General features: G+C 36.5%; 2 protein-coding genes and 1 non-coding gene across 3 annotated transcripts; 2 read left to right on the top strand and 1 right to left on the bottom strand.

Moving 5' to 3' along the window:
• Positions 1-1,737: 1,737 nt before the first annotated feature.
• Positions 1,738-7,148, bottom strand: LOC111888126 (protein TORNADO 1). The gene is made up of 4 exons (XM_023884255.3): positions 5,566-7,148; positions 4,229-4,657; positions 3,332-4,143; positions 1,738-3,207 (listed from the first exon to the last, which is right to left on the bottom strand). Exons 1-4 carry the CDS (start codon positions 7,079-7,081, stop codon positions 1,834-1,836), a joined length of 4,131 nt encoding a protein of 1,376 aa, XP_023740023.1. The 5' UTR covers positions 7,082-7,148; the 3' UTR covers positions 1,738-1,833.
• A 19,382-nt stretch (positions 7,149-26,530) lies between these two features.
• Positions 26,531-26,637, top strand: LOC111888207 (small nucleolar RNA R71). The gene has a single exon (XR_002849113.2). It is a non-coding gene; the product is annotated as a small nucleolar RNA R71 (small nucleolar RNA).
• Positions 26,638-46,054: 19,417 nt separating this feature from the next.
• On the top strand, positions 46,055-49,918 carry LOC111888131 (probable WRKY transcription factor 20). Its single transcript, XM_023884261.2, has 6 exons — positions 46,055-46,428; positions 47,239-47,433; positions 47,884-48,322; positions 48,427-48,556; positions 48,625-48,783; positions 49,396-49,918. Exons 1-6 carry the CDS (start codon positions 46,177-46,179, stop codon positions 49,751-49,753), a joined length of 1,533 nt encoding a protein of 510 aa, XP_023740029.1. The 5' UTR covers positions 46,055-46,176; the 3' UTR covers positions 49,754-49,918.
• The last annotated feature ends 22,171 nt before the right edge of the window (positions 49,919-72,089 follow it).

Genomic DNA, 72,089 nt, shown 5'->3' with positions numbered 1-72,089 from the left:
AAAATTTTGGTAAAAGTATTATATATAAATACATAAACTTGATAAGAGTACACGTATGGGCCAAAGACCTGCATTATTACCGACGTGTAAGCCTCATAACGGCGTTATAACGGGGGAATGTCGCGGAAATGAGATGAAGAAATATGCTTATTGTGAGACGGTGTTCAAAAAATTCCACACTATATTGAAGAAAAAACTGTATTGCAATACGGACATGCTAAGTAACAAATGGAAGCGGTGCACATAATTCAATGATATTTACAATCGGCTTAAGACGCAACAACAAAGCGGAACCAACAACTTTGATTTGTTCAAAACTGCAAAAGAACAATATCGGGTCGAGATGAGACATGTGTTCGAGTTCGAGAAAGCGTGGGAGTTGGTGCGATTTGATCCAAAATGGCTTAAAACCCCTACATCGTCGGAGGTTCAATCCAAAAGGTCTCGAAATTCGAGCTCTGTTGACGTATCGGACTCACGGACTCACACCGCAGACTTGCATTGACCTAAATGGTGACACCGATGAGATCCCGGATGATATCGAGGAGATCTCCCCACCACGACGACTATCCGGACACGACAAATCAAGGCGAGTTGCAAGACATGCAGAGGAGGTTGAGGCGAAAGCAAAAGATGCGATGGAATTAAAGGGAAATTCAATGAGCACAATTTATTACAAAAAGAAAAAAAAATGAGTTGAAACGTCGCCACTTGGAGTTCCCATGGGAGAAGCTGAAGCAAAAATAGAGAGAACTAATGACATAACGGTTATTAATTCTTCGAACTAGCGATGAGAGTTTGGTGCCTCAAGGTCTAGCGGTGCTACAAGTGATGAATGATTAAATTAGGAAGAAGTATTCGGGTTAATTAGGATTAGTAGTAAAATGTTATGGTTTTAGGTTTAATTTAAATGTTATTTGGGTTAATTAGGACTATGAAAAAATATTGTCTTTTAAAATTAATGTTTTTTTTTATTGTAATATTAAATTTAATGTTATAAAAATTATTATAATATGAAAACCATTTTCTTGTTTGATGATATAACATCATTAAATGTAAACATAACGTGACATCAAATTAGTAGTACATCTATTTGTGCACGTCCAATACTCTAAACAAATGAAAAAAAATATAATAATAAAATAATTTTTTATATTTTATTCTTATTATTCGTTTGTCCATGTTAAATAATGAAAACTAGGAAAAGGACGGGTGAAAGTTTAGTGGCAAAAATATAAAGAAGTAAAAATAAAGTGTCGAAATTATAAAGAGGAAAAGTTTGTTGAAACTTTAGTGGCAAAATTAGTAAAAGTAAAGTATAAAAACTATAAAGAGAAAAAGTTTGTTGAAACATTAGTGGCAAAATTATAAAAAAGTAAAAAATAAAGTGGTAAAATTATAAAAGAATAAAGAAAAATGGTTTTAAAGAAGTAAAAGTGAAAGTTTAGGGACAAAAATATGAAGAAGTAAAAATAAAATGGTAAAATTATAAAAATGAAAAGTTTATTGAAACTTTAGTGGTAAAATTAAAAAAAAAGAAAAAATATAGTGTTAGAAGTATAAACATGGAAAGTTTGCTGTTGAAACCTTCCATGTGTTTTAATATATATATATATATATATATATATATATATATATATATATATATATAATGTTATATTTAATAAAAATAATAATATTTAAAAATATTTGTCATATTTAACACGAATAAAAGATTAGATATGTTAGATAAGAAGGAAAGTTACAAGATATTTAATTTTTCAACAAATAAATAATAGTGTATAGATACAAATATAACATGATTCAAACCAACATACCCTAATCTTTTCAATGTCACAGAGGTACCTCGACTATTTCATTTGCTCTTGTATACATATGACGTCTGCAAACCCAAGCAATCTGACCATCATCCCTATATCTCACTCTCCACAACCCAAACTTCTCAGCAATATCTTTTCCTGTGGAACATCCCCTTTCCCTCAAAAAATCCACTACCCATTGCTGCGCCGCCTTCATATCTTGCTGAACATTCGTCGACCTCCCTCTACTCCGGCCGGCCACCGCCGCACCTACTGCCCCAAACGCCCCAGCTGTAGCAGCAGCACCGGCAGCCCCCAACATAAGCGGGTTTCCGGCCAGATGCGCAACTTCTTTACTCAAATCCGGTATCATCTCCCCCATTCCTGCAGCTATATGAGCTCCTATTTTTAGGGCAAATGTCAAAAGCTTCATGAACCCTTTCATGTATGGAGCCACAGACATCACAGCTCTGTTATCGATCTGCATCATCTCGCACCCCATTTGATCTTCAACAACATGCATTTCGCCTTTGAATTCGCACAACATGTGAAGCCGGAGAGCAGTCATCCCGGAGATCATGTTCGTGACTAATCTCCTCGAGTAATTCTCAGTTCTAACAAAATAAAACATATTCGGTACTTTTCTTTCTTCTATCTGAACGTTAAAATTTGCTAAGTAGTTAACCTTACGATGGAGCTCCGTCAATAGCCTATGTTCGTAGTATCGTAACCCTTGGATTTCTTGTTTCAAATCCCTAATTTCCTGCTCGATTATCTTAAGTCTATGAATCACTTCTTCTACCCCTTTCGCAATTCCGGCAAACGACGGGTCGATTTTTCCGGTTTCATCGTGAATCGGTTCATCCGAGTTGTTTTCCGTCGGCACTTGTAACTCCATAGCCAGATCGTAAAGGTCATGATACCTCCGATGAAGCACTTCTCTGAAATCATCATCCGATAATAAATCCCGCGCAAAGTCAAACCCAGCTCTGACCACCTGCCGCCCCGAGTCAAACACCGGTGTCCAGGTATGTTGATAATCATACATTCCGTCTGCCGGAACTGAGAGCAAAGCCTGTTTTAACTTCGCGAGTGGGACAAATTGGGTTTTCCGGTGACGTGGGGGTGTGAGATTTTTGACACATTCTGGACGAAGGATGTTTTCAGTCAATGTTACACCATTACAGAGGCTTTGGATTGCTGGGTATATAAGCTCCCGGAAGAGCTTTAGGGTTTCAGTTAGGTTTTTGGTGGAGCAAGCAAGAACATCAAGATAGTACCCTAGTTGTCCTCCAAGCTCCACCCTGATATGAACTCCATTGATGTTTATCAAGATGAGGGATTTTTCTAGACTGTATGTTGCTCCATGATGACTCTTGAGTCCAATGATTTTGTTGTGAAGGTGAACCTGTTTTCAGAAGTACCTTTCTATTATTAGTAAATAAATTGCTATTATAGGTAAGAAATCGTAAGTGCATATCTATTATTTGTAAATAAAACGTAACATATTGCTATTATTGGTAATTTTGTACCTGTAATCTTGGGAAGAACCCTGGAGTAAGAAACATGTGACTCGAATCATGACATTCAAGATGTCTTCCTACAAAAACACAATCAGATGTAATCAACTCCCACTTTGGTGTTCTTGTTCTACTTTCTTCAAGAAGAGAAGGAATCAACAACAAAGATTCTTCTTCATATGGATCTTGTTTGTAGCAAAGTTCAAGCTTTATCATCATCTTCACCAAATCACTTGCATCCAAATTCTCAAAAATCCTTGACCCCATCCCCGGAATTTGACTATGTAAACTTCCTTTCAAAATCTTCTCAAAATCTTTCCTACTCACAAATCCTCCATAGTTTTGTTCATTACAACTCAACTTTCTAACAATCTGACCAATCACTTCTCCACAAAACCATTGGAAATCCAAAATCAAGAACCCTAATTCTTCAAAATATATCACCTCTCCAATACGATGAAGACACATGGCGATTGCCTTTCTTCGTGTCTCCATTTTCTTTATCATTTGATTGTTTCTTGATTGGACTCGTAGAGATGGAACCCTAATTTGGCACAAATCGTTGAATTCTTTCCATTTCATGGAGGGTTTCTCGTGGTTTTCTGACCTCCAATCTGATAGAATTTTTATGAGATCATTACAGAGTTCATAGACTTTTGGGACTTTTTCTAAAACGGTTTTGCTAGTTTTGCGTATGTGATGTGTGAGTTTACTCACTGAGGCAGATGATCTTGCATCAACTGTGAACACTGTTGGATAAAAGTCGACATATCCTTGGAATTTATCTCTCAATCTTTGAAGAACATTCATTGTATTTTGGATATCTGTTGAAAAACAGATTTTAAATATCTTTAAAATTACATTATTAAAGGGGTCTATGAAAGTAAAAGACATCGAAAAAATGATCACCTGTTAATTGATCAACCTTGTCATAGTGTGTTAACACCATAGTCACATTGGGTAGGATCATGCATTGTTGAGATGATGTTCTTGAGTTAGAAACTATGAACCTAAGCCAATATTGAAGCTCTTCTTCTAACTCTAATGGTGTTTTTGGTTCTTTGTTATTTGGTTTATGGAACAAACTTGAAACAATTACAAAACATGAAGCGCTTCCATGGTTTGGAAACATGAGATCATGAAGGGAAAAGAATTCGTGTTGACCTCCTAAGTTCCATATTGAAAACTTTGTATCTTCATCTTTGAATGTTTTTACTTTCATCCCGGATGTTCTAATTGCTTGTTCAACTGGATTTACTAATGTTTTCACGTGTTCGATGTATGGTAGCTTTGAAGAAGAGAAATTTTGTGATATGGAATTGCATAATGTGGTTTTCCCTGCATATACAAAATGAACGGATAAAGTGCTTAATAAATAAATAAATGATTTGTCTTGAGTATGTAGTGAGGGGTTGTATGTTTTTTTATTTAATGGGCATAATAGTTTAAGGAGAAATTAAATATCATCCTACCTTTGTTCTTACAAATCCTCCTACTCAATTAAATCAATACATGTGTCATATTAATATACTAAAATTACATTAAATGTTACACATGTCACTATTTAATTAGATAGGAGGATTTATAGAAACAAAAAGTAGGAGGATATTTAATTTCTCTAGTTTAAGTACTTGATATGGACAATTATTGTTTTGTTTTTCCTTAATTTGAACAGAATGATCGAATAGGTTAAGCAAAAAAAATGGCTTAATGTATTAAGAAATTAACATTTCACTTATTTTTCCATTTTTTTCCCTCTGAACTTTTCACATTGAAATTAAAATGGTTGAATATCGTGAAATTTGTGTTTTTTACTCGATCTGAACAAGCTGACTAAATTGGTTAAGCCAAAAAAATGGCTTAATGTATTAAGATACTAAACTTTTACCTATTCCCCCTTTTTTTTCCTTCACGTTAAAATTGAATTGAAATTGATGAATATTGTGAAATTTGTTTTTCAAATTTGTGTAAATGACAATTTTAACTACTCTTTGTTAATATGGTTTATATATATAATGGTTTAACACACATCGGTAACTCTTTAGCGGCTTTAGGGTTTGAATTTGTGTAAATGACAGATTTACCTTTTTTTTTTTATTAGAAATACATTTGAACACTACTATGCTGACATCCTAAACATGCAGATTCAGGCATTTTATCAACTATATAATGTGCATTTCAAACAATTTGATTCAAGCATTTTATCAACCATATAATGTGCATTCCAAACTGTATAATGAACTTACCAGCAAAATCTTCTCCGCAGATGAAGACTCTACAGCTCTTGGGAACAGTCATAGGCATATCCTTAAGCAAATCAACTTCAACTTCAGGCTCCGATTTTGCATTTTGACCTAATTTCAAATGTATTCCTTCCGCTTTTCCAGAATTCTGAAGTGGGGTTCTCGCAAGATCAATCTCTTCAATCCATGGATTCACCTGTAAAGTCTCCATTATCGTCTTCAACACTAAATCACCATCAACCCCTTTACAACCCTGCAACGATAAACACTTCAAACTAGCATTTCTCTCCAAGTTCTTGAAGATTCTGATTATATCTTGTGGTTTCAAACTTTGATCTTCATATATCCCTAATCTTGTTACACTTTGATTAGTGTTAATCATCTGCAAGATCGCTATCAGTCCATCCCTCCCTATCTTCGTTCTTCTCCCCCCAAATGTAATCGATTTTAGGGTTACGTTTGCTTGAATTTGAAGAGTCGAAAACCTAGTCAATGGACAGAGCAAGTGTTCGACACCGATCCCGCCAAATCGGTTATCATCTACACGCAAGCTTTCCAAACACCGGTTTTTGAAAAGTCCGGCGGCGACGTAAACGACTCCCTTGTCTTTCAAGCAGGTTTTCGAGAGGTTTACTTCTCGTAAACTCCGATTCTGTTCTAGAACCCACCGGAATTCCTTGGCCCACCGCGATTTCAATCGGACGCCGGTTAGGTCCAGAGATTTGACCGTCGTGTTCCACCCTAGAGCACCGGCAACCCTACATGCCCCGGAAGTGCTCAGGCGGTATATTCGTAGCGTTTGGCTCTCAGGTGCGAATTCAACAATTTTTGAGCTATTGTTTCTATTGCGTTCGCTACTCCATAGATGAACTTCCATCGACCTGTTTCTCGCGAGTACTGCTGATATTAATGGGGTGGCGGTGATTGAGTTCGAATCGAAAATGGTTAAGAGCTTCAATGTTGAATTTGCTTCGATCATTTTCGAGAGCTCTTCTGCTCCCTTTGATCCGATTGAATCTTCCCATATCTGCAACTCTTCTAAACAGGAATTCACCTTTAAAGCTGAAGCAATGAGAGTAGCTCCAAACGAACCAATTCTCGATTCCGACAAAATAATCTCTTTAATCGATTCATTTTTCCTCAGCATCTTCGATAATTTCCCCATGCAATCGGCATTTAACCTATTCGATTTGAATGCAAGTTGCTTTACATTTTCAGAACCATCGAGGAGAACCTCGAGACTCGTCATTTCCTCCATCTGCCATTCAACTTGATAAAACTCCACATTTTGCAGCAAATTTTGTTTCGAAGATGTTGATAGGAGTGTGAGGATTTTGGAAAACTGGAAATGGGAATCGCTTGAAATGTTTATATGAATCGAATCTTGAGTTTCTTGATGACAACATGATGTTGGTTGAGAAAGATGGAAAGAGATGCTTTTAAGATTGAGACTTTCAGTTTGAATTGATTGAAAAAGCCATTGAAGATCTTTTAAGCTCTGGTTTGATGTTGATGCCATTGATGATGAAACTGTAGTTGCTTCATGACATAAAAAATCGTAAACCCAAATAAGGTTTTTGTCAATATGATTTCTTTCGGTGGAAAATAGGATTTTACTTTTATTAACTTTAACTTTAATTGTTTGCTTTTTTTTTTTTGAAACTTTGAAAAGCGCATCAATTATTTCTCCCACTCATTATTTTTTTATTTTATTAATATAGGGACGATATAGAAAGACGGATAACGACTTTTTGGTTTTAAAAAGAAAAAGGAAAATGATAAGTAAGTTTTTGTACATAGTAAATTTATTTAATATGAAACCCATGATGTTTTTTTTTTTTTTCTTTTAAATATTTTTTTGCTTTCTTGAAAGCATGTTTTCTTGCAAAGAAATGATACATTCCTTGATGCTTGGATGATGGATTTTTCAAAGCATTGATACCATTCTTGATACAGTTGAATTCTCTTACTATGTAGTTATGACTTGTGAAAACAGAGAAATAAATCAATTTAGAAAGACTATGGTAAGTATGATCAGAACATTGGTAATTGCATTTTATATTTACCATTTCTTAATTAATTGAGGAAAACGCAAATATAGCCAATATTTATATAAAACATTTCAAATAGTAACAAAAAGAAATCCATAAAATAACCTCTAATTTTGCAACAAGTCAACCTAGATTCGATAAAAACTTATCAAATACAATCTCTCAATGTCAAATTACATTACTCAATGTGAAATTGTTCAAAATCTTCACAAAAGGAATAAAAAAAAAGGTAAAAGTTGTTATTGTTGTACGAATCTTCAAAAACCAAATTTCGTTACACAAAACATATATACATAGTGCAAAAATGCATTGTTATGTTGAGAGCGATTTTCAAGAGGAGGAAAAACTTGGTGTAAAAATGAAAAAGGTCTAAAAATGCCTAGACATTGTAGAAATAGAAGAAAATTTTGTAACAAATAAATAAATAAATAAAATCGTATACAAGAATACAAGATATCTATTTGTTTTTCTCTACTTATTTCAAGATAAATGAGATAATGAGTAAAAAATCTTCACTTCCAAAAAGCCCCACCCCATGCCCATAAGTCAGAAAACTGGGCCATGTGCTTGAAATTGAAATGGAGACATAGACATGGACATAGATGCGATTGTTTGCAGGATATTTGACTTTATGGATTAAGCAATAACTTTTCTTTCCTTCCTGCAAGTTATACTGTAAAAAAAATCAGAAGAATCACATATGCATTGATAGACGTAGGGTATGAATTACTCCATTAGCTGGGCCAATTGAGCCAGGTAGAGTCTTTTCATAACACGTTTTGGTCATTTTCTTTGTTAACTTAAGAAAAAAAAAGTTTGGTTCGCGATCTTTAAGCAGGATAATATCGTAACTCTATAGGTATTTGAGAGAACGATGGATATACTTGAAGAAATCGAATAAAAAAGTAGTAAATTACAAATTTCTTTCTCTATTGTTCTTGAAAAGTTATGGACTCATTCAAGATGTTTTAATATTTTCATATGAGGCCCCTAGATTATAGTTTCATTGCTGCGTTTGGTCCTTATGTTGTCTGACTGAACGTTTCGGCCATTAAAGTCCATGTAAAATGTTTATTTTGTTATTTTGTTCTTTCATCTACTTCATTTCTTTTTCTTTCTGCTTCATAATCATTTTCATTGTTCTTTATCTTCAAAGAACCCTAAATTTAAAGAAAATTCTATAAAAAAAACTCAAATTTGAAACCAAAAAATATCAACCAAGCAAAATCAAAATTCGTCAATTAGAATAACTAGGTTAAACATATGATTTTAAACTAATTTCCCAAAATTACTCCATTAGTTGAACACACACACCACATGAGAACAAATAATAGCTCGGCATATAAATGAAGCTTTTAAAAAAGTTAGGATACAAGATGATGAAGATGAACACAAATTGGCTTGTTATTAAGAGTTTTTCTACATATGAGATATGAAAGCGGGGTAACAACCCTTTAAGCCACAAAATGGCAACTCCCATCAACTATCTTCATCTTAGCTTTCATCAACATGGCCAGACGACTTGCATCCCTCCCTTGCAACACCTACCTACATACAATCCTTGATTTTGTAGCGAAAATGGTATAGTGTATCCATGTATTTTGTAACCCCCATATATTATAAATGTTGTGTGGACATAATAAAAACCTATGTTGGTTAGTATTTGTGGTGTTAGTTTATTAGCATTTAATTGTACAAATTATATTGTAAAGTTATTGAAATAGTAAGGAAATTGTGATAAGTCTTTAGAAACACTTCATAAATGTCACCAAAAACCATCATTGGAGAAACTACATGACGTGAATGGGATGGTATATGGTTCAGTGATCACCAGACATGTACTATGTATAGGTATGTTTGTGACACTGTTGTGTGCATTGTGATAATCAAGATTACAATAAAATATATATTGTTTGTATGTATTTATATTGATATATTTTTCATATTATTTGACCCTTTCAAACATACAATGATGGAAGTCTTGACATAAAATTTGAGGTGTCACACCATTTTTCTTATCGTTCCTTTGTCATCTTTACACTAATAATATTTCTAAAAAATTATACTTGTTTATTTAATATTAGACCATATATGTTAATCTAGATTACAATAAAATATATATTGTTTGTATGTATTTAAATTGGTATATTTTTCACATTATTTGGCCCTTCCAAACATACAATGATGGAAGTCTAGTGTCCCTTTGGTACAAAATTTGAGGTGTCACACCACCTTTCCTATCATTCCTTTGTCATCTTTACATTCACAATACTTCTAAAAAATTATACTTTTTTATTTAATATTGGACCATATATGTTAATCTAGATTACAATAAAATATATATTGTTTGTACGTATTTATATTGGTACATTTTTCACATTATTTGGCCCTTCCAAACATACAATGATGGAAGTCTAGTATCCCTTTGGTACAAAATTTGAGGTGTCACACCACTTTTCGTATCGTTCCTTTGTCATCTTTACACTCACAATACTTCTAAAAAATTATACTTGTTTATTTAATATTGAACCATATATGTTAATCTAGATTAAAATAAAATATATAGTGTTTGTATGTATTTATATTGGTACATTTTTCACATCATTTAGTCCTTCCAAACATACAATGATGGAAGTCTGGTATCCCTTTGACACAAAATTTGGGATGTCACACCATTTTCCATATCGTTCTTTTGTTATCTTTACACTCACAACACTTCTAAAAAATTATACTTGTTTATTTAATATTGGACCATATATGTCAGTTATGTCATTTTTATTAAGTTAATGGTAATTATATATAACATTAATTTTGGATTATCTTATGAATACTAAACTTCTGGTCACATACTTTAGAATTTGGTCACATTATTTTGAAGGGTTGTCAAGTTTAGTCCCTTGAAGTTGGTTGGCCAATGATTGGATGCATGTCTTGGACACATGTTATATTCATGTTCTCTTCTAGTTTATTCATCCTTCATCTTCCTTGTACTCTCTTTCTTCTTTGTTCTTCCACTATGCCCAGGTAATCGTGTTTTTTATGTGGTTTTATGCATGTCTATCGTTTAGGGTTTTTAGAGGTTTTATGTGTCAAAATCTGAAAAAGCCTCGATTTCTACCATTCACGGTTCTCTCCCCCCTTTTACTTGACTATCAAATGACAAAAGTGATATGTAAGTTACTTGGGTTTTGGTCGTTCATGTACACTCTTCTTTCAACCTTAATTTCAACGATTCCTTTCTTTCAGATGCAACTATCAACGAAGCAGATTCCAAAAAACAGTGGGAACCCCTCGCCTCTACCAAAGAAGGTCACGCCAACATCAAAACCATTTGATTAATTGGATTTTTGTTAGGATTCTATCAAGATGTTCTCAATTCCAAAATTGGAAAACAAAAGCAAAGTAATCAATACTCTTTACAAGTTCAGATATATACTCTTTAAATGAACCTTATATTGATTTTCAATTGGTCAATTGGTGCTCATTACTTTTCAGAGGAACTTCCTGATATTTGGAATGAAGAACTATATATGGTTGTTTGTTTAATTGTTCTTTATTCTCTTCTAAATCATATGACGGCACATTTTTCTATGATGCTTGCAATTGGTACAAAATGTCTCTATTGGCACAAAACGTTTCTCTTTCTATAGTTTCAACCATTTAATTATGTTTTACAAATTACACAAACACCTTATATGCCCTCACTTGCCTGTTAGAGTGTATATTTGTTACAAGAGCTTCTGATGAAGCAGGAGAAGTCTTAGATGTTGGACCTGAACTAAAAAACTTCAACATTTGTTGTAAGCTTCTCATTTCTTGGTCCCAAAAAAATTAAAAATGTCAAACTTCTCATTAACCATCCTTCTTATTCTTCAGAATCCAACAAAACAAAAATATATATATTGTATATCAAAAGCTATTACAGCAACCCAAACATATCCACATGAATGTTTCTATAAATTGATATGTTGTTGATCTTTTCAATAATAAGTAAGTTGTTAATGTCAATTTTAATTTGTTTTTTTTTTGCAGATCTGACTAGCAACCACAAAAAAACAACACTCGGTTCCTTTTCATTGATAATCAAAGTGACACCAAATATATCCATATGTATGTATTTGTAAAGTGAAACTTCACTTTAAAAAACAATTACTAACATGTTAATGTCGGGCATGGTTGACTAGCAATCAAAGAAAAATTTATGCTAAATTGTTTTTTTTATTATAATGATAAAGGTACCAATTTTGTGCTTAATTACAAGTAATAAAGGTTTACACTTTTGCAACCCAAGTCTTTGCCATTTTGCCTCCTGTAATGAGCACTGACTTGGGTATTTACTAGGTTTTGTGATTTGGATTGATCAAAGTTGGGGGCAAATTCATGTTAAAATGTCTATAGTTGGATTATGCAATTGATAGTCTGAAATTGGTTTCTGCTGTTGTGGATTTTTATAGAAGTGAGATAGATGCTTCTTTGTGGCAATATGTTACTGATTATCTCATAATATAAGTTGTTGGTTGTAGCAGTGGTTGCACAACACAAAATGCATCAAATGCTACAATGTTTATAAACATTATTCCATCAACTACCTGCTATGTCTCTTGAATATTAGTGTAACACGTCTAATCTCAAGTAGCAGATGGCATTTCGTCCAAAGAAGAATGTGCCTTCTAGGAGTAAGGTTAATCTTTTATTTACATTTCGATTTTGATTTCCTAAAAATGGAAGAAAATGTTTGATGTTAAAATCAATTGCAGAAAATGTGAGTCATGCTTGACACTGATATTCTTTATGTTGCAAGTGTGCATATATTTATGTATGTATGGTTTTACTGGCGTGATGAACATAGTGGACGGATATGCTACTTGGAATCATAATGGACCTAGGGTATCTTGCAACTCCCGCAAATTCGGGCTAGAAGTTTAAAGTATAATAATAATAATACATTTAATCGAATAAATACAATCCTTGAATAGGGTGATCGTGTTTCGTACGCGTTACGAGCTAATAAATAATTATCATTTGCACGATATCTAAACATATATTATTAGTATATAATATTTGCAGAAAACCTTAATATAGAATTTATCGTTAAGCGATAAAATAAAAATTAAAGATAAAATATTATTTAGGATAAATAATCTTAATAAGAGTTGTAGTAGTCGTGAAGACGATCCTATGGATATATAAAGAACACACAAATCTGACTTTGTATGTCAAAGTTATGATTTATCTAAGTTTCGCGTTCAACCGATACGACAATGTGCGTCATAAAAAGTGAACTAGAGATTGGTTTCTTGTTAGCTAAAGTGATGTAAAGGAAATTCGAAGTAGTCATTAACAAGAAATCATGCATTTAAAGAACTCCTAAATCTGACTTGGTATGAGAAAGTTATGATTTTTCGAAGTTTCGAGTGCGACACTATACAACAATGTGTGACACATAAATAGAAATAAAAATCGGTTGATTGTTAGCCAAAATAATCTAAATAAAAGTTTTAGTACTCTTCAATTTGAAATGGCGATATAAATAACTTCAAAAACAGAGCTCGTATGAAGAAGTTATGAATTTTGCAACGTTATTTAAAGTTTAAGCCTCCTTGAACCGAAACACGAAATATAAAATGCAAATTTGTCGACGGAGTCTAAATGAAAGTTGTAGTACTCATCAATAGCTACATATGGATATTAAAAGCATCGAAAACGGAGTTCTTATGCCAAAATTATGAATTTTAGAAAAATAATAAAATTAGACCGACGAGATCTTGCCACATGGCACCTTAGATGGCTGACAAGTGGCACAATCACAAGCCACCCTTCCACCCTACGAAATGGCCCCAAATTTTGACATATGGAAGGACGCGGCGCACCCCTCCTACATTTCTATATATTCACTTTATTTCTTGCTTATTTGGTTGCCAGTCGTCTTCATTTCTCTCATAAGCTCTCCCATTTCCTATTGGTGATTTTAGTGTTATCAACATGTTTCAGTGTAGTTGTTATAACTATTGAGATAGGTTGAGTTCTATTTCACTCACCGAGATTAGATGTAACTTCGCAAAAATACTAAGTACAAATTTTGCTTTTAAATCAACCAAAAACATCAACCATTCATTTCATAACCATCAAAGTATGTCAATGTAGAAAATAGTTATCAGAGTACAATCCAAAATCATAAAATTTAGAACACTGGTGGATACTGTATGATCATGTCGGGCCCTTCCCCTTCTAACCAGAAGTACCTGAAAAATATTTTCAACATAAACCATAATAAAAAAGCTGAACGAGTCCCCCAAAATACCACATACCATACATACAAATACCATGGGCTACCCCCATGGTCTTTTCCCTGAAATGCCATGGGCGGCCCCCATGGTCTCACATTTAGGTGCCATGGGCTACCCCTATGGTATTTCCTTCAAATATCGTAGACTGCCCCCATGGTCTAACATCCAAGTGCCATGGGCTACCCCCGTGGGTTTTCATGCAAATGTCATTGGCTACCCCATAGTCTTTCTGATGGGTTTTAGGTAAAACAAATAAACTAGAAAACAATTCCTAAGTTCACATGCAACCTACTTTGGATCTATGTTTTAACTATTGAACATATAACTTTGAATTGCAAAATAAGGACCATAGAAGAGAGAGGCTATTTTCGAAAATAACAAACTAGGGTTTGGATTTACATACCTTTCAATTGTTGTAGTAAACAATTGACAATTCCCTTGATCCTGATCTTGATCTTCTTGGAAGCTTAGCACCACAAGTGTAATGCCTCTAATGGAATCACACCCAAACTAGCAAGAAGGAAAGTAGAAGAGAGAGAGGGAAGAGGGAGTATGCAAAATTTCGGCCCTTAGGGTTTCTTCAAAAGAAAGAGTGACCAAAATATGAACCAGGAGGCTCCTTATATAGCTGAGGGATCTAGGGTTTAAGGGAAACCCTAGTTATCCTTTGCTTAGGGCCTAAGCAAACCCAAGGGCCTTATCCAAGACCCTATGGACGAAATTATTAGGGTTTCCCCTAAAGATTTCGTCCACCCTCTTCCGAGGGGGTTCTAGAGCCTTCCACTCAACTATTAGATAATTGCAAACTAGTCCCTACACCTTATAATTAATTCTTTTAACCCCAAAATTAATTCTAATTAATTTCTAGTTAAATATTAATTAAACATAATGATTTCTAATTAACATATTAATCTTTTAATATATTAATAAATTAATTTATATTAATTTATTAATCTTATAATAAATTAATATCTCTTCTTTCATAATTTTCTTGTCCGGTTGCTAGGTTTGAGGGCAACCCAAAAGGACTGTGATGCTATCAATTCAAGTACATACCAATTATATTTATAGGCTTAGACACCTAATCCAACAGTCTCCCACTTGGATAAGTCTGTAACTATAATTGCTAGTATGCCTTCTAAACTTGACCAGTAAATTGTAGCTTCCAAAAAGCTGTTGCCGAACTCTGACCCAGTCAGTTACGTGTCCTAAGATAAGTGATCATATAATCCTTCGTTCTACTAGATATCTCTAGACATAAGACATGGAATACATTCAATCTCTTTGTCCAGAATCTATGTTTCTTGATTTCTGATTTGTGATGATATAGGACTTCTAATTGAACACATCAATTTAGTCCTGGCTGGGCCCAACACATAAGTCAACACCAAATCATCGAGGGGCCCACATATATCGCTTTTCCCGTTAGGGCAAAAGGAACGAATAAACATTGACTCATATGCTTGTGTCTTTTACTCATCAAACCATACATGATAATACGTTTTATAACACCAAGTTACTGATACGTTTTCGTATCACCAATGCATAGCCGACTTGCAAATTACAACTCATATATCTCTGTTCCAAGATTATAGATATTAGCGTCTCAGTATTACTCGTGATGAATTCCATGAAGTAATACTCTGAGCGTGGGTTTATCCAATACTCATATCTCACTCTCTGAGTACTCATGAACATTGCAGCAATTCTATTGCTATGTCTATCCTTAGACAATCTGCAATCCAATTCACGAAAGTCTTAATTCACTACTTACTTCCAAAAGTACGAGCGACTGTGGAGTTTGAATAATCTCATTATTTGGGAAGTAAAACATGCAAAAATGAAACACAATAATAAACAATTGACAATGGTAGAACCTAAATTTACAAATAACAATACTTTATTATTTAATCACCAAAAGTCAATTACATTTATTTTGTTACAAGTTTCAAAACTAATCTAACTACTAAAACTAATGTCATCTTTCAGCCCTATGCTCCGAGCATGCTGAATGTGCTTAGCCCTACTCAGACCCTTTGTGAGAGGATCTGCTGGGTTATCTTCAGATGACACCCTCTTCACTATAAGATGGCCTTCTTCTACTCTATGTCTGATGAAATGGTCCTTTCTGTCGATATGTCTAGTTTTACCATGATCTCTCGGTTCCTTTGTCAAGGCAACTGCTCCTTCATTATCGCAGAACAGTTCCATAGGCTCCTGGATGGTTGGAACAACTCTGAGATCCCCGATGAAGTTCCTCAACCAAGCTGCTTCTTTCGACGCTTCACTTGCTGCTATGTACTCTGATTCACAAGTAGAATCAACCACCGTATCTTGCTTGGAACTCTTCCAAGTAACTGCTCCTCCATTTAATAAGAATACCCAGCCTGACTGAGAACGAAAGTTATCTCTATCCGTCTGAAAGCTGGCATCACTGTAACCATCTACTCTCAAAGTATCATTGCCACCAAGTACAAGGACCCAGTCCTTCGTCCTTCGCAAATACTTGAGTATATTCTTTACGGCTATCCAATGAGCTCTACCTGGGTTTCCCTGATAGCGACTGACCATGCTCAAAGCAAATGCCACATCAGGGCAAGTACATGTCATAGCGTACATGATCAATCCGACAACGGAAGCATAAGGTACACGACTCATGTCATTTATTTCCTTATCTGTACTCGGGCATTGAGTCTTACTCAATTTGGTATTGCTCTGGATAGGTAGCTCTCCCTTCTTGGAATTTTCCATACTAAACCTCTTTAGTACCTTATCCAAGTATGTGCTCTGACTAAGTCCAATTAGTCTCTTCTTTCTATCTCTCAATATTCTAATCCCAAGAATATAGGCGGCTTCTCCTAGGTCTTTCATGGCAAAACACTTTCCAAGCCAAGACTTAACTTCATTCAAGGTTGGAACGTCGTTACCAATGAGTAATATGTCATCGACATATAACACCAGAAAAGTTACTATACTCCCACTAGCCTTGATATACACACAAAACTCATCTTCACTTCTAGAGAAACCAAACTCTTTGACTTTCTCATGGAAGCAAAGATTCCAGCTGCGAGATGCTTGTTTCAATCCATAAATGGATTTCTCAAGCTTGCACAATCTATTGGGAAACTTTGCGTCAACAAAACCCTCTGGCTGACTCATGTAAACATCTTCAGCCAACTTCCCGTTAAGGAAAGCAGTCTTGACATCCATATGCCAGATTTCATAGTCATGAAAGGCAGCTATGGCGAGCAATATCCTAATGGATCTAATCTTAGCTACTGGCGAAAAAGTCTCATCATAGTCAACCCCTGGGGTTTGAGTGAAACCTTTTGCAACCAGTCGAGCCTTGAATGTATGCACATTACCATCCATGTCTGTCTTTTCTTGAAGATCCATTTGCACCCAACTGTCTTACGACCTGGTGCACTATCAACCAAATTCCAAACTTGGTTGTAATACATGGACTTAATCTTGCTGTCCATTGCCTCTTTCCACTTGGAAGCCTCTGGGCCTGCCATTGCTTCCTTATAAGTGACTGGTTCATCTAAGTTTACCAATGTTCTGTCACTTATGAATGTGTCACCATCTGAAGTAATATGAAATCCATACAACTCAGGTGGAACACTCACCCTAGTGGATCTTCGAAGAGGTAATGATTTATCAATCGGTTCAACAGGAACTGTTTCCTCTAGTTGAGTGTTAGTGTCATCTAAGGTTCCTTCATTGGTGGACTCTTGAATCTCTTCAAGGTCAATGGTACTCCCACTGTCCTCTTTGAATATGAGCTCTCTTTCCAGAAAGACTCCTCTTCGAGCTACAAACACCACGTTCTCACTAGGTCTGTAGAACAAATATCCAAAAGACTGCTTTGGGTAACCAATGAAAACACATTTCTCACTTCTAGCTGCTAGCTTGTCGTGAGTCTCTCGTCTTACGAAAGCTTCACAACCCCAAACTTTAATATGTGCTAACGAGGGAACTTTCCCTGTCCACATTTCGTGAGGTGTTTTGGCAACCTTCTTTGTAGGGACAAGATTGAGGATGTGGGCGGCTGTCTCTAAGGCATACCCCCAGAAGTGAATAGGAAGTGAGGCACGACTCATCATAGAACGAACCATGTCTAACAAGGTTCGATTACGCCTCTCAGCTACACTATTTAACTGTGGTGTCCTAGGAGGAGTCAATTGTGAGACTATCCCACATTCTTTCAGATAGTCGTTGAACTCGGTACTAAGATACTCCCCGCCTCTATCGGATCTAAGTATCTTTATCTTTCTGCCCAATTGATTTTCGACTTCATGCTTAAACGCTTTGAACTTTTCAAAGGTTTCTAACTTATGTTTGATCAAGTAGATGTAACCATATCTGCTATAATCGTCAGTGAAAGTCACATAGAATCGATTAGCATCCCTTGTGGTTGATCTGAAGGGCCCACACACATATGTGTGTATGAGATCCAACAGACCTTCACCTCTTTCACAAGACCCTGTGAATGGTGATTTTGTCATCTTTCCCAAAAGACAAGACTCACACATATCATCTGATTTTAGGTCAAATGATTCCAACACTCCATCCTTTTGGAGTTGGGCTATGTGTTTCTTGTTAATGTGTCCAAGACGACAATGCCACAAGTATGCCTTGTCTACACTATTAGACAAGTAAATATTAAGTACACTATTTCCTAAGCTATCAACACAAGTCACTGTTTCATACACACCATCACAAGGTAAAGCTTCAAACACAAAAACACCATTCTTATAAACAGAAATTGAACCATTCAAATCATTAAACGAATATTTAAAACCTTGTCTGAACAATGCATGAAATGAAATAATGTTTCTCGTCATCTCAGACGAATAGCAACAATTTATCAAATCTAATCTAACATCATTACTAAGCAAAAGTTGATAAACTCCGATCTTGGCTACTGGTGAAGACTTCTTGTTTCTCATGATCAAGTTTATCCTACCTCGCTCTATCTCCTCACTTTCCCTTAGCCCCTGCAAATCAGAACAGATGTGAAAACTGATGGGTTTTGGCCATTTGAACATTCCTATGTGCACATGCAAACCCTAATGCTTGGATCTAGGTTTCTCTAATTAAACATGCTTTGAATCCAAGACTTCTAATGACTAATTAGATATAAGAACAATACAAAATCAGATTTAGAAGTTTACCTTTGAATCTCTTGTTTTGATCTTGTTGTCTTGGAGCTCTAGAGTCACAATTGTCACCCCTCTAATGGCTTACAAACACCAACTAGCAAGGAGGATGATTTGAGAGAGAGGAGAGGGATTAGAATTCGGCGAGGGTTTCTTTACTTTAGCAGAGGTGCCGATTTCCCTTGCCCTAGGGGTCTATTTATACTTGTAAGGCTCCTAGGGTTTCACCTTTAAACCCTAGTTGGATAATCTTTCCTTAAAGCAATCATAATCCTTACCTAAGATAGCCTTGGACAAATTTGAGGCTATCCCAAGCCCTAGAATCCGTCCACTCTCTATCCAAGAAGGATTTACAGCCCAAAGTGTAACTATCAAACAATTGACAGTTTATACCCTCTTAATTAATTAATCTCTTTAAGTCACCAAATTAATACTAATTGATGTGCACAAAAGTACTCACTAATTTTAATATTTATAACCTAACAAACTTAACTAACTATGCACTTATAGGCAGTGTACCTAGTCAGATTACAGTATAGCTTGGGTAAGTCGGGTGTCGATCACAGGGAATGGTGTTCTAATTAATTTACTTACTATTAAATTAACCTAATTTATTACAAGTTTAATAAGGGGTTTTATCTGGTTTTACAAGATCAGATGAACTTAATTCAAATTCAATAAATAAAAACACACTCTTGTTTAGTTTTGAATCCACTTCTCCCTTATGGCTAGCTAATGATTACGGATTATTAAGTTGGTTTTTAGTTGTATTAGTAATTTAGTTCTATCTTACCAATAACTAATTAATTCATGTCAAACCATGTATGCTCACACATAATTAAACACAGAACTAAATATGAATGTAAATATGCTATGTAAGATTATTTGTATAAACGCAATTATGGTCACAATACACGTTCTCTAGCACAACTAAGCTTTATTTATTCTAATTGCTAACTAAGATCGGTCAATCCTAGCTCTAACAATTCAATGTTCACTAAATTATTAGGTAAACAGGTTCATGCAGTTTAATGGTCACTAAGCTACACAGAACATGCAATCAAGCAATTGGATAAACGAGTAATAGCATGCTAGGCTATACAAATCAAACACAAGCAATTTCTTTACCAACTAAATTTAATCCATAAACATATAACTATTCATAAGTTCAAAGCTTCATCTAGCTAAACAAGAGTAGCTAGATTCAGCTGCTCATCATAGCAGATAAATCAACACAGCTAAAACTAATGAAAGACATGTTCTTATTTTACTAAAAATAAACCTTTACTTCTTTTGGTGTTGAAAACCCTCTTCTAGTACCTTTCTTTCGTTCTTATTCGTCTCCTGGAACTCTTTTTCTTCTGCCAAAAGCTTCCCTTTTCGTAATAATCAGGAGGACTTATATAATCCTCAAAAACTCGCGCCACGTCGTGGCCAGAGGTGCCACGTCGTGGGCTTCAAGCAATCTGTATCCTTCAAGGAAATCCTCCGCGTTGCGATGTTTATCTTCTGGAACACCCGTGCCACGTCGTGGGCTTCATTGCCACGTCGTGAACTGAGTGTTTATCGTGAATTTATTCTTTTCTTGCCTTCCAAGCCTCCCATGTTCCACATTTTGGCATTTTTGGTCCCTTTCTTCGAAAATCCTTTATATTGGCTGAAAATAACAATTTAAAGTCATAAGTATCATTATTCTAAACAAAAATGTACTTAAATATTACCTAAAAATAAGTATAAATATGGCAATATCAAAATACCCCACACTTAGGCTTTGCTTGCCCTTAAGCAAATTCAAACTTAATTCTTAATTACTAGCACCACATAGAACAATCCGAATCTAGTTCAGCCATTATATGCCAAGACCTCAACGCATGCTTTTGTGTCTAAAATTTTCCTAAAGTACCCCCATACTTTAAATACTCACAGTCTTCATAAACACTCGCCCACTTTTTCCGAACAATGCTCATTTTATGCAACCCTCCGAATCCATCCTCAGAAAACCTCCTTATCCTCAAGGTATTTTTAGTTGAGCAACCTAAGCATACATAATCTAGAATTACAATTATCGATACCACTATGGAGCTCTTTTGGAATTCTTCATTTCTTTGACATTTGATCTCTTTGAATTCACCACCTTATTTGATTTGATTTCTGGTATCTTCAACTTTTAAATTTCTTGGAATTTTGATCTTTTGATCTTCACTTTATTTGCTCCAAAATTCTTCACACTTTTCTCGTAATTCTCTCTCTCTTTTTTTTACATGTAACTCATTTTTTTTTCCACTCATAACCTACATGCTTAAGCAGAGGCGCTCAACCTCAACCTTTATTGGCTAATGATAATAATTTTCCTGGATACATTTCAGGTTTAGGCTGCTAAACATATTGCATCCCTCAAACCAAGCGGGGTTGTGTTTTTGTTCCATGATTTCACTAAAATAAGGGAGGCCACAAATGCACTATAACGTGTATTGGCTCAACTAAACATTTGAACTTTCATCGGATCATCCCACATAATACTAGCAGTTATAGCTCTAATTAATATTACTAGATTTAATTATTGAAAATTTTCAAAATTTTCTAGCAATTTACTTTTTCTACCCCTACCCCACACTTATTTGATACAATGTCCTCATTGTATTCATAAAAATAAATAAAAATTAAAGAAAAGGGAGAAAAAAAAGAACAGACTCCCCTGGGATAGTGGCGTGAGCATCTCCAAAAGTGTGGAAAATGTGCAATTGGACTTCCAAAAATAGAAACTTGGTGTAGAACTGGTTGAATACGTAAATAAACCTCGAACATGACTCGAAACTTCAATTCTTGAAAGTGGGTATTTGTAAGGGAAAATGTGGCAATGATAAACTGGGTCACATTGTGGCAGGTAGTTGGCCACGTCGTGATATGGGTTGAAACCGCGAACACCCAAAATGCTGAATTTCTTCAAACTATAAGAGCGCCACGACGTGGCACAAGGATTCCACGTCGTGGAAACTGGGCATCATCAGAAAATGGCTTATTTGTTTTAGTGACTCTAGCAACTTTGACCAATGGCTAACTGGTTTCAGACGCTTCTATGCAAATATATTTCTCAACTACACCCCACACTTATCTTGAATTGTGGGTTTCGACTCACGACTCTAAGCTTCCTTGACTAGACAAACACGACTCGAAAGTTAACCTTTTATGTTCCTTAGAATTCCAATGCTAATCTAAAAAAAATGGACAACCCAAAAGAAAGAAAAAGTAACATCATAGTTTAATAATGTTTTACATCACACACCAAATGCATCATAAAAAAAACTACTTAAAAACAAAACAAAAGAAATAAAATCAATCATCATCTTGATCTTGTGCTCCACTTGGCCCTGCCCCATCATTTTGCGGACGCCATAGCTCCTCCCATGTCGGAAAATAGGGATACTGTGGTGGCATAGAAGGTGGTCGGGTCACACCCAAATGCGAATAAACACCCTCAGTAAGCTGGGTATGGTAAATGGCATGCCCCCGTAGATTATCCAAATACATTCTCAACCGACTCTGAAAAGGGTCGGTGGGCACTCCCTGCACATACGGCGAAGCAGCACGCTCTCGCTCAACTTCACCTCTAACCCGTACATTCCGACGCCGCGGTCTGGCTGGTGGTTGCTGTCCCGGCTGCACCTCCTCCTGCACGTCATCTATCGGCGGTATAACAAAACGACCCCCGATATTCACCACTGCTCGCATCACACCCAAGACTTGAATGGTCAAGTCTGTGTCCAGGAATCGAGTCAGATTCCTCACAAAGTCATGGGTCAAAATATGATATGACCTAGCCAGACGAGTAACCAAATGCCCCCTAGTAATCGGGCTCCCAGGCCTAGAATTGGCCGCTTTCTTCCCCATAAACCTCGTCAACATATAAGGTAAATCACAGCAAACTCCCGGGGTAATAAGAGTCCATAAATAAAATAGATTCTGAATGGGGACCTTATCACCATGATGCTTGTGATTTATTGAAAAGGTGATAAGGCGGTGCAAAAATCGGAAAACAGGATTCCGAATTTGTGACTCACTCGAGTCACGAGTGTTGTACTCATGGTTAGAAATGCCCCACCAGAACTGTACATCCAAAGTACCCTGAGCAAAATCCCGCACACATCCAAGCAAGAACGGAATGAAAAACGGAGATTGCGTCTCGACTTCCGTATAGAGCCCCATACGCCAAGCAAATTCCCGAAGACTACACTCTCGATATACACCACCCAAACGAAACACAAGTGCCCGGTTGTAGGTGAAATCAAGGGTGCGTTCCTCGAAGCATACGGTTGAGAAAAACTCAACCGATAATTCCCGGTACACGGGTTCTTGAATGGCGAATAAATTCCTCCACCCGTGACAAGTGAAAGAAAATTGGTCCCCTTCGTATGTTTTCGACCAATAGCTTGTCAACTCTGCAACCATTCCCACTCCACCAAGCCATCCCCAATCGATAATTGGAGCTATTGCAAACTCCCTATTATATAACCATCCAAGCCGATTCTCGTAGGTAGTTAGCAACGGTCGGGGAATGTTTTGAGGAAACTGGTATAAGGGATGTATGCTTGCTACATCTATCGGGTTTTCCTCCTGTTGAACAGCTCGTCGTGGTCCCATTTCTGCAAACAAAAGCAAACCAAAGCAGCAAACAACCAACACATTAAACAATTTAAACCTGTTCACAGAAGTCACGACGTGGCCAGGCTGCGCCACGTCGTGGGTCGCATCGGTCACAGTTTCAAGATCAGACTATATGCATGTTGGATCTACCAAAATCAATAGTTGGGGTTTGTTCCTATGACCATTTAAGGGATATTTAATCTAAAATTAACCACTATATTCAACCATTTATGTAAATCATATCAACCCTAATCATGAAAACTTGAAATTAGAAGAAGTAACTACAAAATAATGAGTAAAACACATACCAAGTAGATTAATTGGCAAGATCTTTCAAGGAAATTGGAAGTAGAATAAGAAATTGGTTGTGGGGTTATGATGTTCCCGTTCGTGCAGCAGTCTCCAAATGGGGAGTGACAATTATCGGTCAAAGAGTTTTAAGGAATTGGTCCCCCCCCTGATTTTTAAAGGCCACGACGTGGCTGTCTATGCCCACGTCGTGGACCTTAAGTCTGCTTCAGAATCGCGTGTTTTCATTTCGACCCACGACGTGGATGGCTATGCCCACGTCGTGGAAACTGCCAGATGCAAAATTTTAATAAACTCTAACATATTAACTAATTACTTTGCATATCATTCATTATTTAAAGGTCCCCACAGCTTATTCTTTACTAATTACTAGTTATTAGATGATGAGTTGATGTTTTTCCTAAATAAAAGCTAAGAAAGAAAAGAAAGAAAAGAGAAAAAATTTAAAAGAAAAATGCAAACCAAACTCGGGTTGCCTCCCGAGAAGCGCTTCTTTTTCTTGGAGTCTTGAGCTGGACTCCGTGCCTCCTACGTTGAATCTTCGGAAGAGTCTACCACCAGGATCTTTTGTTCCTTGAATCGCCGCTTGTAAGCTTGAACTCTCCTTTTATACGCCTTCTTTGAATTTTCCTTTTTAGCTTTTCCATGTTCTTCAAGCTTGCGTTTTGTGCCCTTCGTTTGTTCCTTGAATTCCATAGCATTCTCCTCCTCTTTCACCACCGGCTTTGTTACTCTTGAAGTGACTTCCTCTTCATCACTTGACATTTCCTCGTCCTCTTCGCTTACCCAAGAAGGCGGGCTCTTGTAAGCTATGACTTCAATCACATACGGAACAGATGCCCTTGGTTTGGTCCTCTTGACTTGATGAACTGCCTTTATCTCTTCTTCCATAAGCTTTTCCAGTTCTTCTAGTTCATTCTCTTCATTAATTGTGAACACCTCTTCTTTATTTTCTTGAAAGTCATCTTTTATCCCAAAGACTTCTTGTTCATCTCCAACCCTCAAAGTGAGCTTGGACTCGCGGATATCAACTAGGGCTCCAGCAGTGTTAAGCAATGGCCTGCCAAGGATTATTGGAACATCCGGATCTTCTTTCATGTCCAAGACTACAAAGTCTATTAGAAAAACAAATTTTCTAATTTTTACCAAAATATCCTCCACAATGCTGCAGGGTTGTGTCACCGAACGATTTGCCATGTGAATCTTCATTTTTGTAGCCTTCATCTTCTGAATCTCCAATTTTTGATAAAATGAAAAAGGCATTAGATTAATGTTAGCCTCAGAATCGGCTAAAGCATTAACCTTCATTTTGTTCCTAAACTCACATGGAAGAGTGAGGCGTCCAGGATCCCCCATCTTTTCTGGTGTTTCTCCCAACACAGCTTTTGAAGTTTGTTCACTTAGAATCACTGTAGACTGCTTCTTTAATTGCCTTCGCGTATCTATCAAGTCTTGCAGTAATTTCTGGTTCTCGGAGGCTTTGAATAAAGACTCGACAAAGGGGGTATTAATTGGGATCCCCTTCACATGCTTTACGAACTCCAAATGCTCCTTCTCCAGTTGACTGAGGGTAGCTCGGGTGGGAAATGGCAGAGGTGGATGATAAGTTGGACTGGGCTCAAAGGATTTTTGATCAGACTTGCGCCACGTCGTGGCCAGAGGAGTGCCACATCATGGCGAGTCTGGTTCAGCACTTTCTCCATTTTCGATCCTTGATTTCTTGGGCTGCTGCGGTTCTTCTTCCAATGCCTCCAGGAACTCAGATATTGCATCTTCTTCAGTATCGATGGCCATTACGTGAGATTGGATCTTTACTTCGGGATTCTTCGGGGACAATTTTGCATGGACTAGAGTGGCTAGTTGACCAAATTGTACTTCAAGGTTATGAATGGAGGCTTGCTGGTTCTTTATCAAAGTTTTTTGTTCCATGATAGCGGAATCAGTGGCATCGTGTCTCTTTTCTGAAGCCTCCATAAACTTCATCAAAATGGTCTCTAGGTCGGGTTTCTTCTCGGCCGGTGACTGCTCCTTTTGATAAAGGCCTCGACCTGTCTGCCTATATTTCTCTTCTTTTTGCTTCTTATACTCTTCATATGGCAGCCACTCCTTCTTCGGTTTCCTCCAGTCCTCATCAAATTCATCCCCACTAGAATAGCACACTTGAGCTCTTCTGTTCCCAAACTCATCTATATTGCAGTCCTTGGTCAAGTGTGGACCACTGCATCTCTCGCACCCCACTCTTATGGCATGTATCGACTGGTCGATTTGTGTTATCCTGCGATCCATGTTATTCAGCATGGCCATGACAGCTGCAATTTCTTCAGTTTGGGCCCCTCCACCGCCTTTGATTCCATCTTGCCTTGGGTTGTGGTATTCGCGAGAGTGTTTCGCGAATTCTTCAATTAGCTCCTTAACCTCCCTTGGATTTTTCTTTGTCAACGGTCCTTGAGAATCAAGGAGTTGTCTTGTCATCACATTGACCCCATCATAAAAGATTGACATCTCTTGTTGCACATTTAGGTCATGTTGATGGCAATTTCTGAGCAAGCCCTTGTACCGCTCCCATGCTTCGTATAGTGACTCCCTCGGCTGTTGCTCAAAGTTGGCTATTGCTTTCTTGAGTTTGGATATCTTGGATGGCGGGCAAAACTGGTCCAGAAATTGCTCACGAATTTGAGCCCAAGTGGTGATTGTACCCGGTGGGAGTGCTTTCAACCACTCCTTAGCAGCTCCTTTGAAAGTGATGGGAAGCATCCTAAGCAAGACTGTGTTTCTGTTGACATTTGGGACATTGAAGTAATCCGCAATGTCATTTACTTCATCTAGATGCTTAAAAGCATCCTCATGATCTTTCCGAAAATTGGGATGTTGTTCAGTGCGGTCAGTATGTGTCCCTTCAGCTCGAATGTGGCAGTGGAAGGTATTGCGGGTTGGACTAAACCGGGACCCATATCTTCTCGGATCCGCTTCTTGTAAGCTCCCATGGACATTTCTTCAATCGCTGCCATCTCGTTCCTTGGCTCGTTCTCGGGTTCACTTGTGTGTTCTTCAAATTCTGGCTCGGTATCGCTTTCGGACTCGGTCTGGACGGGTGTATGATCCAAATGCTCAAGATTGCTCTTGTGCTTCGCTGATGAACTTGACTCTCCTGTCTTCTTTCCCGACTTCCTAGAAAAAGCTGACTTCAGTTCTTGTAAGGGCGTCTTTTTCTTGTGAAGTGCAGAGCCGGGGTCTTCCAGTGGTGGCACCAAGTGTGTGCTTGAGCTTCTGGTCATGAACTCCTGCAACTTGCTAAACTAAAAACGTAAAACTGAACTAAAATAAGAAAAACTAACTTCAAACTAAAACATCTACTGTAATTCTTAACTGTCCACGTCGTGGCCAGAGTGATGCCACGTCGTGAACTCTGAGAATAACAAAAAAAATTATTTTGCTGAAAATTTAACTTTTTGTGGGTTTTTACTCCACAAGAAGGATCGATCAATTTAATGCAAATAAATAAGCTAAAAACTAAGTCGTTCCCCGGCAACGGTGCCAAAAACTTGTTGTGCACAAAAGTACTCACTAATTTTAATATTTATAGCCTAACAAACTTAACTAACCATGCACTTATAGGCAGTGTACCTAGTCAGATTACAGTATAGCTTGGGTAGGTCGGGTGTCGATCACAGGGAACGGTGTTCTAGTTAATTTACTTACTATTAAATTAACCTAATTTATTAACAAGTTTAATAAGGGGTTTTATCTGGTTTTACAAGATCAGATGAACTTAATTCAAATTCAATAAATAAAAACACACTCTTGTTTAGTTTTGAATCCACTTCTCCCTTATGGCTAGCTAATGATTACGGATTATTAAGTTGGTTTTTAGTTGTATTAGTAATTTAGTTCTATCTTACCAATAACTAATTAATTCATGTCAAACCATGTATGTTCACACATAATTAAACACAGAACTAATTATGAATGTAAATATGCTATGTAAGATTTGTTGTATAAACGCAATTATGATCACAATACACGTTCTCTAGCACAGCTAAGCTTTATTTATTCTAATTGCTAACTAAGATTGGTCAATCCTAGCTCTAACAATTCAATGTTCACTAAATTATTAGGTAAACAGGTTCATGCAGTTTAATGGTCACTAAGCTACACAGAACATGCAATCAAGCAATTGGATAAACGAGTAATAGCATGCTAGGCTATACAAATCAAACACAAGCAATTTCTTTACCAACTAAATTTAATCCATAAACATATAACTATTCATAAGTTCAAAGCTTCATCTAGCTAAACAAGAGTAGCGAGATTCAGCTGCTCATCATAGCAGATAAATCAACACAGCTAAAACTAATGAAAGACATGTTCTTATTTTACTAAAAATAAACCTTTACTTCTTTTGGTGTTGAAAACCCTCTTCCAGAACCTTTCTTTCGTTCTTATTCGTCTCCTGGAACTCTTTATCTTCTGCCAAAAGCTTCCCCTTTCGTAATAATCAGGAGGACTTATATAATCCTCAAAAACCCGCGCCACGTCGTGGGCTTCAAGCAATCTGTATCCTTCAAGGAAATCCTCCGCGTCACGATGTTTATCTTCTGGAACACCCGTGCCACATCTTGGGCTTCATTGCCACGTCGTGAACTGAGTGTTTATCGTGAATTTATTCTTTTCTTGCCTTCCAAGCCTCCCATGTTCCACATTTTGGCATTTTTGGTCCCTTTCTTCGAAAATCTTTTATATTCACTGAAAATAACAATTTAAAGTCATAAGTATTATTGTTCTAAACAAAAATGTACTTAAATATTGCCTAAAAATAAGTATAAATATGGCAATATCACTAATTAATCTATGACTTATATTAATCAAATAACAATGTTATTATTCCTTATATTATTCTCATAATATATTAATAATATTTATTCTCTCATAATAAATCATCCTGTCAAGTTGCTATGGTGAAGGCAACCCAAAAGGACCATGCACAATCGGGTCAAATACTTGCCTAATATAGTTGCAGCCTTAGGTGTTGTTTGTTTTTTTGAAGTCAAAATGTTTGCAGTCTGCGGACCACATCTGCAAGCCTCTGCGGCAGAAGAGGTGGACCAAATGTCTGCAGTCTGCAATAAGAAGACTGTTTGTTTTTAACGTCTGCAGCTGTTGAAATAAATTAATTTTTCAAACTTAATTTCATGTCATAAAGATTAAAAATGCATTTTCAACAAAAAGAGAAAGAAAAAAAAACGGGTGATCTTTTTTTTTATTTATTAAAATGAGGTCTGAAGACCTTTGAAGACAGTGGCTCATGTCTGCGCCAGGAAGACCTCGCGCATACGTTTTTTGATCTGCACACTTCCAAAAAACAAACACTCTGCGAGGGCATATGTCTGCGCGTTGTCTGCGTGGCGCAGACAAAAGTGGTTGCGCAGCTCTTCACAAATAAAAATAAACAGCCCCTTAGACACTATTCCAACAGTCTCCCACTTGGATAAGTCTTGTAACTATATGCACAAGTACAATTTGATTTGCAATCGTAGCTCTCAAAGACGCTGTCAAACTCTGATCTAATCAATCTTGTCCTTTAGATAAGGGATCGTACAGTCCTCTTTTAGATATCATGCTGACAATTCTATGGAATTATTAGTCTAGCATTTTGGTTTCTCGATCTCCGATTTATTCGACATAGAACTTAATCGAACATATCAATTCAGTTCTGACCGGGCCCGACACATAAGTCAAATCAAATCATCGAGTGGCCGAGATATCGCTTTTACCCTCTTAGAATAAAAGTTACAGATAAACTTCGACTTCTATGCATTTACTTATTCATTAATCAACTATACACAACAATGCGTTTTATAACATCGAGTTACCAATGCGTTTTCGCATTATCAATGTACAATCAATTAACAAATAACAAACCATATATCTAGGTTTTAAGACTATATGTTATTATCGTCTTGCGATCACCCTTTTATATCATATTCCATAAGGTGATTCCAGCAAGCGCGAATTTGTTCCAATGCTCAAAACCAGTTCATAAGCACTCATGAACGTTGCAGCAACCCTTTGCTATGTCTAATACCATTTAGACAATCTACATACTAATTCATGACAATCTTCATTCATATCTACTTCCAACATATGAACGATTGTGAACAATTTGAATAATTCGATTATTCTTAATAAATTCAATTATTCTGGAAGTCAAAACATGCAAAATGAAACAATAGTTAAACAATTAACATAAGACAGTAACATTACTCATAAATAAAACTCCTTTATTTAATCATCAAATGTTAATTACATTTATCTATTACACGTTTCTACTACTATCTAATCTATGCTAATATCATCCTTCAGCCCAATACTCCTAGCATGCTGCAAGTGCTTAACCCTACTCAGTCCCTTCGTAAGCGGATCTGATGGGTTATCTTCTGATGATATCCTCTTCACTACGAGTTGTACTTCTTCTACACGATGTCTAATAAAGTGATATTTTCTGTCGATATGTCTAGATCTACCATGATCCCTCGGTTCCTTGGTCAAGGCAACTGCTCCTTAATTATCACAAAAAATCTCCATGGGCTCCTTTATGGCGGGTACAACTCCAAGATCACCAATGAAGTTCTTCAACCATATTGCCTCCTTCGACGCTTCGCTCGCTGCAATGTACTCTGATTCGCACGTTGAATCAACTACGGTTTCCTGCTTGGAACTTTTCCAAGTCACTGATCCTCCATTCAGGGTAAAGACCCAGCCCGACTGCGAATGGTAGTTGTCCCTGTCGGTCTGAAAAATGGCGTCACTATACCCTCGCACCTTCAAGTCATCACTCCCTCCGAGGACCAAGAACCATTCCTTCGTCCTCCGAAGGTACTTAAGGATATTCTTAACCGCAACCCAATGAGCTCTGCCAGGATTCCCTTGATATCTGCTAACCATGCTCCAAGTAAAGGCTACATCAGGGCGAGTACAAGTCATAGCATACATGATTGAGCCAACTGCGGAAGCGTATGGTACTCGGCTCATTTCTGCTATTTCAGCTTCGGTACTAGGACTTTGAGTCTTACTCAACTTGGCATTACTTTGTATCAGTAATTCTCCCTTCTTTGAGTTTTCCATACTAAAACGTTTTAGTACCTTCTCTAAGTAAGTGTTCTGACTAAGTCCTATTATTTTCTTACTTCTTTCTCGTACTATCCTTATTCCCAAAATATAGGAAGCCTCTCCGAGGTCCTTCATAGCGAAGCACTTCCCGAGCCAGGACTTAACCTCCTGCAGAGTCGGGATGTCGTTTCCTATGAGTAATATGTCATCGACATATAGAACGAGGAAGCTTACTATACTCCCACTGGCTTTGACATATACACACGATTCATCTTCGCTTCGTACAAATCCAAACTCTTTGACTTTCTCATCGAAGCAAAGATTCCATCTGCGAGACGCTTGCTTAAGTCCATAAATGGACTTCTCAAGCTTACACACTCTATTCGGATGCTTCGGATCCACAAACCCCTCTGGCTGAGCCATGTAAACATCCTCATCCAACTTTCCGTTAAGGAAAGCGGTCTTGACATCCATTTGCCAAATCTCATAATCATGAAATGCGGCAATCGCTAGCATCACTCTAATAGATTTTATCTTCGCAACTGGTGAGAAGGTCTCGTCATAGTCAACTCCGGGAGTTTGAGTAAAGCCCTTCGCGACCAATCGCGCTTTATATGTGTGTACGTTTCCATCCACGTCGGTCTTCTTCTTGAAGATCCATTTGCACCCAACGGTCTTACGTCCGGGGTACATTATCAACCAAATTCCAAACTTGGTTATCATACATGGATTGGATCTCACTATCCATTGCCTCTTTCCATTTCACAGACTCCGGGCCGACCATGGCTTCCTTATAGCTATTAGGTTCATCAAAGTTTATTAGTGTACCATCACTAATATACGTGTCCCCTTCGGTAGTGATATGAAAACCATAAAACTGGGGTTGAACTCTAACTCTTTTGGAACGTCTAAGAGGTAAGGACTCGTTAATCGGTTCAACCGGAGTTTCCTCCTCGAGTTGAGTGCCAGTGGTAGAGGTTCCTTCATCTATCGACTCTTGAATCTCTTCAAGCTCGATTTGCCTCCCACTGTCTCCTTGGCTTATGAGTTATCGTTCTCGAAAAACTCCTCACCTCGCAACGAAGACAACATTGTCCTTCGGTCTATAGAAGAGATATCCAAAGGATTTCTGCGGGTAGCCGATGAAAATACATCGCTCACTACGAGGTTCGAGCTTGTCGTGAGTATCTCGTCTTACGAAAGCCTCGCAACCCCAAACCTTGATATGTGCCAACGAGGGAGCTTTCCCTGTCCACATCTCGTAAGGTGTTTTGGCAACCTTCTTAGTAGGGACTCGGTTAAGGATATGGGCGGAAGTCTTTAAGGCATACCCCCAAAAAGAGATTGATAGTGAAGCACGACTCATCATAGAGCGAACCATGTACAACAAGGTTCGATTACGCCTTTCTGCCACACCATTCAATTGTGGTGTCCTAGGTGGCGTCAATTGTGAAACTATTCCACACTCCTTGAGATAATCGTGGAATTCAAGACTTAGGTACTCTCCTCCTCGATCGGATCGAAGCATCTTGATTTTCCTGTCCAATTGATTCTCTACTTCATTCTTGAACTCTTTGAACTTTTCAAAAGTTTCTGACTTTTGTTTGATTAAATAGATATACCCATATCTACTATAGTCATCGGTAAAAGTCACGTAGAAGCGGTTCCCATCCTTCGTGGTTGATCTAAACGGTCCACATACATCGGTATGTATTAGGTCCAATAGACCCTCGCCTCTTTCACACGTACTTGTGAAGGGTGACTTGGTCATCTTTCCAAGTAAACAAGACTCGTATGTGTCATCTTCCCTAAGGTCGAATGACTCCAACACTCCATCCTTTTGGAGTTGGGCTATGTGCTTCTTGTTGACATGTCCAAGACGACAATGCCACAAGGACGCTCTATCCATACTATTGGAAGAATCTATGTTCAAAACATCATTTCCTAAGTTATCAACAATCATAACAGTTTCATAAATTCCATTACAAGGTATTGCTTCAAAATAAAAGACACCATTTAGATAAGCCAAAATAGAACCATTCTCATTATTAAAAGAAAATCTAAAACCTTGTCTAAACAAACCATGAAATGAAATGATGTTTCTAGCCATTTCTGGCGAATAGCAACAATTGTTCAAATCTAAACTTAAACCATTCCTAAGCACTAAAGAATACACTCCAATCTTGGTCACAGACGACGATCTTCTGTTCCTAATGATTAGATTTATTCTTCCAGCCTCCACATCCCTATTTCTTCTTAGTCTCTGCACATTAGAACAAATATGGTAACCACAACCGGTATCAAGAACCCACGAAATAACATGAGATGAATCGATAGATTTGATTGTGTATATACCTGCGAAAGACGGCTTGATCTTTCCTTCCTTGATGGCTTGCAGGTACTCTGGGCAGCTTCTCTTTCAATGTCCTATCTTGTGGCAGTGGTGGCACTCTGCCTCCTTTGGGTTAGGGCAGGGTTTAGCAGGATCAACTTTGGTCCCACTAGAAGAGGCACCATCTCGGGCTTTAACCTTGCGATAGTTCTTAGACGAAGCCTTCCTCTTCTTTCCCTTTCCTTGTCCAATAGCCAAGACAGGAGCGGCGGTTGGATTGGGAGTTGGTGCAACAGACTTGTCCTTGAAGTTGCTTTTAGCGACCCTCAAGAGACCTTGGAGTTTGCTTAGGGTGACCTCCTCTTTGTTCATGTGGTAGGTCATCCTAAATTGATTGTAGCTTGGAGGAAAAGAGTGAAGCACCATGTTGATCGCCAAGTCTTCCCCAAAGTCAACATTCAACTTGCGAAAACGGTCGACATACCTTTGCATCTTTTGCAGGTGCACGGTAAGAGACTCTTCATGACCCATCTTAGCGGAAATCATGTTAGTGAAAATCTCATAACGCTCTTGTCTCGCGTTTTGGTGGTATCTCTCCAATAAGTCTTGGTGCATCTCGTACGGGTACATGTCCTCATAGGACTTTTGGAATTCGGAGTTCATAGTGGCTATCATGATGCAATGAACTTTCGTTGCATCACGCTCGTGAGTTTCAAAAGTGGTCATTTCAGCCGGAGTAGCGATTTCAGGGTTGATTTTCTCGAGCTTCTCATCGAGGACATACTCCTTATCCTCATAGTGAGCAATAGTGCGAATGTATCTTATCCATTCGCTAAAGTTCGTTCCATCGAAGGTGACCTTTTGACAAAGGCTCATCAACGTGAATGAACTAGCAGCAGCGTTGTTTGCGTTCGACATCTACAATTAGAAAAGACAAAGATAGATTAGAATATGAATCCCTAATTATCACCCAATAAGAAAAATTAGGGCTATGATCCAACAACAATATTTACATATTAGAAAAGGGATGCCGTAATCTAACATGCAAACAACTTGAAGGTAAGTGAATGACGATTCACTAATTCTCCACCATGAAAACCTAACTTTAAGTTCTAAATGAATTTGAGAAGTCCTAGGTTTAGATGAGATTCATTGAAACTTTTCAATGGCATGTTTAAATCTCGATATGCCCCTCTTGTTTGTGACTGGGATACCGAGGATCACAAAGCGGGTGTGAATTACCATGCAAATTCACATGGTGCCTTCATTGTAACGATCACCTATTCGATGTGCCGGTAAACCACACACGCTCCATCGAACTATGATAAACAATAAATCACCCTTTGCCACCTTCGCTTAGAACCAATTAGTGTGCCGATAAACCACACACGCTCCACTAACTTCTTAGCAAGGTGCAAAGTGCAATTTCATGGGATTGCATCAATTCACTTTTCCTAAAGTAACTAAGATTGGGAAATTTTAAAAAATATGTAGTTACTTTGTATTTCATATTATACTTTTAATGAGAGGATGAGGTTGCTCTATCCTACCCGTTCGGCTAACGACCCTCCACAGATCAAGCAAGCGGTGGGTGTGAGTGTACACCCATTAAGCGCCATTTTATAGGCCGCAACCTTATACCCACCTTATATATCGGCTTTGTGAATGAGGCCTACTAACGGTAAGACTAGCATTTTATATATATATATATATATATATATATATATATATATATATATATATATATATATATATTAATCTTGTAATATTATATTAGTATAGGGTTGTATTTTAAACTTGTAAAATTCTAGGGTTTGAAATTTGAATTTTCTAAACTAAAAACTTTTAATCACAAAACATAAATTTCAAAACTTGAGGACAAGTTTTAAACATTTAAAACATGGAGAATCAAATAACAAATAATCTTAATTAACAATTAATTCCATAATTATCCATATTTGATTTATTTAAGATTTCTTGCATAATAATTTACCAATTTAATCAAAATAATTAATTAATTATCACATAAGGAAATTAAATATTTTATTAATTGATAAATCTCTTTAATTAGATCAAGATTATAGTCATATATATCAAAAAAATCAGATTAGGGTTGATCTAATATGATAAAGGCAAGTTTCCATAAGATAAATATCAAAAATCCCGAATCTGGCCCTTCCTGACGCTTGGACTCGCCGAGTGTACCATGGGACTCGTCGAGTCCACAATGGGACTCACCGAGTCCATGACTCAGAAACATAAAAATCGAATTTTTCAAGCAAGATTCAAACAAACAAGCAACAATTTAATAGAAACCAATCTAGGCTCGGATACCACTGATGGGTTTTGGTCATATGAACATTCCTATGTGCACATGCAAACCCTAATGCTTGGATCTAGGTTTCTCTAATTAAACATGCTTTGAATCCAAGACTTCTAATGACTAATTAGATATAAGAACAATACAAAATCAGATCTAGAAGTTTACCTTTGAATCTCTTGTTTTGATCTTGTTGTCTTGGAGCTCTAGAGTCACAATTGTCACTCCTCTAATGGCTTACAAACACCAACTAGCAAGGAGGATGATTTGAGAGAGAGGAGAGGGATTAGAATTCGGTGAGGGTTTCTTTGCTTTAGCAGAGGTGCCGATTTCCCTTGCCCTAGGGGTCTATTTATACTTGTAAGGATCCTAGGGTTTCACCCTTAAACCCTAGTTGGATAATCTTTCCTTAAAGCAATCCTAATCCTTACCTAAGATAGCCTTGGACGAATTTGAGGCTATCCCAAGCCCTAGAATCCATCCACCCTCTATCCAAGAAGGATTTACAGCCCAAAGTGTAACTATCAAACAATTGACAGTTTATACCCTCTTATTTAATTAATCTCTTTAAGTCACCAAATTAATACTAATTAATCTATGACTTATATTAATCAAATAACAATATTATTATTCCTTATATTATTCTCATAATATATTAATAATATTTATTCTCTCATAATAAATCATCCTGTCAAGTTGCTATGGTGAAGGCAACCCAAAAGGACCATGCACAATCGAGTCAAATACTTGCCTAATATAGTTGCAGCCTTAGACACTATTCCAACAAAAACCACATCCTGTATCAAGGACCCATGAACGAGGAGATAGTGAGTTATTAGAAGAAATAGTGTAAATACCTGCCGAAGATGGCTTCACTTTGCCATCTTTGATGTCCCGCAGATATTGTGGGCAGGTTCTCTTACAATGCCCTTTTTGATTGCAGTAAAAGCAAACAGCTTCCTTTGGATCAGAGACATGGGGAATGGAAGCACTGGGCTTGGCTTTCGGGCCATTGCTAGATGACCCTACTTGTACCTTTGCCTTCTAGTTTTGCTTAGGAGGACCTTTCCTCTTTTTCCCCTTTTCCTATCCAATAGCTAGAACAGGAGCACTTGCAGGAGTGGAGGCTATACTTTTACTCTTCATCCCTGCTTCAACAGTCTGCAACAAGTTGTGCAATTGGGCCAATGTCTGCTCAGTGTTGTTCAAATGGTAAGTTAAGATAAACTGACCATAACAATCAGGCAACGAGTTCAAGACCATGTCAATGGCCAATTCCTCATCAAAATGAATGTTGAGCTTGACCAAACGCTCTATGTAGCGTTGCATTCTTTGCACATGAGATACAACCGATTCCCCCTCTTTCATCTTGCAAGCCATGAGTGACTTGACTACTTCAAACTTTTCTTGACGAGCTCGCTTATGGTACTTTTCCATAAGGTCCTTGTTCATCTCAAAAGGCCAGTAGTCCTCATAGTACCTTTGCAGTTCTGGGGACATGGTTGCGACCATGATGCATGCCACTTTGGTAGCATCATCATAGTGCTTCTTGTAGGCAACATACTCTTCGGGAGTGGCTTTGGACTCATCAAGTTCTTTGAGCTCCTTTTCAAGGACATACTCTTTGTCCTCGAATCTAAGCGCCATCTTGATGTTACGCATCCAATCGTTATAGTCTGAGCCATCCATAACGACTTTGGAGCAGATGTTGAGTAAAGAGAAGTTGTGGCTGGAGGATGAGGAAGCAGAAGTGTTTCCAGGAGTAGACATCTGAAAAGAAAGAAAATTTTAGTTAGATTTCAAGACACCTCAATATAATAACCCAAAGATATCATATCAAGGTTAGGATCCAACTATGATAATTTACAACTTAGAAATGGGATGCCGAGATCCAAGTTCAAATCTCATAAAGGTAGGTGAATGACGATTCACCAATTCCACCATTAGACAAAATAAACGAAGTGAAATTTCTAATTCTTTTGAGATACATTATGTAACATACACATTTTGAAATTGTGTATTGTTATTATTAAAAGTGAAAAAAATTGAGTGTTGAGTTCTAACAGATAGTTTTTACTAGAAATGAAGTAAAACTATGTTTAGAATCACTCATAAAATGTTGGAAGTCTTATGAGATTCCGATTAAAAGCCAAATAGTGAAATTTAGCGAAAATATAAAATTTGAAATAAGTGAAATTTTATTATTTAATGTTGCAGAGAATCTCGTTAGAAACATTTAGGTGAAAACCTCGTCGAAATCCGAGTTATAACGAAGAAGTTATGACCAAACGAAGATCCGTGATAAATCCGGAAAATACTTTGTCGCGTAAAAATTTAGTTTTCGATAAATTAATTTTTAGCCTTAGTGATGTAAATGAAAGTTGTAGAACTCGTGAAAATAATCAACTTTCATATAAACAACGCCAAAATCTGACTTCGTAAGGAAGTTATGATTTTTCGAAATTTCAGCTTAGCAGTAGACAGCTAAAAACTCGAATTTTAGATCGAGTGATTTTTAGCCGACTTAAACGATAATTGAAGGTATCGTCATTTGTAGTACAATGGTAAAAAGTCTGACGAAAACGGATGTCGGATGAAGAAGTTATGAATTTTTAACGGATTATCCTGTCCCGGTCTGTTAAAAATAATAATATAAAAATTAAAGTCAAAATTAGCCGACGAAGTCTAAACGAAAGTTGTAGAGCATAACTTTAGCTACGCGTGCATATAAATAACGTCAAAAACGGAGCCCGTATGCGAAAGTTATGGATTTTAGAAGTTTTTGCACAAAAATCGAGAAAATTTGCATAGTCATACTTCGGCCACGTCACCTTCGCTCTATGCGCGCCATGTGTTCGAACTGCTGAGTCATCGAGGCTAGCTGGCGAGGCGTGTCACAACCCTCGCATCCGAAGTGTAGGTCCAACCGCGGTCTGACGCGTGCCTAGGTGACTCCTCGCATACGAGGCGTTGGACCAATCCGAAGCCGACACGTGTTGTGCCGGTGTCCGAGCTTCGCTTAAGACGCGTGTCCCTCCTCCCTCGCTGCCACCTGCCTTCGCTGACTCACCCTTCTCGGCCGAACCCTCGCATCTCCTCCCTATAAATACAAGGCCTGCGAGCCTTGCCGAGGAATTTTAGAAAATTGCCATTTTTGGCCCCCTTTTCCATATTTTGACTATTTTGACATCCCCCGAAGCCCCGGTGTCAATTTTAACACCCGAAACACGCCCCAAAGTGCCGTGAAGCCCGAAAAACTTATCTTTTTGGTTTTGAAGCTCTACCTTTTTAGAGTCCGGTTTTTAGCTAATTCTCCCGGTTTTCAACAAATAAAGCCATATTTGGAGCCAATATGCTGCTCAAATTACTATTTTAACCCCCAATTATTTTAAGGTAAGTTCAATATATAGGAACAATTGTATGTTATGTGTTATATGTGCTATGTGCTTTTCAGTGTTATTATTCTGAGTTATTTTCCCGTGTTATTTTTATTCGCTATTTTTAATAGCAAAGTTATACCATTGACCATGTGATCAGTGAAAGGACTTAGATTCACAATGGTACTGGTATGTAGCCTCTGGTCATGTAGAACATGTCTCGTAAGAGAATGACTTCTATTCTATGGCATTGACAGAAGGTTAGATAGGAATGGTATGTAGCCTCTGACCATGTAGAGCATGACTCCGTAAGAGAATGAACTATATTCTATGGTATAGGCAAATGGTTAGACAGGGCTATAAGCCTGAAATCTACCAAAATGTTAATAACAAATTATATGTCTTCTGTGCCATTTGGGCCAAAGCTTTATTGATGCATATCAAGTATTGAAATCATTATGTCTCATTGATCGTAAATCTTTGAATCAAATCTTGAGTTGATATTGAAAGTCTGACATATGATACGCATATGCTATTGTTGTTCTTGTTCCCTTTTGCTTCTGTCATAGTGGTATATATAAGGCATAAGATTATATTGTATCTATTTATTGAATTCACTAAGCGTTATCGCTTATCCCTCTCAATATTTAACAATTGCAGGTGATGAGTATCCAATATAGTTTTATACCGCTGAAAGATTTAGAATAGTTAATACTATTTCTATGTATTTTAATGTTCATGTATGTATATGAATAGTAGATTCTTGGGTAGATATGAAATGTAATAAAACTTAGTCGGTTTGTATCCAATCTTTTGTAATCACTTTATCAATATAAAATATTGTTTTATAAATATGCATGTAGCATGTTTTGAGGAAGTAACTTAAGAATAATGTTGGAATAGTATGAAAGTTTGGGTCTTTCATAAATACGAAAGTTGGGGTCTTTCACATTAAAACTATTTAATGACATGTTTTAATCTCGGATTATGCTCTACTATTTGTGACTGGGATACCGAGGATCACAAACTAGATGTGAATAACCATGCAAATGTGCTTGGTAACCTTATTGTCTTTATCATTAACAATTGATGTGCCGGTAAACCACACACGCTCCATCAAAATGATAATTATAAGATACCCATTACTACTCTTTATTAGTGCCTTTTAGTGTGCTGGTTAACCACACACGCTCCACTAACGACCAATAAAGCATAATGTGCAATTTCATGGATTAGCATACTTTTCACATTTTCCCTAAAGTAACTAGAGTTGGGATTTTGAAAAATAATGTTCTAGTACTTTCTTTAATAGCATTATACTTTTAATGAGAAGTAGTTGTCCTATCAAATCCGTTCTGCTAACGACCCCCCACTAATCAAGGAAGCGGTGGGTGAGAGTGGACACCCATTCAACTACCATTTTATAGGCAGTTTCCTTATACCCCCTTATAGATTAGCTTCGTGAATGAGGCATACTAGCGATTTGACTGACCATATTCTTATACATATAGAATATTAGACTTTTAATTATAATATATATATATATATATATATATATATATATATATATATATATATATATAAGGCGTGTTTTAAAAACATTTTAAAACTCCAAGGGTTTATATAAATTTCAAAATTTAAACTATTAAATTTTAAATTTAAATAAACCAATCAATTAGATTTAATATTTATCTATTAATTAACTTTTAATTAATTTATTAAATCTTGTAAGGATTATCTAATCAAATTAATCAATTAATTTAATCCTAATCCTTATCTCTCTAAATTTCGAAAATTAGGGGTAAAGGATAATTATCCAATTAATATAATCAAGTAACAATTATCCAAAACAAGAAACCCTAAAATCTCTAGCATATTTCGAAATTTACAAGGGAGGAGGCTAGGGTTTTCAAAACCCTAACCCTAATTTCGATTAGGGTTCTTTGGAGGCTAGGGTTTTTGAAAACCCTTTGATCCAAAACCCTAAAAATCGAAAAAATGGCCTTTAGGGTTTAATAGCTATAAACCCTAATTTGCAATTCAACAATTATAGCAATTCAATTTAAAACAAACAATGGCTCTGATACCACTGATGGGTTTTAGGTAAAACAAATAAACTAGAAAACAATTCCTAAGTTCACATGCAACCTACTTTGGATCTATGTTTTAACTATTGAACATATAACTTTGAATTGCAAAATAAGAACCCTAGAGGAGAGAGGCTATTTTTGAAAACAACAAACTAGGGTTAGGATTTACATACCTTTCAATTGTTGTAGTAAACAATTGACAATTCCCTTGATCTTGATCTTGATCTTCTTGGAAGCTTAGCACCACAAGTGTAATGCCTCTAATGGAATCACACCCAAACTAGCAAGAAGGAAAGTAGAAGAGAGAGGGAAGAGGGAGTATGCAAAATTTCGGCCCATAGGGTTTCTTCAAAAGAAAGAGTGACCAAAATATGAACCAGGAGGCTCCTTATATAGCTGAGGGATCTAGGGTTTAGGGGAAACCCTAGTTATCCTTTGCTTAGGGCCTAAGCAAACCCAAGGGCCTTATCCAAGCCCCTATGGACGAAATTATTAGGGTTTCCCCTAAAGATTTCGTCCACCCTCTTCCAAGGGGGTTCTAGAGCCTTCCACTCAACTATTAGATAATTGTAAACTAGTCCCTACACCTTATAATTAATTCTTTTAACCCCAAAATTAATTCTAATTAATTTCTAGTTAAATATTAATTAAACATAATGATTTCTAATTAACATATTAATCTTTTAATATATTAATAAATTAATTTATATTAATTTAGTAATCTTATAATAAATTAATATCTCTTCTTTCATAATTTCCTTGTCCGGTTGCTAGGTTTGAGGGCAACCCAAAAGGACTGTGCTGCTATCAATTCAAGTACATACCAATTATATTTATGGGCTTAGACACTTAATCCAACAGTCTCCCACTTGGATAAGTTTGTAACTATAATTGCTAGTATGCCTTCTAAACTTGACCAGTAAATTGTAGCTTCCAAAAAGTTGTTGCCGAACTCTGACCCAGTCAGTTATGTGTCCTAAGATAAGTGATCATATAATCCTGGTCCCTGGCGCGGCTCCGATAGCCAAGGCGCCGTATCGGTTGGCTCATCCTGAGATGCAGGAATTATCTACATAGCTGCAGGAGCTGTTAGACAAGGGATTCATTAGACCGAGCAGTTCACCCTGGGGAGCCCCAATTCTGTTTGGGAAGAAGAAGGACGGGTCGCATCGGATGTGTATAGACTACTGGGAGCTGAACAAGGTAACGGTGAGGAACCGTTACCCACTCCCGATGATCGATGACCTCTTCGACCAGCTTTAGGGAGCATCTTGGTTCTCCAAGATTGATTTGCGATCAGGGTATCATCAGATGAGGGTCAGAGAGGAGGATGTGCAGAAAACTGCTTTTCGTACACGCTATGGTCATTACGAGTTTGTGGTGATGCCTTTCAGGCTCACCAATGCTCCTGCCGTGTTCATGGATCTCATGAATCGCGTGTGCCGGCCGATGTTGGATTGGTCTATGATTGTTTTCATTGACGATATCTTGGTTTATTCCAAGACGCGAGAGCAGCATGAGGAGCACTTGCGTGAGGTTTTGAGTACTTTGAGGAGGGAGAGCTTATATGCTAAGTTCTCCAAGTGTGAGTTCTGGTTGCGCGAGGTGCAGTTTTTGGGGCACCTTGTCAACCAGGACGGGATATCAGTGGATCTGGCCAAGGTGGAGGCCGTGATGAGATGGGAGGTCCCGAGGTCTCCATTCGAGATTCGGAGCTTCCTAGGATTGACAGGCTACTATCGGAGATTTATTCATGACTTTTCCAAGATAGTCGTACCGCTGACCAGGCTGACGAGGAAAGCCGTGGTTTTTCGTTGGGGGCCCGAGCAGCTGGTCGCATTCGAGACGTTGAGACAGAGATTGTGCGAGGCACCAATCCTAGCCCTGCCAGAGGGCATGGGGGATTTTGTTGTGTACTGCGATGCGTCCATCTCAGGTTTGGGCGCAGTGTTGATGCAAAGAGGGCACGTTATTGCTTACGCTTCGAGGCAGCTGAAGCCTCACGAGGCGAACTACCCGACGCATGATAATTGCATGCGTCCAATTAATCATGATATTAATTTTTCAAAAAATCACTTTTAAGGTTCGAATATAAAATCCGGTTTTATATTTTGACGCAGTTCAATTTTAACGATAATATCCAATATCAAGTTTAAGTTTGAGCCATATAGAACCTTATTTATTATTTAATAAAACTTCCTTTTATTATTAATATTATAGAGTTTGAGTAAGCCATAAAATCACCATTTTAGACTATATATATTTACAATTTCAAAATTTGTCGTTATTAACGATTTAATAAAACCGGTTTTTATTTTAAAGTTATAACTTGTTACATCTTATGTTCTCATTTTGTAAATTGAAAAACAAAGTCTGTGTGATGTTTATTTTGTCCAAAAAATAGTTTTGAGTTTGTGAAAATATAATTTATAAACAACACAAAATATTTGCATGAAAAATAAACAACACAAACATACATTTGACATAAACAAACCTTAATCTGGATAACACTTTTGTGAGACAACACAAAAGTGTTAATCCTTTTCAAGGGATAAAGGGACAAAATATTACAATTTGTTCTTCATATTTGATTTTCAAGCTCCCACTTGCAATGACAACCAACTTTGTTACCATTTTATAAAAATTCTATAAAAGCTATGAACTTTTATAAAATCTTCATAAAACCGTAGGTCTCCATGGTTCTTCAAGAAATGACATCCATTTTCAGTTATATTTTTCATAAAATAAATCTAGTCTAAAACTAATCTATTACATAAAAATAACAAAAATAAAAATTAACTACTTTTATTACATACTTTATGAATAACAGAATATTATAAACAATTTTTAACCAAATCACACAAACAACAACACAAATACTCTGAGGTTTTTTTATGCACTCTAAAATACATATAAGCATAAAACAACATTTGTTTTTCTAAGACAACTTTAAGTGCCAAAAAATCATGTAAGTTTTTGTCACATAAAATAACAATTAAGAAGTTGTCAAAGAAAATATGTATGGACTTATTTTTATACAAAAACAAGCTATACATATTCTCCTAAAACTAAGATTTTCAAAAGTTATAAAATCTAACCAAACTTGCAAGGTGGCTCTGATACTAATTGTTGTGTTTTATTTCACAAATAGTTTCAAAAACTAGAAAAATTGGCAAATAGAAGGCTTTATTTTTAAAATAACATAAACTAATTTCACCCACCAAGGATCATCTTGCAAGTATTAGAAAGATAAAAGCACCAACCATAGAAGAGTTAAAGAATAAACAATCTTTATTGTCTTTGGATCCTCAATGGAGGACTAGGAAGTTGATGAAGAATGTCAAACTTTTGAGACACCAACAATAAACCAACTTGAAGAGATGTTAGTTACAACTCTTAAGCTTTAAATCAAAACCAAAAATTGACTTAAAAAGAGCAAGTAACTTGTTCACTTTGGAAGACCAATGAGAGAATGAGAGAAGAAAAACTACGATTTTCTATCTAAAAATGAAGAGATAAAAGCCTTCATAAAACTAAATCATTACCCAAGAGTTCTTAACACTTTAAACACTCTATATCCTAAAGCCTACATGTCTCCAATGCTTTTTAAACCATGCTTACTTTCCCTTATTATATTAAAAAAACCATGCTCGTTTCCTAGAAACTAACTCATATTTTATTTATTATTTGTTTTTGTATAAAAAGAGAAGAGAAGTTTATAAAATTTTTATAATTCTTTATAAGATATAAAATTTAGCTTTTAGCAAAAAGAAAAAAAAATATTTCTAGTCCAAAATATATACATGACTTATTAATTCATACTATAAGGAATAATATTTTACTTGTTATTGTAAAATAATTATTTCCGTGAAATAAATAGTTTCCCAATTTATGATAAGAGTTTATGAATATTTATTAAAATCAATTTCTAATAGACGTATTTTAATATGACCCTTAGGATTATAAATTAATTAGTAATATCATTTTAATTGACTCTTAAACGTATTAGATCTTTCATGTATCATATTCATTCGTAGACCATGAAATACATATTGAACATGTATGAAAAGGATATATCCATAACTCATGTTTAACTCATGTTCAGTGATATTATAATATGTTCAATGATATTATAATGAAGGGATATATGATGTTCCTTTTGGTGGCGACCTCATATAGCCACGACGATGGTGGAGGTAAGGGGTAGAGATGTCGCGACAATGTGATGATGAATGAGAAAAAAAGGAAAACGAAACTCGACTGAAAATTTTAACGATATTAGAAGAAATAACCAGCTATGATGAATTTTAAAACCATGAGGGCCATTCGTATCCATTTTTAAAATATGTACGAGCGATACTAACCAAAAGTGCAATACACTATTATTTGTATCTTTATGCTATCTGGTTATCGTGATACGTAATAACAACCAATATTTTATTTCAAAATAATTCCAAAATCTAGAGTACATACATTTTTTGTTTATTTTAATTTATATAATCTCCCACAATATTTGATCTTAAAACCCTTTTAAGCAAACACCTTATAATGATTTTTTAAGCAAGTTTACTAGAAAACGGAACTACTCTTTAAATTGTTTACTCTTTTGTCAAAGGTTTGGTAAATTGCTCTAAAAGCAAAGTTTAGTAAAATATATAGAATTGCTCTATATATTCTCTTAGAAATTCCACAGAAGAACAAATATTTGAGGTACTAAAAACGAGATTTTTGAATAGTTAAGGGACCTTTTTTGTTAATTCACTGTTAAAATGCCTAAATAATCATGTTCTGTTGTTCTATTTGCCTGAACAAATGAGACAAACTAGTTCCCGTAAGTCAACACACTCAACATCTGAAATGTCAAAAATACCCCTGTTACTTGATACCCCCTTTTCTCTCTCTCCCCCGTAACCTGAAACTGGATCACAATTTTCCGCCATGGATGACCAACATTCTCCTCACTCTCACTCCTCCACCACCGCCACCTCCAATGTCGATGTTACCGGTCATCGCAGACAGGGAGGAGGAGATGTTTTCGGACTCAGATCCGCCGGTGCCGGTGGTGGTGCTAAATACAAGCTAATGTCACCAGCTAAACTCCCTATCTCAAGGTCTAACTCCATCAACGTCCCTCCTGGTCTCAGCCCTACCTCCTTCCTTGAATCGCCTGTCCTCCTGACTAACATGAAGGTATGATTCGTCTGTCTGTCTCGCTTAATTTATTTCGTACATAGGTTTTGCTTACCTTTAATCGATTTGGATTTTTGGATGTAGATTTTGTAAATTCTCCTCCTTTTATAATTCCAGAAAACGAGTTACTTTGGAAAAACGAAAAATCTCGTTCGATTTGAGTAGGTAAATGGTTACGTCAGAGTAGGCTTTAGTGGAGAATTTTGGTGATTTCGTTGATGTGATCTGTTGTGATTGAGATTAGTTTCATCATCTGAGCTTTTTCTAAGTGCGTTTTGTATGATATTCTTATTTAGATGCGCTATTCGTTTCATCAGAACGGTGTGTTTTGTTTGTAGAACTAAATGAATCCTTTTCAAAGTGCTCATTTGAAGAATATATTACATTATCTATGCTTATGTGCTCCTATGGGGCCTTTGTATTCTGATGCTTACAATGATGTTGTTTCCCATTAGTTTCTTCTTTATGCAACTGTTCTTGCCTAGTATCCATAATTTTTAATATAGATTAGCTGTATTCAATAAGCTTTCAGTGTTATTCCTTTACAAAACTGAATATTCCTTTTCCATTGGTGCCCTTTTCCACCTTTCCCTTTATTGTGCCCTAGTTGTTTATGGTAATTTCTAGAGTCATGGAATCGAGACCATTATGAATTGTGTACCCTTTTATTTGAAAGATTAAGACTACACGAATCATGTTTTCAGCTTGTGTGAATAGATTGCTAGAGAATAAGGGGTAATAGTATTTAATAAACAATTATGAAGCTTATTGACAACGAGTCTATAAAATTCCCTTTTTTTGATCTTGTAGGCCGAACCTTCTCCTACCACAGGTTCTTTCTTTAATTCCTCACTGATGCAAAGGTCAATCACCACTGCTGCATTCTCTTTAGATGCAAATTGTTCTTCAAGAAAGCCCTTGGATGATAGTAACTCTGGTTTCTTTGAGTTTAAACCACACACCCAAATTACATCAGTTCCACAAAGTTCTTCTGCAGGATATCAGGTATTGACCTATTATGTACTAAAATTTGTTATAAAAACTTTTCATCTTGTTTCAATTGCACGATTGGAACACGTTTTAACTGGTATTCAATCCTACATGGCATCCTGTTGGAAAAAAAGTGTTCACTTTATGTCCACATGGCACCTCACATGACTAAACCAAGGGACTGTTTCTTTTTTTTCCTCATTAAGTCCTGTATGTGTAATGATGTTTATCCGGATAAAGAGCCATGCATAATACATAGACTCTGTTTCTTTTAATCGAGACTAAATGACCATTGTACCCTTACATTTCACAATACTCATCAATTTTAACATGAGAGGAAAAAGAGAAAGGAAAATAGCTAAAGGGTTTGTGTCTTAATACATTAAGCCAGGTTTTTTTTGGCTTAACCCATTAAGTCATTGTGTACAGATTAAGTAAATAATACTGGTTGCAATTGCATGAAAGGTTTCTACAGGTTCAAATCTTCAAAGAGGAGAACCAAGTGGGCAATATCAAAACCAAAGTGAGCCTCAATCATACGCATCTGCATCTTCATCTGCTTACATGTCTCATGAGGAAACAAACGGATTGGGGAAGCATAAAGATGCGGGACCCACGATCCAAGTTGACAGGTCATCAGATGATGGATACAATTGGAGAAAATACGGACAGAAAGTTGTGAAAGGAAGTGAACATCCAAGAAGCTATTACAAATGTACACATCCAAATTGTGAAGTGAAAAAGATTTTTGAAAGATCTTATACTGGACAAATAACTGAGATTGTGTATAAAGGGACACATGATCATCCTAAACCCCAACCTAGTCGCCGATTTAGTGCTGGTGCTCTTATGTCAATTCAAGAGGAAAATCTTGATAAACTTCAATATGCAAATTATCAACCAGGTTACTTTTTTTTTTTTTTTTTTTTTTTTTTTTTTTTTTTTTTTCACATTACTAAATATAATTACAAATATCTTCTAATCTCTATTCATATTTTATTATCAAAGGCATGTCTGCAAATAATGTCCAGAATCCCAACTTAGATGACAGTGGAACCCCTGTGCAATCTCCTAAATATGCAAATCAAGAAAACACAGATGGGATTGATGATGAGGATGATCCATATTCCAAAAAAAGGTGATAAAGTTTGTGAGATTTTTTTTTCTATAATGATCGTTGATTTTTATTTTTTTGATTTTGATCAGGCGAACGGATTTTGGTGCACTTGATGTGACTCCAGTGGTGAAGCCTATCCGTGAGCCACGTGTGGTGGTTCAAACCACCAGTGAGGTTGATATATTGGATGATGGATACCGTTGGAGGAAATATGGTCAAAAAGTTGTGAGAGGCAATCCTAACCCTAGGTATGTATTTTTTTCATTTATAGCATCATCTTTTCATTTCTTCCAATTACAACTATTTTGTCACATATAAATATAATTAGGTAGAACTAGTATACAAAAGTCCTGTGGCCAATGTGTGAAACCAAAAAAGTGTAGGGATGAAATCATGAAACATGGCAATATATTGTGGGGGTGTAATATGCAAATTTTCTGTTGGGTAGGGACTATTTTTGTAATTTTTTTAAACATATGGACCATTTCTGTAAAAGAAAACTGCACAAGGACCTTTTCTGTAAATTACAGGGACTATTTTTGTAATTTATTTTCTACACAGGGGCCAAACCTGCCAACATATGAAAATCATAAACATATTGACATTTCTGTAAAAAAAGAAACTTCACAGGGACTTTTTCTGTAAATTACAAAATTATAGAGACTAATCCTTGGTACCCATTTTCTTTAAACCCTTATTAAAAATGTCGTTTTTTTTTTCTTTTTTCTTTTTTCTTTTATCATATCTAATAACTAATTACGAAATTTCAAAAAAAACCCGCATAAAAACTGATAGCGGGTCAACCCGACCCGCCCGTTGACCCGAAACCAATTTGACCCATGATCCAACACATTACACAGGAGTTATTACAAATGCACAAGTGCTGGATGCAATGTAAGAAAACATGTAGAACGCGCGTCACACGATCCTAAAGCAGTTATAACCGCATATGAAGGAAAACACAATCATGATGTTCCGGTTGTTAAAAACAGCAATCATGATGTTGTGGGTCCAGGGAATCCAAGGGCTAGATTAGATGACAACAACAATGCCATCTGTCTTGATCTTGTGGTTGGCAACGGGTTCCCGGACCACCCACAGCCGCCACATGGCGCCACCCTCCACAGCCAAGTACACGTTCAAAATTCAAATTTCAGAAAAGTTGTTCTGTGGAACGATGTGTACACAAATAGAGAGAATGATTTGTGTAGAATGTAGGATTTGGGGATGAGAAAAAGAGAAATGTTGTAACTTGTAACTTGTGATGGGGGTATAGTACTTGTTTGGATTGGGTAACAATGGGAAGAAGAGAAGGGAAGATTGTGTATTGAATAAAATATGTCTGCATATATTTGATGTATGGGAATGTAGGTGTTTTTTTAATCTTTTTAATTTCTTTAATCATGGTGTTCGGGATTTTTGCTTATATGAAACAATTTTTTTTTGTTTGCAAAAGTGCTTATTAGGTTATTCGAGTAAACTATAAACGAGGTTTTTAAAGAAAATAAATTTTCAAAAAAAATATTAAGTTTTTTTTTGGATTTTGAATTCTATATTTCGTAATGTTTAATGTCATCGTTTTTCAATAAAATATAAAATTTTATACATTCATATTGTATAGAGTTGAAATTCTGAACTTGTTCTTGAAATTTTGGAGATTTTTTTATTTTTTATTTTTTCTGAAATCCAAAATGTTACTCTGGAATCCAAAACGTCCTTTCGGAGTTGAGACACGGTGACATTAAATATTACGAAATGTAGTATTTGGAATCCCAAAAAAGAAACAATATAATTTCTTTGAAATTTTTTTTAAAAAAAACTCTGAAAAAAGATGAACAATACTTTAGAATTAGGTATCCAGAAAAAATGGGTTTTTAAAAAACTAAAAAAATATGGTTATTTTTTTTTGAAAACCTTATTTATAATAGTTACTTTACTCAATTTTCCTATTTTTTATATAATAAAATGAAATAATCTAATAAGTTATTTTTTGGTTTTCGAAAAATTCTTTATATATATATATATATATATATATATATATATATATATATATATATATATATATATATATATATATATATATATATATATATGTTTCTAGTAACTATTGTGTGCATGTATGCACCAATGATAATTGAGGAAATAATTAAACCAGTAATAAATAATAAAAGGGTATAAGAGTAATCTACACTATAATTAATTATGGTAAAAGGAAACAAAATCAATTAATCTCCCATTGATTTAGGTTATCGGTTTCACAAACCTATAACACCACCACCGATTCTCCTTCTTTCTTTAAAAATCATCATGTAGAACCACCATCATCTTGTTCTCTCTTCATAGGCCCGGAAACCCTTCTCTCCTTATTTCGACACCACCAGAGCAATAGCACCACCCCACACCACCGTTGAACCACCACCTTTATGAATTGGAGAACAAGGGGTTTTAATAGTGCTTGGCGACAAAACAATATCCCCTAGCTGCGAAATTTCGAGGGTTCGAAAACCCTCTGATAGAAGGTGGTTTTAGAATCGTTTTCCTTTTATTAATATGTCATCGACATTGTTATTGGTTGTTTTATTCTGAAGCTATTTCACTTACAGGATGAGATAGTAAGTGGGTAAAACCTAGATAGCTAATGGATACGTCTCGATCTTTCCCGTTCCCATGAAAGGTTTTTCGATTTTCCCCTGTAATATTTGATTTTCGCTTCTTCTACCTTTTGATTGCTTGCAATTCTTCCTCTGAATGCTACTGATTTACAATTCGTCACATGGATTTTCCATTTGATTTATTCACTGATTTTCGTTTCTTTGATTTTCGATTATCCTTCCTGTTGATTTCCGATTTCATTAGTATACCCACTGTGCTCTCATTCTTCTTTAGTTTTAAATATCCATCATTGAAGTTGATTTTGTAATTCAGAATATGACTTAAATAATGATACATTGTTCTTGATTTGCCATTTGTTCTTGATACTTGATTGTTCTAAATTTATCTTTGATGAAAAGGGTTAAGCTGACATTCTGTTAGAATTTGCATGAAAAAGGTTAAGCTGGGGATTTTTTTTCATATCAGAATGCAACACATGTTCATTCTATGAGAATATAAATATTACATAAAACATGTGTTGCTAGTAATTCTAACAGAATACATTTATACATGCTTTAGAATGTTTATGCATATAGAAGAAAAGACTATGATTTAAGTGCATACTGTAATGTATTATGTTAGAATTTATTTATATAAATGCATTCTGTTAGAACGTATTTGAGAATGTTTGTTAACAAGTATATTTGTTTAACTGGTAATACTAATGAGTAATGTATCTTATTCTTTCAGAATTGCATGGAGAAGGAATTCAATATTGATCATACAAGAGAAATATTTGGAATCGAGTTCAATAACAAGTATATATGTGAAGATCAAGTTGATTATATGGACCATTGAAGAGGATCAAGTGTATTTGTTCAATAACTGTATACTCAAGAATGCTATTTTTTTAAGAATTTTATTCATTTTCGATGATATTCTATTAGAATATGTATAACTATATTAAAATGTATAAGGATATTAGTCTGTAAGAATATGTATGAATTTGTATTTAATTTCGGATGTATATTAAGAATAAAATCATAGACCCAAGTAGGATGTATATGAATAATATCTTATTCTTAAATCTGGTCAATTATCAAATATAACTGCACTAGAAATGTATTCTGCAAGAATAAAATTGAAAATATATTTACTAGTTTATGGTTGGCATTCTGTCATTCTGACAAAATAAAATCGGATTTTTAAATTTGAATTAATTTAAAATATTCAGATTTTTAAAAATAAATGAATTAATCATCCCTAAAAATCCGAAAATTTCCTTTTTTAATACAGGTTAATTGACTAAAATGCCCTTATGCTGAAATTTGTGTGATTATATGGTACATGTTACCCTATTGTAATATTATAGACCCTCAGATTATTACCTTTGATTCTATTCCATTCGGTGGTCCAGATCTGTGCATTTTGGCACACAATAGTTAGTAAAAACAAAATAACTAAGCATATATATATATATATATATATATATATATATATATAGGCTTAGGTTATTTTGTTTTTACTAAGTATTGTGTGCCAGAATGCACAGATCTGGACCAATGGATGAAATTAATCAATAGACATAATTTGAGAGTGTATGATATTACAATGGGGTAACATATAGCATATAATCACACAATTTTTAAGCAAAAGGGTATTTTGGACAATTAACTACATTTATAAAAGGAAATTTTCGGATTTTTAGGGATGATTAATTATCATAATTTAAAAAAAAATCTGAATTTTTTAATTAATTCAATTTCAATTTTTTACCGATTTTATTCTGTCAGAATATTTTTTGTTAGAATGATGCTCTTTCAGAATTTTATTCTAATAGAATATTATAGAAGAATAACAAAATTTTTGAATCAGATGTTGAAAAATAACAAGCATTCTAATATATTTTTATACATCCGTACTTAAATACAAATTCATACATATTCTTATAGACTAAAATCTTTATACATTTTAATATAATTATACATATTCTAAAAGAATATCAAGGTCTTCAACGCCTTCTTCCAGCCATTCCTATCACAAATACAATAAAAACTAATAATTGTTAAAAACATGTTACTTGCAATTAACTATCACTTAATATATTATTGTAGAATACATAGAATATGACAGAATACATATAATACATTCTGGCAGAATACATCGATTTTATTCTGGTAGAATACATTCTGATAGAATATATAGAATACATTCAAAGATATTGTATTTACTGCTAGTAATTTTGACAGAATGCATACTACAAGGTTAAATTCTTTAAATTCTCTTTCAGGCATTTCAACAAACACTTATTAGACATTATCATCAAACAAGCCAAAAACCATATTTGATTTACTTGCAATAGTTTACCTATAAACATAATTTCCAGCAACATGATTTAGAATGCATACCACAAGGTTTAAAGAGTAAATTAATTTGTGTTGATGAAAAATAAAAAGGCACAAACAACCTAGAATTGTATTCCAGAAACTAACACACATTTGCAATATCGATTTAGAGATATGAACACCAATTTTCACTTTTTTCGAAACAAACTCCAACTTATGACTGTGAAGTGTAATTTGTATCAGAATATTTCTTCAACCGAATAGAAATAGAACATTAAAGAAATCAAATTTAATAAGATGATGAACACAATCTCGATCTTGAACCAAAATCGAGATAAAGTTTGGACGACTTGATAAAATCAATTTGAAGGGGATAATTACCGAGGTTGGATCCACAGGTACTCCAATGTCAAAGCTATGATCAGCCCATATGCCAGAGACTAATATCTTTCCGTCTCTTCTTGCAGCAACACAAACGGGATCATCCTGCAACATACAACAGGAAGATATCTATAGTTAAATCATCAATAGCTGAAACTGGATAAAGAAAAATGGGATCCAGTAGGCTAATACAAGAAAAAGCACATGAAATACAAGAAAAAAGGGATCCAGATGAATTCCATCTCTCACTGCAATCCAATCGTCGATCTAAATAGAAGAGATCTAGACAACCAATCGCTACACCTTTTACCAAACACCTAGAAACCTAGAAGGCTATTTTTTCCCTCTTGCTGAAAACAATGATGTAACACCGCCATCAGAAACATAAGCGGATCGAACAAATAATATAGTATTACGATCTTAATCTGTCGTCTCACAAACAAAATCAAAACGGATTTAACACACTTTAGCATCTATAAATTGAAATTTACATAAAAGGTGAAGGAGATCGAAGATGAAACATACTTGAGCACCGAAAACTGCAACGGAGGGAAGAGCATCCTAGAGAGAAGAGAAAGTGGAGTCTCCGCCGCCGTAGTCACTGAGAGCCGTATAAGCTCTTTGTATCTGATTTACTAAACCAATCAAGCTCTCCATGGTTTCCATAACTACTGATGATAGTAGCGGTAGATTTCTTTCAAAACAAAATCAAGAAAGTCAAAAACCCTACTAGATGAACTCAGATCCCTATAGAGACGCCAAACTCTGCCTCTTAGCGTATACAAATTCGAGATGAAGAATCGGGATCGGATTGTAGAGATATAAAATCTAGAGAGAGAAGGGGGTTTGAATTTTGAACTAGCTGTGAATTGGTCGTGAAGGAAACGAGAAATCAGAAATGTCTATCACCGTAATTAAGTGATTTATTATTTTTTACCATAATTAGATATACTAAGTTTACCATTATACCCTTTTTGAATTTATTTAATCATTTATTATTTCCTAAATTCCTATTGGTGCATTCAGGCACACAATAGTTGCTAAAAACATTTGAACCTAACTCTCTCTCTCTCTCTCTCTCTATATATATATATATATATATATATATATATATATATATATATATATATATATATTCACACACAGACACACATAAAGTATAAAGTATGTATGATAAGATATATATATATATATATATATATATATATATATATATATATATATATATTCACACATAGACACACACAAAGTATAGAGTATGTATGATAGGGTTTCTTTAGAGGCAATCAATGGTAAAAATGTACATTGGTTTTTCAAGTATAACAAACATCTACCATAATAAATAAGAATGATTATGTCACATGTCGTTCTCTCATTCAATTAGCCACATGTCATTTTGTCATAATTTTAAGATATATTTATTTTCCACTTGTCAATTACTTTATTTTTCATTTTCCAATATATCATTAATTTAGTTTTCATAAATTAAACTTATCATAATGATTATTAATTTTAAATTTGAATTTCAATTTTAAATAAATTTACCATTTAAACCTTTGTATTAATCATTTTGTTATAATTAACCCATTTAGTGCAAGCATATGACAAAAACACATAATTTTAATTATTTATTTCTCGCATGTTTTTGTTTCTCATAATGTTCACTTATTTCATACTTCAAATTCAAATAAACTTCCCATTTAATTGTTTCTATTTAATATTTTGTTTTAATCAACCCATACAATATACGTGTCTTATAACTAGTTTTCAAATAAATAACAAAACATTTTCTGTAACATCCTAAAAACAGTGATAAAATTTTTCTTTTTTAAAAGTCATTAATTCCATACATCAGATGTCTCAAAGTCAACCATGATATAAAATGTCAAATCATCAAAGGAAAAATAATCATAAATGCAGAATCATGAGGGGGATGCTATGCCATCACGCCGGGCCCCTCGTTTTCATACCGAAAGTATTTGAAACCATAAACACAAATTGTAAGCACAAAGCTTAGTGAGTTTCCCAAAATACCACATACCAAACAAACAATTGGGCCCAACCCTAAGGTATATTCCAACCCAATATACAATAATGGGTCCAACCCTAAGGTTTCTTTCAACCCAAGCATACAATGATGGGCCTAGCCCTGAGGTTTATTTCAACCCAATCATACAACATGCAAGAGTCAAAAAGACAACTAATATCCTACATACACAATCCAGTGAGTCGATATTGGTGTATTCGACCCATAAATACAACGAGAAGACTCACCTATCAAAAAATGCTCAACTGCTACTGCTCTCACTGTTAGAATACCGCTGCTACGCACAACCTATATAGTCATACAAGATAAACCCTTACCTTTTCATCCAAAATAATTGTTTGACCAAAAGTTAACTCGAGTCAAAAGTCAATGGTCAAAGTCCACAGTCAATGTTGACTTTAGTCAAACTTCATGTCATGGCCACCCATGGCCATGCCGTGGCCTTCAAACATCCACACAATCGCGATTTTCCTAGTTGCCATGCCGTGGCGACCTAATGCCACACCGTGGGCACTAGTTTTTCAACAACTTAATGGGTTAAGTTGTTTTCTTTGATTCTAAGAGCTCTAAAGCTCAAATCTGGTCCGAAACAAGGTCTAGAAGGATAAAGTTTAAAACTTTACCCGATAAGACCATCGAAAAGGCTAAAATCTCAAACCCTAGGTTCCAGAAAGGCTAAATAAGACATGACTTCATCCATTAAGCACTTATTCCACAAAGTTTATAACTCATACGCTCCAGAAGGGTTTCTAATACCAAAACCATCATAAAAGTCGGTGATTTATGGACATGCATGTCCAATGCATGTCTTGAAGCCCTAAAGAGTAAAGAACAAGGGTTTTTTTTTTTGATAAAATTTACATGCATGGATCAAAAACTCAACTACACTTCTGATCCAAATCATTAATCATACCAAAAGATCCAGATATTCATAAAGTTGCAAACTTTATGCAATCTCACAACTCCAAATAACTAGAACAAGAAGTTTAAGGGACAAAAATCAAGATCTATCAACCTATCATGATAAAAGTTGAGTCTTGGACACTTACAAAGGTCTAAAAGAGTGCTAAAACCAAGGATGAGGAATTGCTTGCTTAATATTAGCTCACTTCTTCTTATATCTTCCCAAAAGGGGCTTAAATAAAGGAGGAAGGAAATTAGGGTATCTCAGATCTTAAAGAGGTTGCTGGAGGCTAAGGGTGAGCAAACCCTTGCCTCCTCATTCCTTTAAATAGGGAGCAAAACCTAGAAAATAGGGTTTTCCATATGCCAGCTGGCATGTTGTGGCAGCTTAAATGAAACACACGATGTTATCTTGACTTGCCACATCGTGGTGCCTCCTCCACGCCATGGCAAACCCTAAAATTCTAAAATTGAAAACGTAAATTACCTCGGGATTCGGGTGTTACAACTCTCCCCCAATTGATTCAAACTTCGTCCTTGAAGTCCATCTCTACAAATAACTCGGGTTAGTGCTCTCTCATCGCGCCCTCCGGCTCTCACGTTCACTCAGAACCCCTCCGGTGCTGCTACTGCACCTTCACCAGGTTCACCCCATTATTGTGCAGAGTCTTTGTCTTTTTGTCGAGACTCACAATCGTTCTCTCTACATAGTTCAGGTGCTCATCGACATGAATGCTATCTAAATGAATCACTACAGAATCACCGGCTAAACATTTCCGTAACTAAGAGACATGAAAAGTATTGTAGATCTAACTAAGCTCATTAGGAAAATCCAGCCGGTATGCCACCTTTCCCAACCGGGTGATAATCTTGAAGGGAGCAATAAACCGGGGGCTTAGCTTGACCTGCTTCCGAAACCGGATGACACCCTTCCAAGAGGACACCTTTCGAAGCACTCAATCCCCCACCTGGAAATTGAGGTCCGATCGTCGCTGGTCAACATAACTCTTCTGTCGACTTTGCATAATTCGGAACTTATCATGCACCTACTATATGAAGCTAGTGCTCTTGAGTACTACCTCAGTATTCCACATGACCCGATGACCAAACTCACCCCAACAAACCGAGGTCCTACACTTCCTTCCGTACAACATATTAGAAAGTGGTTGATTAATAGTGGCATGATAGCTGTTGTTGTAGGAGAACTTGGTCAGCTGAAAATAAGTATACCAACTCCTGCCAAAATATAGCACACACGCCCTGAGAGTATCTTTGAGTGTCTGAATTTCCTGCTCACTCTATCCATCGGTATGGGGTGGCATGCTGTACTAAAATGCTACTGAGTACCTAACTCCTTATGAAACTTCCTCTAAAATCTGGAGGTGAAACTAACGTCTCGATCCGAAATCACCAAATGCACCCCGTGCTGAACCACCTCCTCCTAAATGTAAACATCAAATAGCTTCTTAGCAGATATACTCTCGAGAATCAGTATGAAATGAGCACTCTTGGTCAACCTATCCACAATGAGCCAAATAGAATATGCCCACGTGCCGTCCTCGACAACTTTGTGATGAAATTCATGGTGATCTCTTCCCATTTCCACATAGGAATAGGAAACGGGTGCATCTTGCCATGGGGTCTCTAATATTTGGCCTAGACTTTTCGGTAAGTCAAGAACCTCTCCACAAACCATGCTATCTCCCTCTTCATACAAGGCCATAAATAATTCAACTTTAGATCCCTATACATCTTCGTGGCCCCTGCGTGGATCGAAAACTTCGACTTATGAGCCTCTTCTAACACTGTCTGCCTAACCCTACCAGTAGTCGGGACCTAAACCCAACCACACTGGGTCAATAAACACCAACCATCTCGGATGAACAATGGAATCTGACCCCTGATTAGTTTTCCTTCTTCAATCCTTCCACACGAGCCTTCTTGATCATGTCTAAAAGAGGAAAAACAATAACCATCCTCAGATATATATCTCTAACAGGTGGCTCACTTCCTTGCGGCTTAGGGCATCGACCGTAACATTTTCCTATTCGAGGTGGTACATGATCTCATAGTTATAATCCTTCATCACATCCAACCATCTCTACTACCTTATGTTTAAATTCGTTTGATCCATCAGGTATCTCAGGCTCTTGTGATCAATGTAGATAGTACACCTAACCCCATACAAATAGTGTCTCCAAATATTGAGGGCAAAAACCACAACCCCTAACTCTAAATCGTGCGTAGGGTAATTCACCTCATGAGGCTTCAGTTGCCTCGAAGTGCAAGCAATCACATGTCCTCTTTACATGAGGATAACTCCCAAACCCGAGATAGGCGCATCACAACAAATTATAAAATCATCCATTCCCTCGGGAAGAGTGAGAATCGGGACCTCGCATAACCTCTGTCTCAATGTTTCAAAAGCTGAATGTTGATCGCGCCCCCACCTAAAAGTAACATTTTTCTTCGTGAAGCAGGTAAATGTCACAGAAATATTGGAGAAATATTAGATAAACCTCCGATAATAACCTGCCAGACCTAGGAAACTTCGAACCTTTGATGGTGTCCTCGGGACCTCCCAATGCATCACGACCTTAATCTTGTACGGATCGATTGATATACCCATCTAGTTGACGATGTGCCTAAAAAACTACACCTCACGCAACCAAATCTCACATTTAAAGAATTGGACATACAACCTTTTGTTGGATTAATGTCTAAGTCCATAACTATATTTGGTATGTACTTGATCCGACCCGACATGGTCCATTTGGGTTGCACTTCATTGACACAATTTATATGGATAGTCTTTGGAGAATAGTATATTTATGATTTATATTAATATATTATAAGTTCTAATATATTAATATATGATCATATTATTTAATTAGTATTGATCAAGAATTAATTTATAATTAATTAAGTGATCAAAAGGAACTAATTAAATATGGACTCTTAGATATATATGTGTAGTGGGCCAAGTTCATTTAGGTTGGGCTAAGTCTTCATGGATAGTCCATGGAGCTTTAACGCATGGATCCTAGGAAATGAAAGGTCATGGTTCTTAGGGTTTAACCCTAATCCTCCACACTATATAAAGGGTCTTATGGTTCATGAAATTAGGCTAGTGGCTAATGTGGATACACTAGAGAGGGCAATAACCGATTTCATAAGTGTGAGCCTAGTATCCATATTCTCTAATGTAGGGTCCGAAAGGTGTTGCATCTTGAGCTCGCTCTTTAGTCCATTTTGTCTTGGGCCTGTCCATCCGTGAGTTATTTCTAGGGTTTAGTATTTGGAAGTAGATTATTTAAAAGATATTTTTCTTTGTCGTTTGTAACCCTAATAGCCTCTACAGCAGAAGTTCTTTATCGAGCTCTGCTGAGGCTTGAATCTAGTGAATCATTCGACATATTTTGATTCATTCTTGTGCTTGATATTACTGTTTAACGTTTCTGTGATTAACCTGTTCAAAGATCTAAACGATCAAAGAGGTTTTTAACTCTTCAATTGGTATCAGAGCAGGAGACTGTGTAATTCATACACATCTCTTCTGTGAAAGAAGTGATTAGGGTTTATTCCGCATTTATTGATATTTATTGAGCCGTCACTCCATAATTGACGTATCTCATTATTTATTCATCTTGCCCTAATATTACGTATTACAAAGTCTGATCTTATAACAGGTTATACGATCAAGCATGGATGATTCTCAATCTAATCCCATTAACATCTCAAACAGTATAGGATCTACAACCAAGATTCCAATTCTCTACACTCAAGATTACGAGGTTTGGACGCACCACTTTGAAGACTATGTCATTGGATCTGAAGACAATGGGTATCTGATATGGGAAGCTATTATATCTGGCCCATTTGCTCATTCTGGAACATCCAGAATCATTAAAACTCAAAAGGAGTATAATGATTTGTTGAAAGATGTGAAAGATGTTGCTCAGGACGAAAAGGAGAAGTTTCAGTGCAACATTAAGGCATTGAGACTAATTTGATTCGCTCTTCAATCTGACACGTTTAGATTGGTGAGTTCTTGCAGTACAGCAAAGGAAATATGGGATCGGCTGCGAGAGCTGTATTCCACAGATGAAGATCTGGAGCACTCAATTCAGACCTTACTTCTATCTGAATTTGGAGAGTTCAAGCAGAATCCTGATGTAGGGGTGAGCAGTTGGACCGGTGGACCGGACCGGACCGTTTTTTTGGACCCCCGGGCCGGTTCTCGGTTCTAAGATTTCTCTCCGGTCCGGTCCGGTTTTTTTCCCGGTTCGGTCTGGTTTTTACTGGGTTTGGAACCGGTTGGACATGATTAAGATTTTTGTGACGTTTTTTAAACACCTATAACTTATTCGTTTTAAGTCAGATTGACCTGCGGTTTTTTCCAACATTTAGTTTACAGTTTGTAGATGAATTTAGACTATAATTTTGTTTATGTTGGTATTATATTCACCATGTTACAATCCTTCAAAGTAGAGCTACCAAAGCTGAAAAAATTTAGCTTTTCAGCAACATTTTGTAATATGTGACATTTTTTAAACACCCATAACTCATTCGTTTTAAGTCGGATTGACCGGCGATTTTTTCCAAAATTTAGTTTACAGTTTGTAGATGATTTTAGACTATAATTTTGTTTATTTTGGTATTATATTCACTGAGTTACAATCCTTTAAAGTAGAGCTATCAAAGCTGAAAAAATTCAGCTTTTCAGCAAGATTTTGTAATCTGTGACGTTTTTTAAACACCCATAACTCATTCGTTTTAAGTCGGGTTGAACTATGTTTTTTTTCTAACATTTAGTCTATATTTTGTAGATGAATTTAGACTATAATTATGTTTATTTTGGTATTATATTAACTGAGTTACAATCCTTCAAAGTAGAGCTATCAAAGCTGAAATATTTCAGCTTTTTAGTATTATTTTATACTATAATTCCGAGTCCGCGTTTAGCACATGTGATAGAGTTGTAAGTGAGTATCAGACTAGTTTATCGATATTGATAGTTGAAGCTTTGTTATGCACCCAAGATTGGGTGATAAAATCTACAAATCCAATAGTTGACAACGTTGATGACATTTTGAACGATGATGATATAGCTTTGGGTAAAAAAATTACAATCTTTATTCTTTTTTTATACAATTATTACTTTTTATTAAATACTAACAATATTTTCATTTGTGTTTATGTAGAGATTACACAAGATTTAAATATGTTACATATGGATGACAATGATATGGGGAAGAGACCAATGGAAGATTAGATTATGAGTTTATGAAGTTTATTAGTTTGATTGATTTTAAAGTTTAAACCATGATTTTTGTTGTTACGGTAATACTTTTGTATGTTTGTCTTAAAATTGTTTAACTTTTGTTGGTAAACTTGATTTATATGTTAGTTGCTTTTATTTGGAAAATTAATTTTTGCAAATTGCAAGTTATAATATTATACATCAATGTAGATTAGTTTGGCATGAAACGGAAACGTATTAATTTTGCAAGTTATAATATTATACATCAATGTGGATTACTTATTATACTATATGCAATTAAAGTTGCACCGGTCCAAACGGGTCCAAAAACCGGAAAACCCGGACGTGGACCCGGACACGGACACAGACACGGACATGATTCATCCGGTCCGGTCCATGGTCCACAAAATTCTCCATAACCGGTCCGGTCCAAGAGCTGGTCCGGTACGGTCCGGTCCTGGCCGGTCCAAATGCTCACCCCTATCCTGATGAGTCTGTTACGCAGACATTTGATCGCTTCAATCATCTTCTCAGCAAGATGATCAAACATGATATTGAAAGGAAGCTCATCGAACAGAAGGTCACTTTTCTGAATGGTCTAAGATTCGAATGGAGAGCTGTTGTGTCAACGGTTAAAGCACACGAGCAGTTCAAATCGTACTCGCTGGCGAAACTGGTGGGGATTCTGAAATCCCAAGAAAAGACAGTGCTGCAAGAGAAAAGCGTGGTTTCAAATCTGGGGTCTCTGGCGCTTCTGTCCAAGGGTAAAAGTGTAGAAGAAGACGAAGAGGATCTAAATCTGAGAGATCACGATCTGACAGCCGAAGACTATGCTATGATGGTGTCAAATCCTATAAGGTTTATCAAGAAAAAGTTCCCTTCCAACAAAAATCGTAATTGGCAGGGAAGCTATAGTTCTGAAAAGGTGAAAGATGAACCAAAGGTTGAGGAATCGAAAAAGGAAGCGAAGGGTGAAGCTGACTCTGGTGTCAGTTGCTTCTACTGTGGTGGGAAGAATCACTACGCAAAAGATTATGTGCTGAAGAGCATGGCAGATAAAGATGAAGAAGCAAGTCTTATGAAACGACTGTAAGAGATAAAAAGATAGAAAGCTGCTACTAATCCCTCTATGAATGCTCTTATTGTGAAGGGTTCGGTAGATAATGATGAGTTCGGTGGCGTGCAGGTGTGGTCGACTGACTCAGAAGACGATGAAGTGAGAAAGCCTTTTCATGGAAAGGCTTATGTTGCAAAAGGTGGTGAAACTGATGGAAGATGTCTTATGGTGACCGATGTATCTTAGATGAGGGGATACAACACTGATGGTGAAAATGAAGAGGCCAAGGAGCGAGAGGACTTATGCTTTACAGTAAAACCTCTCAGTGTGCAAATCAGTGAACTTGATGAACTGATCAAGAAGGTACAATCTGTTTTTGTTTCATTTAAAATTCCACAAAAATCATATGAAAAGGAATTAAATAACTTGAATTCAAGAATTTCAAATCTAGACAGTTGTTTAACGTAAACACGGGTCACGAATTCTAATCTAACTGACCAAATAAGCAGGGTGTCATCCAAGAGTGAGGAGCGAAGGATGTGGATAGAGCAGAAAGAGTTGGAGCTGATTAAGTCTAGGGATGAAAACATTTATTTGCAAAGAGACAATCTCAAATTGTTAAAACAAAGGAATGTTTTTTGTTTGATTGCCAAAAGGATTTATACTAACATTACTCAACTGCATCTAAATTGTGAAATAGGGCAGAAGATACATCGCATGATTCTACCATTCCTTGAGTTTAAGGAGGATGAAATTGATGCCGAAGCATACAACTGTGAAAGTGTTGTATCTTCTGATGATGTCAATCCCACTTACATGTATGGTCTGGACAAAATCGAATCCTTTATAAAGTCCAAGGACCATAAGGACATGCTTAAAAATCTTTTGGACGAAAATGATAAGTTGAAACTCAGGACCGAAACCATACAAAAATTTGATTCATTGAGTACCAATTTGAGTTCAGAAAATAAAATTGATGTTGAAAATGTATCCGAACTTAATGAGGACGATGATATGAGTGAAATGTCTGTAGATGATGAAGTTGACTGTTCCGAGTTCGTCAGGAGCGAACCTGAAAACCACAAAAACCTGATTTCTGAAAATTATGTGGAATTCGATCGTTTGTCCAAAATTAAGTCCTCAGTCCTTAAAGAAAAGGCCGTCGTGTTTCAGAAGGTTAGAACAACTCCCAATCAGGTGTATAAGGTCACAGGAGTAACCGAACATCAGACATCTGAACTCACTGCCATAGTGAACGAAGATAATGCAGATGGCTGTGATGAGTTTTTCTGGTCAGCACCAATAGACAACGCAGATGAAACAGTTGGTCTGTCGGAGCGAACATCCTGGAAGGCCAAAGGTAGATATGTGCCCGAACCTCTGAATAAGCCTACCAACTTTGACGTACCAAGTACCAGTGGCACAAAAGAGATTCCAGTGGAAGAAGTCACCTCCACAAGCGAAACCTCTTCCATGAAGAGTGAACCGGTTGCTAAGAAGCTGAAATAAAAGGCTAATATCCACAGACAACCGAAACAGGTGAAAAATCAAAAGCAGTAGAGAAACCTGAGATACAAGAAAAATCTCCCAGAGCGAAAGCAGTTTTGGCTCTCCTAAAATCCTCACTACATTCACTTTGACAAAAATTTTAAGTCAAAAGGAGAAGAAAACAAGAGTCAAAGGAACTTTGAATCTACGATTCAAAAGGACCAGAGGAAGAATTTCGGGCCACAGGAAGAACAAAACCGAAAGGATAGGTTCGATCCCGAACGCAACAATAACCGAAAAGCTAGTTTCGGTCCGCCAAACAACAACAAACAAAGGCCAGATTTCAGCCCATCAAGCTTTTACAATAAAAGACCCAGTTTTGGGCCACCAACGAATAACGCCAGAAGGTCCAGCTTCGGTTCATCATCAAACGGCAACCGAAGCTCCAGGTTCGGTCCCTCAGATGACCACAACCGAAAGGGTCATTTTGAACCTCAAGTCAGGAAAGATTCTCATTCTAATTTCTTTTCCTATAATTCTTCTCGTTCTCAATCTTCTTCTAAGCTCAATTCTGTTCCTACACTAAATTCAAGACCGTCAAAGGATTTGAAAGGAAAAAGGAATATTTCCTCAGCTAAGGAAGACCGAAAGCAGGCTAAAGTCCAAACACCAGAATCTGAATCCAAAACACCTGCAACTAGTTCTAATAAAATCAAAGTGTTTACTATTAAAAGAAAAGATGAAACAACCTTAATAAAACGAACATATCTCGTTGATGTTTCTCTTACTATTCCTGTTTCTGTGAAAGGCTCACGTGGACCCAAGAAACTTTGGGTTCCTAAATCTGATTAATTTTTGCAGGTTATCAGTGACGAGCAGTTTGACGAAGAATGGTACATTGACAGTGGCTGCTCACGACACATGACAGGAAGGAAGGAAGAGCTAAGAGAGTTTCGATCACTTCAAAATGGTGGCAATGTCAAGTTCGGTAACAACTCCTATGGAAAAATAAAGGGTTATGGGATGATAACCAATGGAGACTTCACAATAAGGAAGGTGGCGTATGTAGAAGGGTTGCAGCATAATCTCATCAGTGTATCTCAACTGGTGGGAGGTACCGGTCTCAAAGTTTCATTCAATGACGAAGGTTCAGAAATTATAGAGAAGAAATCCAACAAGGTCATTCTCAAATCAAATCGAAAAGGCGAAATGTTTCCTCTGAATCTCAGACCAATCAAAGGGAATCCAGCCATATGTATTTTGTCCAAAGCTCATTCAGACGAAAGTTGGTTGTGGCACCGAAGGCTTTCACATCTCAACTTCAAAGACATCAACAAGCTTGTCACCGGCGGTCATGTTCGAGGTCTTCCATTGCTTAAGTTCGATCGAGAACACTTATGTGCTGCATGTGAAATGGGAAAACAAAGTCGTCAAAGTCACCCAACCATCATAAACACCAAAGTTGTTGAACCACTTGAGTTGCTACATATCGACTTATGTGGTCCATCATCAATCGAGAGCATTGGCGGTAACAAGTATATCCTTGTTATTGTTGATGACTTCTCACGTTTTACTTGGGTATTCTTCCTAAAGCACAAATCTGAGGCGACTCCCAAGCTGAAGATCTTTATCAAGCAAGTCGAAGTGCAACTAAGGAAAGTCGTTCGAAACGTCAGGAGCGAAAATGGACTGGAATTCAAGAACAAAGAATTTTAAGATTTCTTGAAAGAAAAAGGCACCAGTCACAATTTCTCAGCCCCTTATACACCTCAACAGAATGGAATTGTCGAAAGGCGAAACCGATCCTTGTGTGAGGCGGCCCGAACCATGCTAAGTTTTGCTTCTCTTCCCTTATATTTCTGGGCTGATGCTATTGCTGCAACATGTTTTATGCAAAATAGGTCTTATCTCAACAAGCGTTTCTCTCTCACTCCTTATGAAATCATCAACAACAGGAAGCCGAATGTCAAATTCTTCCATGTGTTCGGTTCAAGGTGCTTCATCTTCAACTCCAAAGAACATCGCAACAAGTTTGATGTTAAAGCTGACGAAGGAATCTTTCTGGGATATTCTCTTACTACAAAGGCATACAGGGTTTTAAATAAACATTCTAGAAGAATTGAAGAAACCTATTATGTGACGTTCGATGACAATTACGTCAAGAAGCTAAAGTCTACCGAAGAAGCAATTGGAGAGATTTTCTCTCAAACAGGTCAAGTCACAGCCTCCATTGCTAATTTATTTGACCAGTTCGTAGACTTATTTAATGAACCTGAGAAAGCCACTCTCTCGGAAGCCAAGGAAGCAAACAACAAAATCGATCATCTGAAGCAGATTATGGAAGATGCAGCCAAACAAATGGGAGAAGGAGAACCAATTCGAAACGAACCTCCTCAGAGTGGCACTTCGGTTGAGGGGGAGAATCAATTCTCTTCAAATCAACAGGACTCACATATTCAGGGGGAGAATCCAATCTTTGTAGCACCCGAAAGCCCGGCTACACGTGAAAGTCCTGTAGCACCCGAAAGCACGGCTACACCCGAAAGTCCTATAGCACCCGAAAGCACGGCTACACCCGAAAGTCCTGTAGCACCCGAAAGCCCGACTACACCCGAAAGCTCAGTAGCACCCGGAGGTTCAAATCAACCTAAAGATCCAAATGATTCATCATCTGTCAAAGGGGAGAATTCCGATATGTTCTATGATGATGATATTCAATCAGAGTTGGAAGAAATGGTCAATGCTGAATTGGATCCATCCTATGATCCAAACTATCCTCCACTCACCAAATGGACCAGAGATCATCCTGTATCTCAGATAGTGGGTAATGTATCTGAAAAGGTCCTAACCCGATCTCAAGTGAAGGCAAAGCAAACTTCCCTATTCTCCAAAGTAGAGTTCTGCATGTTTAATTCTTTTGTGTCCAAAGTTGAGCCAAAGACCGTCAATATTGCTCTTGATCATTCTGATTGGGTCCAGGCAATGCAAGATGAACTCAATGAGTTTGAAAGAAATAAGGTCTGGCGTCTCATTCTAACACCGAAAGACGCCTCAGTCGTTGGTCTCAAATGGGTATTCAGAAACAAAATGGATAAGGAGGGTAATGTGTTTCGAAATAAAGCTCGTCTTGTGGTAAAAGGATACTGCCAGGAAGAAGGAATTGATTACGAAGAAACATTTGCTCCGGTAGCAAGGCTAGAATCTGTTCGAATATTTCTTGCCTATGCTGCACACAAGAACTTCGAGGTCTACCAATTGGATGTGAAGTGCGCTTTTCTGAATGGGGAACTTGAAGAAACGGTTTACGTGGAGCAACCTCTTAGTTTCGTGAATGAAAAACATCCAAATCACTGCTACATTCTAGATAAGGCAGTTTATGGTCTGAAACAAGCACCTAGGGTATGGTATGAAACACTAACTAAGTTCTTAAAGATGTCTAAATTCAAACAAGGTTCGGTTGACCCAACCTTCTTTCGTAAAAAGGAAGGTAACCACCTTATGATAGTTCAGATCTATGTCGATGATATGATATTTGGCTCAACGAATCCTAGCTTAACAGCTGAATTCAGAAAGCTGATGGAGACTAAATTTGAAATGAGCTCAATGGGTCCGATTAACTTTTTCCTTGGTTTAAACATTAGACAGGGACCCGAAGGCATCTTTATCATCCAGGAAGCATATACAAAGACTCTTCTTGCTAAATTTGGCATGATGGGAGATTCAAAGGTCAAAGTCCCTATGGCGTTCGGCACCAAGCTCACACCATCCTTGGAAAAACCGAAAGTCGACATAACACTATACCGCCAAATGATTGGTTCCCTAATGTACCTCACAGCTAGCAGGCCTGATATAATGTTTTCTGTGTGCTATTGTGCTAGGTTTCAAGCGAATCCTCGTGAACCACACATGCTAGCAGTGAAAAACATACTCCGATATCTGAAGTGAACCACCTCTCTCGGTCTCTGGTATCCCTCAAACTCAGGTTTCTTTGTTCAAGCCTACTCAGATGCAGACCCTGGAGGATGTGGTTTAGACAGAAAAAGCACTACAGGAGGCTGTCAATTCCTTGACGGGAAGTTAGTGAGCTGGCAATCTAAGAAACAAACATGTTTTTCTTTGTCTACTGCCGAAGCAGAGTACATTGCAGCCGCTTCTTGCACATCTCAAGTGATTTGGATCCAAAGCCAACTCCGGGACTATGGACTCAATATGAAAAAGATCCCTCTATACTGTGACTCAGAAAGTGCAATTAGGATCTGTCATAACCCTGTGCAACATTCCAAAACCAAACACATTGCATTGAGGTATCACTTCATTAAAGATCACGTGGAAGAAGGAAACGTAGAGATTCACTTTGTTCGAACTACTGATCAACTGACTGACATCTTCACCAAAGCTCTTCCTGAAGCAAGTTTCAATAAAATTCTACAAGGACTCGGTATGATGGAATCGGAGTCAGTACCAAAAACTCCTTCTCAAAACTAAAAGTTGGAAGCGAAATGAACCGAACGTTCGGTCTATTTCGGGTTCGGTTCGCATGTGTACCAAAATGAACCCAGCGCTCGGGTTCGGTCCTATTGCACTTGTCTTTGCTTATCACTAAAAGGTAGTTTCTTTGGTTGTAAACTTGTTTGTACACTTATTTTCCAATTATTTTTTCTTTTTCAAACAATTTTTTTTAAACTGAAATGAACCGAGCGTTTGGTCTATTTCGGGTTCGGTTCCAAAATTTTTGTTTGTTTGTTTTATTTTTGTTTTTATTTGAATCAAAATTTCATAAACTCCAAAAAGATTTTTTTTTACCTCTGTTCGTTTTTACCATTTGTGGATGATCAAATGGGGCAGGTATCGTTCTCACACCTTTTTAATAGTTAAGTGTCCCTAGAAGCGTGCTGCTGCATGTTGTCCAAAGCCTCAACCGATTCTGAATAAAGCCTTACTAACTTGGTATATACAAACCTTGTCTTCCCAATTAGGCTATTATGTTTATTCTAATCATGAGCTACCTTACTCTCTTCTCATATGAGATAAGAGTTTTCTGCTTAGTCTTTATTTTAATAGCAGAGGTACTTTGGCTTCTTTACACCATCTACAATATTTTTCTCCATCATATTCGCTTCATACACGTAACCCTTGAGACTCTCAGAAATTACCACTAAGGTTTATGGTTACACAATTTCTGTGTTTATGATCTTAGCTTCATGCCACTACGTGCTAAGTGAAACCCACAATTCAATACCTACCATGCATTGACGGTGAACAATTAAATTTGCTCTAGTTTTCACTCATGAATTAACGAATTCACCCAAGTGGTTGTACCATGAAATCTCTAATTTTTCATTTTGTGTGATTCTTATGAAATTGTTAAAAACCATAACATTTCTTCCCTTAGAATCCAGTTTTAATTTTTTTTTTTGAGATTTCACCTAAAAGTATTTTCAACATGTCACTTAAATTCTCTTCACACCTACTTGTTCAACAGACCACATTGGTCTCACAAGTACTTCAGTCGATTTTTGTCTTATGTCAAGATCAGGAATTCTGAACTGAAGCGAAAGCCTCCCAAATTAGCCTAATTAAAAGATGCCTTTCAACACTTCTTAATTAGTGTCTGATCATAATTCAACGGGAAACCACACAAACACTTTAAGGTCTCTCTTGACTTTGAAGGAAGAGATTCATGCCCGGGATCCACTGTTTCGTGTCTTTATTGACATCATAATTTCCCACATATATCACTTGTTGATCTTCCCAACCTGAATCCACATGATTGGATTATTTTGCATAACATCCTCCTCACCAACGAAGCTGAGTATGGGCCAGTCATCGATCACTTCAAAAGAATGCTTGTATGCTACATTATGGAGGTTGCCAAGATGGATCAGGAGATCGTAAGTATCTTCAAGAAAAAGCCTACTATCTCTCCTGTTGGCTCTGCGAGTGATTTGAATTTGATGCAGATGGGAAGAATCGACCCGAAGCGGAATTTTGTCATGTTCACAAGGAACAAAGGCCAAAAATGCCTGTTCGCCTTGTCAGATAAGCACCTTTACACCACTGCATGCTTGGAACATGTTCTGGGAATCATTCATCGATGCAAGCAAAATTTAGCAGATGACAAGAAGTATTTTGACGACATGATCCAGTGGTACATTTGCTTCAGATAGACCATCCTTGCCCTCATTCCACGTCTGTTTGAAACCACAAAGAATGTTCCTGCAGCTGGACCCAGCAAGCCGAAGTAGTAGTCTCGCTCCAATTGACGCAAAGGGGGAGATTGTAGGGTCCAAAAGGTGTTGCGTCTTGGGCTTGCTCTTTAGTCCATTTTGTCTCCGGATTGGGACTGTCCATCTGTGAGTTATTTCTAGGGTTTAGTATTTATAGATGCTTGCATGCATCTTAGTACGTAAGATTTGGAAGTCGATTATTTAAAAGATATTTTTCTTTGTCGTTTGTAACCCTAATAGCCTCTACAGCGGAAGTTCTTTATCGAGCTCTGCTAAGGCTTGAATCTAGTGAATCATTCGACATATTTTGATTCATTCTTGTGCTTGATATTACTGTTTAACGTTTCTGTGATTAACCTGTTCAAAGATGTAAACGATCAAAGAGTTTCTTAACTCTTCATCTAAAGTCTTCCAAGGTGTTTTGGTGATTTGTGATTCCACTTGAGGCTTCCACACTATTGGGGCTAAGCTATTAAAGCTTGAAGACATCAAGCTACATCAAAAGGTATGTCATCTAACTAGAACTTTGTATATAGGTGCTTCATAATATGCTAGTTAGGATGCAACCTTGGAATATTTAATATTTGCATGTATAATAGAGAAAACATAGATCCAAGGTATTTAGGGTTGCATGTACACTTAGGAGTGTTAGAATGCTCAAAACCCAACAGTGGTATCAGAGACTAGGCTTGTTTTCTTGTTATACTTGCTTAAACTGCTTAAAAATCGAATTTTGGTGCTGTCTTCACAACAGACTCGCCGAGTCCACTGATGGACTCGCTGAGTCCAAGGAAAAAAGCATCTAACTCGCCAAGTTGGTTCATGCACTCGATGAGTTGGACCCCCTGACAGCATATCTTCGAGTTTTAAAGCTGGAATTGGTCTAGAATCATTACCTTAAGCTGTTTTGGACTTATAAAACCAGTTTTTAAAGTGGTAATGATTATATTAAACCAATTTCAAGGTTAAAATCAAAATTTCAAGTTTTATTTATGTTGATGTAATTCTTGAAATTGTTGATATGGATTGTTCATGCTTATGAGTTTTGGGAGATCATAGGAATTATTTACAAAAGTGTTTGCTAGTTAATTCTTGATCTAAATGTATTTTAATGGAGTCCATAATTTTTCCTCAAGTTATGGATTACCAAAAGTTTTTTTGTGTTACCTTGTTTTATGAGTTATTTTAGATTAATGAAAAATATGTGTTAGTTGTTTTCAATCCAAATTAATCTAAAAGTTGTTCATAAAA

Source organism: Lactuca sativa, chromosome 9 (assembly GCF_002870075.4).
Source record: "Lactuca sativa cultivar Salinas chromosome 9, Lsat_Salinas_v11, whole genome shotgun sequence".
NCBI lineage: Eukaryota > Viridiplantae > Streptophyta > Magnoliopsida > Asterales > Asteraceae > Lactuca > Lactuca sativa.
Note: the sequence above shows the minus strand (reverse complement) of the source record. Positions and strands in the feature narration are given on the sequence as shown.

Coding starts and splice junctions, on each gene's coding strand:
- LOC111888126 (XM_023884255.3), bottom strand. CDS start 7,081: ATGGCATCAACATCAAACCAGAGCTTAAAAGATCTTCAATGGCTTTTT. Junction 4,658..5,565: donor CTGCGGAGAAGATTTTGCTG/GTAAGTTCATTA, acceptor TTGTATATGCAG/GGAAAACCACATTATGCAAT. Junction 4,144..4,228: donor CAAGGTTGATCAATTAACAG/GTGATCATTTTT, acceptor GTTTTTCAACAG/ATATCCAAAATACAATGAAT.
- LOC111888131 (XM_023884261.2), top strand. CDS start 46,177: ATGGATGACCAACATTCTCCTCACTCTCACTCCTCCACCACCGCCACC. Junction 48,323..48,426: donor ATATGCAAATTATCAACCAG/GTTACTTTTTTT, acceptor TTATTATCAAAG/GCATGTCTGCAAATAATGTC. Junction 48,557..48,624: donor GATCCATATTCCAAAAAAAG/GTGATAAAGTTT, acceptor GATTTTGATCAG/GCGAACGGATTTTGGTGCAC.